General features: G+C 42.0%; 1 long non-coding RNA gene and 2 other non-coding genes across 3 annotated transcripts; all 3 read right to left on the bottom strand.

Moving 5' to 3' along the window:
- Positions 1-37,366: 37,366 nt before the first annotated feature.
- LOC137765647 (uncharacterized) lies at positions 37,367-52,641 on the bottom strand. Its single transcript, XR_011074244.1, has 4 exons — positions 52,428-52,641; positions 43,248-43,426; positions 41,643-41,782; positions 37,367-38,761 (listed from the first exon to the last, which is right to left on the bottom strand). It is a non-coding gene; the product is annotated as an uncharacterized lncRNA (long non-coding RNA).
- Positions 40,664-40,795, bottom strand: LOC137766849 (small nucleolar RNA SNORA63). Its single transcript, XR_011074383.1, has one exon. It is a non-coding gene; the product is annotated as a small nucleolar RNA SNORA63 (small nucleolar RNA).
- LOC137766883 (small nucleolar RNA SNORA81) lies at positions 41,119-41,288 on the bottom strand. Its single transcript, XR_011074413.1, has one exon. It is a non-coding gene; the product is annotated as a small nucleolar RNA SNORA81 (small nucleolar RNA).
- Positions 52,642-63,130: the final 10,489 nt, after the last annotated feature.

Below are 63,130 nucleotides of genomic sequence, written 5' to 3'. Positions count from 1 at the left end.
ACCAATCCCCACCCTAGAAACACTCGATAAACAGGTAAACAGGCCACTTGGTCAACATTATAATTTTTCTTTTCATCAAGTTAGAGAAAATGAGACGTATATGAAGTTATGAGGTTGCATCCAGGTCTTTATTGCCCTTCCAAGTGATCTCCTTAGGAAGCTGTGCTCTTCGGTCAATGATGTGGCCATTGTTTACATATCTGTTTTTCTTTGAGATCGCCTTCAGAATCCACTTCTGGGCTATAGGAGCTATCAGTCGTATTTCAAAGACAACTTCAGGAGAGAACTTTCAAAGAGGAAGTTCAATGACAGCATCACTGGCAACGCAGAGAGCCTCCCCTCGGGAAGAGTGGGCTCCTTGTCCTGGTGGTCCTTTGATAAGAGCAATTGGCAAATTTTGAGCCCAAATTTTCAGCAGGTTAACCCTATGGTGGGAAACTGAGGATTTAGGATCTCTGTGTTATAAATCTGGCTCTCAATGCAAGGGTTCTCAATAACGGCATGGGTTGGCAGACAGATACACCTACTAAGAAGATCCAGAGTTCTGCACTTGAAGCTGCCAGTCTGTAACTTTTAGGGACAGAAAGAATTTCAAGTCATTTTTGGGAAACTTTATATCATTAGGATTTAAGTCTCTAGGCAGTAGCCAGGGATGGAAGCTCTTAAAATCTAATTTCCATTCTGAGATGAACAAACAAACGAAAATCAAGTTTGCAGGAAGTTAACTGTCATAAGCCATACTACCAGCAGGGGGACGAGGCAGGTTGGTGCCAGATGAGCCAGAGACAAAGAGCCCTAGGACTCAGGCAGGGTGTGTAGGATGTCCTGGCACAGCAGACTGGATCTTGAGGCAGGTCCCATGAGTGGATAGAGTACCCCTGACTGGGAGGAAGAGGATGAGGTAGGAAGAGGAGAAAGTCAGGTTTAAGGACACAGGTCTAGAAAATGATGTCAGGGACCCTGGAGTTTGTGAGCATGACTCCATTTTCAAGAAGTGTGAGGGGAGAATAAGGAACAGGGGTTCCAGGCAAGTGGGTTCCAAGAGGAAGCCCACTTCTTAGAAGTGAGGCAAAGTTAGAGCAGGACTAGCCGTCAGACCCATTTGCTGTGGGGCCTCTGAGCTGCTTGGCTGAGTTTCTTATCATTCTGGACCAAGAGAGAGTGAGGCCCAGAGGCTCTGATGAGATGGAATCTGTTGGGGAGGTTAAGGGGCCCCAGTTGCCAAGGCTGATCTGAAATGGATGGGGAGCTAAGCTCAGCCAAACATCAACAGATAAATGTTCTCTTCTTAGCTTTCATCACATTCTGCATACACTGGCTTCAGGAAACACGCAGACACACAGGCACACAGAGCTCTTGAACTGAAAGAAACTGTGCTCTCAGGGAAATGCAAATATTTGTTTATAGCTATGAAAGTATAGCTTTGCTATTTATAAAAGCCCTTGAGGTACTGCTGTTATTTACTTATCCTACTTGATTTTGAAAAAGAAAGTACTCAGTAAAATTTTAAAAGTGGGTAAACACCACTGGAATTTCTTATATAAAGTCCTAAATTGGGGTTGCAAAATCCTTTTTTCCCTTAGTATCTGATCTGGGTGTTGTATGAGATCTTCTAATTTGAAGAGTCAACCTTCATGGAAATCCACAAATATCTCAAACATGGCTACTGCAAAACCAATTCTGACAGGTCAGATTTTCATATTTATAGATAAAAATATCAACACTTAGTTAACCAAATCCTTTAAGCATTTTGGTTACGTGAGGTTGTATTTTCTTTTTAAGTGATCAAACTAAAGATATTGTTTATAGGTAAAAATACAATAAAGTTTTTATTTATTCAGTAAAATATGTATGGAGTGGATAAGTATATGTTGTGTACAATCACTGGCTGAATTTTTTTTCTTTTCTTTTTTTTTTTTCTTGTTTTGGTTGATATGAGTAAGTGGTATCTGAATAGAAATTAATTTAGGAGGGGAAATTTGAAACATTTCGGTTGATTCAAGGGGGTTTAGATAAACTCATAGGCTAAAATTAATCAGATTTGGTTTACAGAACGGCAAAAAAGTAGACAGCTTTTCCCTCCCTAATGCCTCATCGCCACTCCCAGCCAGCATTTACCAATCCATTTGCAAACTGTGACCCTCATCCTGCCTGGCCTGACACCTTCCTGCAGGAGGCCCCCCTCTAGGTTTCTGGTTTCTGGTCTGACTTGTCAGCCCTGCCTCCACCAATGTCACTGTGTTGTCCCTGAAGCCCTAACTGACCCGTGCTTCTCAAATCGGAGCACGTGGAACTGGGCATATGAGCCAGAGAGCTGTGACTCTCAAGCACTGGTAAACGTGTCATCATTTAGTTTGTTTTGGATTTCAGTGCAAAGGTCCTATGCAATTGAAAGGGAAAACCTGAGGCTTTAAGGAATTGTGGGGTCACATGAATAGCTTTAGACCATTCCCCCTGTGCCTCCCTAGAGACAGAAGTTCTTGCTTCTCAGTCTTAGGGATTCTGGGCGGACAATCTTGGGAAACACAGCCCCATCTCACTGGTTGGAAGTGCTCTGGAGTTAATCCTGGGTCATAGATCCGAGAGCCAGTGCACCAGCTGAGAGTCAAAATGGGGTTTTGACCTTAACTTCACTGCTGAGCCCTCCAATTTCCCTGCTGGATCTAAGTGGTAATCTGATGCCTGGACAGCTTGGCCAGGGCCTGGCATCTGCCCAGCTTTCCTTGGCTCCTCTTCCTGCTCTGGTTTGTGGCTTCCCCTGGACCAGCCTCCTTTTCCCTGGAGATTTTGCCTTTATACAGGATCTCAGTCCCCATCCCCTCCTCATTTTTTATGCCTCATTTTCTCTTCCTGTCTGCTGCCACATTGAAAATCCTTGGTGATGGGGACTAATTTGGGTCAGGTCCCACTCACCCCCAAGCTGCCAGTATCAGCCTGCCTGATGACCAGTCACTCTGGTTTTTACTTGCACATTCGTTTCTAACACCTGGGGATTTTCCTTTTCTTCTTGCATGCTCAGATGTCTCCTTTGTTATTGATTCCTGCATGCCACCCATGACCTTGACACCCACGCATGCCCCATCCCTGATCATCTGCCTGGGTTCCTTACCTGCTGCCTCTCCTGTGGTCTCCAAACATAGAAACCCCACTACCCTCCTTGTCTTGACCTCTAGCTACCCCAACACCATAGTGCCCCTAGGTTCTCTTGATTTCTCAAGTTTGGAGAAAGAGCAAAAGAGGATATATAGGACTTCTTGGCTACAAATTCGTTAGGAAGGTTTCTCTGTAAGGAAACTTTCCTGCTGCCTTACTAAAACTAACCCAGTTCCTCCAAGTTTGGTGGTAGAGGGAGAAACTCCCAGTGGGGACAGATAGTTGTATCTTATAATCCCTACTCTTGCTCCTATAAAGAAAGAGTCCTTGTACATGACTCTTTACCTAATTTCCCAAAGGACAGCACAGACCAGGCTGGAACAGTTAAGTGAGACTTTACTGATGACTTAGAGGTGAGATAGGGAAATAAGCACAGAAATAATGCGGTGGATAATGAAGATGACAAGATTCAGCTATTTCTGAGAAGCAGTGTTTTTCCGTAGGAGGGGTGTGTGTGCGTGCGTGTGTGTGTGTGTACATACATGCTGTCAAAGATAAACAAAGCTGGACATTGGTTAAAGTGGTGAAAACATTTTATTCAGTAACCACTGACAGTAGGGGAAAGGGCTGAACCCTACCATGATTTGTGCAGAGGTGACTGGGTGATTTAAAGGGAGGGTGAGGGATGGGGACTGGGAACCAGTGGGGGCTCAAGTAGAGTCAGGAAAGGGAAAAAGCACAAAGTGTTGGTCATTGTAAATGTGATTAAGGCAGCTGCCTCTGCTGGCTGGCAACCATGGAGTTAGGATACTCTCTTCCCACAAAACTGGGAGACAGAGGCCCTGTCCTTCCTGATAATTACACTTCAAAAGAATGGCCTCAGGGCCTTGAGAAAGACACTCCTGGGTTGTAGGAGATACATAGATATTTATCTAAAAGGGACAGAGGAAGGATTTACAATTGTAAGCCCTCTTTAGTAAATGCTCTGGGACTTCCCTGGCGGTCCAGTGGGTAAGACTCCACCTTTCCAATGCAGAGGGCCCGGGTTCGATCCCTGGTTGGGAAACTAGATCCGGTGCAGCCAATATAAATAAATAAATATTTTTTAAAAAAGGTTAATGCTCTAAGAAAGGGAGGTCAGGAGCCTATTATCAGGTGTTGGCTAGAACGAATGGTAAATTCTTGTGAGAGCCTTGAGCTTTTCCCGACAGAAACTCAAAAGGAGAGCTGGGTCACCCCAGGATATGGCCTTAGGCTGCCAGCAGCCATGCAAGGGTTGGTCAAGTTTCTTAATGCAGAGGTTTGGATGGAGTGTTCATGCAAATAAGGCATGTGTCTCAGTGCTCCAGGTACAGTTGCTTTATGAAGCAGATACGTTAAAAAATGGATGTACACACCACTTGTCCTGCTGCTGAGGATGTTTTAAAAGAAAACTGACCATTTTCTACAACCCGACATGTACCCTTCTTCTAGAATATTCTGAAGACAACTAAAGAGAAAAATAGACTAAAACTTCTTTCAACCTATGTAGGCCCAAGCAGTGCTCTCAAACTATTTGGACTATGTCCCACAGTTTCAAAATAAAAACATTTTCAATATTTTCTATCTTGTTATATTTTTTCTTAAAATGCTGTTCACAGCCCACTAAATTAATTTCGTCACCCCCCCATGGGTCACAAGCCACAACCTATACTTGAAAAATACAAGGATGGAGGGTGCAGACCTGGGCAAAGACAGGGCAGGGGCGTGGGGAGAGGAGGGGCAAACTTTAGTTTAACACTTACAGTAGAAACCAGAGGGAAAAATCTGACTGCACAAAGAAACCTATGAGTCTGACCTTAGACAAACAGAATTTTTGTGGGTAAAATTCTATTCTTTCATAATAAAAATATAGTAATATGAGAATCTAATGAGTAATTTCCCAGAAATATGGACAGAGCCATAAATAGTTATAGAACAGTGACAAAATTAGTCTAGGTAGAAATGCTAGAATTTTTAATTATCAAAGTGCATCCTAGTAGAATGTTGCATTCCCAGAAAAGGTCACTATAGAAACCCGGGGGAAAAACAATACATTAGACTTTGTTCTGGCTGAGTCATAAATAGACATTAGTGAAGGAAGTAATGGGGTGAGTCTTTGTGAAACAGTGCAACAAATATTGACTGAGTACTTAATATGTGCCAGGCAGGATTCTAGGTACCAGGGCTCCACATCCACGAACAAAACAAAAGTCCCTGCTCTCATGAGCTAATATTCTAGTAGAGACAGGCAACAACCAAACAAGTATATAATATAATGTCAAGCAGTAAAGATGCTTGAAAAGGAGTAAAGCAGGGTTAAGTATATGCATGCTACTTTAAAGAGGGTAAGCAGATGCCCTTTCTGATAAAGAGACAGTTAAGTAGAAACTTGAGTGAAGAGAGTATCTGGGGGAAGCATATTCCAGGTAGAGGGAATAGCCAAAGCAAAGGCCCTAAGGCAGGAGGTTCAGTTTATTCAGGAACACTAAAAAGGTCTTGGTGGCTGGAGTGAATTCCAAGTGATGGTAAGGAGTCTCAAGGCCATTGTAAGAACTTTGCCTGTGGACTTCCCTGGTGGTGCAGTGGTTAAGAATCTGCCTGCCAATGCAGGGGTCACGGGTTCGATCCCTGGTCCGGGAAGATCCCACTCTAGAGCCTGTGAGCCACAACTACTGAGCCTGTGTGCCACAACTACTGAAGCCCACGTGCCTAGAGCCTGTGCTCCTCAACAAGAGAAGCCACTGCAATGAGAGAAGCCTGTTCACCGCAACGAAGAGTAACCCCTGCTGTCTGCAACCAGAGAAAGCCCATGTGCAACAAGGAAGACCTTACGCAGCCAAAAATTTAAAGTAAATAAATAAAATAAATTAAAAAAAAAAAAAGAACTTTGCCTGTGATCAGAGGAAGATGGCAGGGCATTAGACAAGTTCAGAAATGATACAGATTCACAAATGTTACATAGTTTACAAATTCCAGTTGGCTACATTCACAGCAGCAATTAGTAGCTAGGGACTGCTGAAAGCAAGTTTTTTGTGAACCCAACAAACATTGAGCTTTTTCCAAAACCTTGGTCTTTCTGACCCTGCCCTGTGCAGTCTCATCACGGTGGGCTGGGGTTGACTCTCCCAACTACCTGGTCACACGAGCCCGGGGCATTTGGGGAAAGCCTTTCAAATAATTATATATCATTCCCTGTGTAAATGGAAATGGCAGCACTCAGGTTCATGGGCATCTGGTGAAAATGAGACCATCACTGGTGATATTGGTGGGTGGTACAAGGGGGATGAAAGCCAGAACTTTTTTTTTTACCTTTTTTTTTTAACATCTTTATTGGAGTATAATTGCTTTCCAATGGTGTGTTAGTTTCTGCTTTATAACAAAGTGAATCAGCTATACATATACATATATCCCCATATCTCTTCCCTCTTGCATCTCCCTCCTTCCCACCCTCCCTATCCCACCCCTCTAGGTGGTCACAAAGCACCGAGCTGATCTCCCTGTGCTATGCAAAAGCCAGAACTTTTAAAGGCAGTGATCTGTAGGAAGCCTAGATGATTTTGTAAAACCTCTTATGAGTATCCCAAAATAATGTGGACTGAGATTCAGCACAATACAAAAAAAACAAAAAAAAACCCCCAAAACTAATAAACATCCTTAGTGGTTAAGTGCAAACCAACAAACCATTTTAAAAACTTAGGTAAAATGTGTAGCAGTTCAGATGGGAACTAGAAATTAGGTGCCAGAAGTGTTATTTCTAGATGATTTTAGAGAATGTATCTTCCTAGAAGATGGCTGGAATTTTCAGTAGGAACCAAGGCTGGAGACATGGTGGGTTAGACTAGACTGTAACATTGTCACCAACCTCCCTGCCTCCGAGGGAGGGTTGTAATAGGGGCTGTTTTTCTGCTGGTCTTTGTATCTAGGGCACCTTCCATAGAGCTGGGCACACAAATGAACATTCAAAGAATGTTGCTACTTCATCGCCTGCCAGGAATACTGTACAGGGCGGGGCTGGGGCTGGGGAGTTCCTGAGAAGCTGCCACCCAACAACTACCACCACCATATTGCTCACTTCCTTGACACTTCACACATATCAGAATTTGAACGATAAAAACTATCTTTTCTTTGGACTGTGCAATGTTTTTTTTAAATTGGCAACACTGGGGCCATATTCCTACATAACAACTAGTCAGAACAGAGTAGGGGAAGTTCTCTTTAGAAAGGGGCTGTGCTTTCCAGTTGGCCAGACTCCACTGACCTGATTGGCCCCCCAAAGGCATTTGAGTTTGCAGCCTCTGACATACACTATCTTGTTTAATCTTTGCGCCAACTCTATGAAGTAAATTGGTGCTTTCTGGATGAGAAAACTGAGGCTCACAGATGTTGAGTACTTTCCCAGCATCAGGGCTAGACACCTGTCTGTGGGTCTCCCCAGCTGGTGCTGCTTCTGCTATGTCCACTACAGCTGCAGTGATGACATGGGACCCACGTAACTCCATGCTTCTAGGATTCGAGGATTTTAGATCATGCAAATCACAATTCTAGAGTCACCCTGAAAAATCTAGAAATATGTATTACTAACTCACTGTGTGATCTGTGCGAGGACGGAGACCTTTGCCCCAAAACGCAGCAATGAGGGGTTGGAGATGACCTCTAAGTTGACTTCCAGCCCTAACAGACTCTCATGCAGAAGACAAGACTGCACTTTTAAAGGTGCCACATGGGGGCAAAAGATGACAAGAAGTTCCTTACTTACGTCTTGGTGATGGGGCAGAGCCAAGGTCTCCCAAGGGTTTATTTTCCTAAAAAAGAAAGGTCTGGTCTGAACTGCCAGCCTTATACCTCTGATCTGCCCCCCCCCGTCCCCCCCGCCCCCCGCCCAGTTCCCTACCAGGCCTCCTCTCTCAGACTGAGCTCTTAGGGGGACTGTGGCCTGTTCTATCCCAAGGTCATTGAGGCTAAGACACTACTGACAATAAGACAAATCTTTATCTTAGGTGACTCCCAGCAAAGGAGAGATGGCACAATGCCTTAATGATAAGATTTCGTATTGCAGGAATCAGTCACAACCAGCTTTCGTTGCTTTGAAATTTCTTTTCTCCATCTTCAGAGATTGGGCCATGTGCCCACCCTTCACTTGCATTCCTTAGCATTGCACTGGTGGCCCTTTAGTGCATAGTGACAAAGTATATTATAGCATAATTCACTTAGGTGTCCTTCAGCACTTGTTCTTGCTTCACAAGAAAATATGGGATTGTGGTCATTCTTCCTCTAATGAATATCTATTTCACTAACGTAAAATTTATGTCCCACTGCTCTGTTCCCTTGCTTTTCTATACATGATAACTTTTTGTTTCAATGCCAAATCATAACATTATCATGAAATCATTTATTAGAAAAGCCTTACGGAGGTAAAATTGGCATACAATAAACTGCGTATATTTAAAGGGTACCATTTGATAAGTTTTGACATATGCATACGAAACCATCATCACAAACAAGATAATAAAACTACCCACCCTCAAAGTTTCTCCTGCCCCTTGGTAATCTCTGCCTCTCACCCATCCTATTCTTCCACCACCTTGTACAGACAACCAATGACCTGCTTTCTGTCAGTATAGAGCAGTTTGCATTTTCTAGAACTTTATGTAAACAGAACCATACAGCATGCACTCTTTTTTGTCTGGCTTCTTTCACTCAACAGTTATTTTGGATTCATCATTGTTGTTGTAGCGATACATTCATTCCTATAAAAATAGCTTTATTGTGATGTTATTTACATGCCATAAAATTCACCTAAGTGTAGAATTCAATGACTTTAAGTATACTTACAGAGTTGTGCAAACTTCACCAAAATCTAATTGTAGAACACTTTCATCACCCCCAAAAGAAACCTTATTCCCATGTTCAGTCACTGCCATTTCCACCCCAGCTCTAGGCAACCGCTACTCTATTTTCTGCCTCTATAGGTTTGCCTATTCTTGACATTTCTTATAAATGGAATAATACAATACGTGGCCTTTTTTCTGGCTTCTTTGACTTAGCATGTTTTCAAGGTCCCTATACGTTGTAACGTGTATCTATGTTTCATTCCTTTTTATGGCTGAAAAAATATTCTAATTTATGGAAACAGCATTTAGATGATTTCCACCTTTGGCTATTATGAATAATGCTGCTACAAACATTTTTGTACAAGTTTCTGGGTGAACATATATTTTCATTTCTCTTGAGTATAAACCTAGGAATGAAATTGCTGGGTCACATAGTAACACTATGCTTAACATTCTGAGAAACTTGCCAAACTGTTTTCCAAAGTGACTGCACCGTTTTACATTCCCTATAGCAATGAACAAAGATTCCAGTTTCTCCACATCCTTGTCAACACTTGTTATTGTCTGTCTTTTTGATTATAGCCATTCTAGTGGGTGTGAAGTGGTATCTCATGGTTTTGATTTGCATCTCCTTAATGACTAGTGATGAACATCTTTTCATATGTTTATTGGCCATTCATGTATCTCCTTTGAGGAAATGGCTCTTCTAATCCTTTGTCCATTTTTAAATTGAGTTAAGTCATAAATGGCATTGGGTTCTCTTCCTTTCTCTTAGATCACTCACTGTGGGGAAGCCAACTGCCATGTTTTGAGGACCCTCAAGCATCCTTGTTGGGGGCCTCCTGCCAACAGCCATGCTGAACTGATCTGTCTTAGAAGTGGCCCTCCAGTCCTCAAGGCTTCAGATGATCACAGCCCCACCCAACAGCTTTACTGGACTCTCAGGAGAGACCCTGAGCCAGAATGGCCTAGCTGAGCTGCCCCTCAGAAACCGAGATAATATGGGAGTTCCCTGGTGGTCCAGTGGTTAGGACTAGGCACTTTCACTGCCGTGGCCTGGGTTCAATTCCTGGTGGGGGAACTAAGATCCCACAAGCCAGGCATGTGGCGTGGTAGAAAGAAATGAAAGAAAGAAAGAAAGGAAGAAAGAAAGAAACTGAGATAATAAATGTTTGTTGTTTTAAGCTACTAAGGTTTGGGGAATTTGCTACACAGCGAAAGATTACTAATATATGGGGAATGGGTAAGGGGTGGAGGGTGGAGGAGAAAGTGGCTCTGGGAGGCGCCCCCCACCGCCCTCCTCCAGATGTGACTGCGGGGCATCCGCAGTAACCCCCAGAGACGCCTCTTTAGGACGGTCATCCAGCGTGGGTCCCCTTAGACCAGGAGCAGACAGTGAGGACGGAGGGATGGCGGTCTTGCTGGAAGGCTCTTAGGGAGGAACCAGAGCAGGAGCAGTTGCGCCCTTGACCACCCCCTGCGTGAATAGAAGAGCTGCGTCTCCAGGGGCCGTGGCCTCAGTGCCCCAGGCAATGCCGGGTGCCAGGGACCCCAGAGCCGCCCGCTGGGAGGAGCCCGGGGTGGTAGTGGGGCTGGGTGGCAACATGGGAACTGAAAGACGTGAGGACGAGTTCCAGCTATTCTTCCAGGTAAGTGAAATGATGACCTGGTGCCGGGGCTGCTTCCCCTCTCTCCTGTGGACCCTGGAGTATGGGGAGGGTGAGGGGGCTTCAGCCAGGCACAGGGTTGGCACAGAGGAGCCCTCACACACTTGGCCACGCATTGACTGCATTATTTCAGGGTCATCCAGGCCATCATCCCCTGCCTCCAGGTAAGGATCTGCCTGAGCTGGAAAGAGGACCAATCCTCTGAGCACAGTCAAGACCCAGATGCCACCTCCCTGCTGGGGACCGGCAGTGCACATGGGCTCCTCGGCTCCTGCTACCACAGGTGAGGGTGGGGGCCGCCTGGGGCCCCACAGGCCTCCAGTTTAGTCTAGGGCAGGGTTTTCCATACTCCTTAGAGTGTGACCCAGGGAGGGGCAAATTTTACATCCCAACGCAGTGTACACACAGAAATACATTCACAAAATTAAAACCAGGGTTTGTGGAACCATATTGCTCTTACAATGTGTGATGTCCTCATCTATTCTGTTCTGTCCTTTCTAGTCTATTCGTTTGTTCTGTTCTGTTCTTTTATTCTGTTCTATTCTATCCTGGAGACAGAGGAGAGGGGCTGTGGGAGGCGGTGGGGTCACCCACAGTCTCCTCACAGGACCCTTCGTGGGAGAGTTTCTTCCAAGGCAAACTGCATCTGCCCTGGGTGGGCCCTCATGTGTCTCCCCCATGGGCCCCGGGCTCTTGGCAGCAGAGACAACACCCTATTCACCCAGTATCCCTCATGGCTCCTGGAAGAAACCCAGACTTCTTAGAACCCTCAAGCCTTGGAGAACATCCCTCAGTCAAAGTGCCCCAGTTGTGCAGGGGAGGAAAGTGCAGCTTACGGCAGTCTTTTGCTGTATCTTTGTCATTTCCGTATTTAATCCCTGCCTCCTGGATTCACTGGCCATGGGCTCTGTGGTACTAAAAGTCTTAGGTACTAAGTCTTCGGTTTTATGGAGGTGGCAGCACTGAGGGGACCCCAGATTCAGGGTCTGGCAGGTCACAAGCACCTGAGTGAATGAATGAGAGGCCCATTGCCTGGGGTAGGAGCAGGGGCTTTGGAGTCAGTCAGACCTGAGTGCAGTTTTGACTTTGCCTCTCACTCACTGGCTGTGTGGTCTTGGGTAAGCCACCTAACCTCTCTGAGCATGTGTCCTTACCTCTAAGACAGGAATAATACTGCCTGTTTTATAGGATTGTTATGAGGATTAGCAAAAATGTATATAATTTACAATGCCTGGGAACTCAAAAATAGCACTTGCTATATTTGTTGTTAATAGTTATTGTAAGGACTTCCCTGGTGGCGCAGTGGTTGGGAGTCTGCCTGCTAATGCAGGGGACACGGGTTCAAGCCCTGGTCTGGGAGGATCCCGCGTGCCGCGGAGCGGCTGGGCCTGTGGGCCACAACTGCTGAGCCTGCGCGTCTGGAGCCTATGCTCTGCAGCGGGAGAGGCCACGATAGTGAGAGGCCCGTGCACCGCGATGAAGAGTGGCCCTCGCTTGCCGCAGCTGGGGGAAGCCCTCGCGTGGAAACGAAGACCCAATACAGCCAAAAATAAATAAATAAATAAATAGTCATTGTAACAATAACTAGAGGGTCTCAGAACAACTTCATATATGCTGCTATTACTTAGTTTTGGAGGTAATCTGACTGCCATTGTTTTCATCCTAGGCAAAAAGGAAATTTTCATAAACATCTAGGGGAGGAAGCAGGTTGTATTTGTCAGGAACAGCCTTAGTAATAAAAGGAGAGGAAACACACACATACACACAAAACCAAGAACACAGGTCCTTGCCAAGAATCCACCTGGTTACAAAAGACAGTTGCGTTTTTGGAAAATGAATGGAATGACTTTGGTCCCAGCCAGTGTCCAGCAGTGTGTTGGGAAGACATAGCCCTGGTCTCTGGGGGCACTCCCAGTCCGTGTGCCAGAATAAACACGGTCTGTTGGTAGAGAAGTACAAGATGAGTGGGAATGATGGGCCATGAAAATTCAAGCTGATAACACCTGGGGAGCATTCTCTCTTCCCTCGGCAGAACTTCTTCATTAATACATAATGTAGGAAACATGGTTTTGCGGCTTAGAATTTAAATACTAGAGTGGTCGTTTTGCTTTACAAATTGAATGAACTCTCTTAACTAGTGAATCTAATAGGGACTTTAAATTATTCTGATTAGAAAACACATTTTCGGTGAATTAGGGACTTTGAAAACAAAATCATAGCTAGATCAATTATTTGGCTCTAAGTTTGGCTTTTCCCCACAAGTCCACTAGATGGCGCGATGGGACCACTCTAGGTCCCACTAGTTCCGAAGCGGCTCTTCCCACACAAGGTTAAAGTGAGGAAACTGCATTTTTGTTTTGGTTTCTTGTAAAAAATTTCTTTTCCTTTAGGAATAGAAAGGTAAACACTTTATACACAACTTTTTAAGGGCCCTTTCTAGCACTAAATGAGTGCTAAATAGAGGTATGCCATTTCCCTGTCTGAAGCCCTGAACCCCAGGTGTTTTATCTTTGAGGAAAAAAACCAGTTGATGGTACCAATGGGTGAAAGCTTACCCTAAATCAGGTGCTGTGCTAAGAGCTTCATCTTATTCATTCCGCACAGGGAGACTAGAAGGTGTCACTTTCATTTTGTTTAAATGCTACCATTTTCACGTGTGGACATTTTGTAGGTAAGAGCTCTGAGGTAAGAATTTCAAATATGACTACATCAACCAAATGAAGAATCTAAGAGAGTGAATGTAGGGAACTAAGTGAAGCTAAGGAAGCTAGCCTCCAAAGAGAGACCTCTTTTGGGTGCCCAGGTTTTCACTCCTGGCAATGACAGCTAAAGGGACAGAGCTATATATTTCTTGCACAAAGAGGCAGGAAACATCTGGATAAGTGGATTAGCACAAAGCCTGGTCCAGAAATGAAAAGTAGAAGCTGTGGGACTGAGGGACCTGTGATTACAACTGCCAGAAGCAAAGGGGTTCCTTCCTTTCCAGCCTAAGTACACAAATAAGTCAGCACTGGAGGCCTTTATTCAGCATCTACCAGGTGCCAGGCATGGTGCTAGGTGCCCTATGATTTAATCCTCATTTATGCCTCACAATCACCCTTTAACATGGGTGCTGTGAAGGTGGGATGATGTACAAGGCAATTCCACTGAGTCATCAAGATTATTTACTCAGCCTTATCTCTGCAGCCTACATTCTGCTCAGGGAAGTGGTGACTAAAGCAGATTATAGGCCACGGTCCTTCCCTTGCAGTGAAAACACTTCCATTGCTAAGTTACACAAACTAGTCTCGGAAAAGAAAAACAGTTCTTTCAGTCTGAGTATTCAAACATTGGAGCTTTTTGGTGACCAGTCAGCATCTAAATGGAATTCGAATGCATTTCTATGGCATTGGATTCAACAGAGAAAAGCCTTTGAAACATGGAGAGAAATCAACTTCATTCTGGTTGAGATCCACGTGGACAGTCTTTTTAAAAGTGTTTCCCCCTGTGATTTAGCAAAGCTAAGAACTAATTGAGTTTGCACAACTGGGAGAAAAATTAAGTATCAGAAAGGAATTTTCCCTAGGTGTTTTATTTATGAATTCATCCATTCAAGTTCAACTACTTCCTATTAGAAAACCAGGTTAAATTTGGACTTTATAAGTTTAAAGCCTAAGTCAGATCATGACATTTCTCTGCTCAAACCTTCTAATGCCTCATCATGTCCCTAAAAACCAGTTATCCCAAAGGCCTACAGAACCCTATGTAGTCTGGTTCCCCATTACCGTATTTCTCTCTCTAACCTCATTTGATTTCTTCCTTTGTTTTTTAATACATCAGTTCTACGACTAAGAAGAGATTGCTCTGTGCGGCTCCCTGAATTCCCCCACCTCTTTCTGTTTTCTCCATCAGGAGTCAGCAGATACAGCCTGTGGGTGGACCAAATGCCCATTTTTGTACAGCCCATGAGATAAGAATGGTGTTTACATCTTTAAGTGGCTAGAAAAAAAAAAACTTGGAAAACTACTATTTCATGACATGAAAATTATATGAAACTCAAATTCCGGTGTTGGTGAATAAAATTTTATCTCTGGTAAGCCACATATTTCCTTGTAACCTGGGGGGTTGGTCTCGTGTTAAAGTGGCCACCGTTTTCTCCAAGGGAAATTTGATGTGGTCTCTCTATCTATGTATTACATATGTATATAGATTATAGTTAGTATAAAGAGGAAATATTAATCCTTCATAATTTTACTATTAATAATCCTAGTGGGGTAACCACAGTAGAGCTTTTTGGCATATTTACTTCTAGTCTTTTATATACACATTTACACATACACAATTATTTCTAAGCCTAGTTTTGAATTTTCATTAAATACTTTTATCTAGAAGAAAACACTATTTCTCACTCTCCTAGATATCCTCACTTCAAAATTACCTTTAAAATTTTAATTTTTTAGCATACATTATAGGATATATATTTATTTTTGAAAATTTAGACAGTAAAGATAAAGAAAATGAAACTGCCATCAGTCTCCTCACCCATAGACAAGCACCAGTAATAGTTGGTCATACATAAAGATTCATATTTAAAATCAAGTACCTTAGCCAAAGCTCCTTCGAGGTTGCCTGGGCCTACCTCCAAAGCTTCAGTAGATGCAAAACTCAGCAGACTCTGTATTAGGAGCTGCATTGTAAATCAAAAAGTAGAATACCAAGTAAATCTACTTTGCAGGAAACCTCCAGCCAACGCTAAAACAACTGAAAACATGCTCAAATTTGTCTGTCTCTCTTGAGTAAGAGGGAGACAATTCATGACACATATAGCCCAGAGGTTTCCCAGCAAATATATAGAGTCGTACTGCACCTACTATTTTGCAGCCTGCTTTCCCCACTCAGCAATATATCATGAGCAGTTTCCCATATCATGTTACCATAATTCTTCTAAAATGTGTTTTTTAATAGTTGTAGAATATTTCATTCCAAAGAGTAAAAACGTAATTGATTTAGTCTCCTCTACTGATGAACACGCAGGTTATTTGTAACTTTTAACCTATTCTAATAATCATAAGCATCTTGGGATATTTTTTCCAATAATACAGACGTGGACTTGCTTGGTCACGCTATATGCAGACGGTAAGGGGTTGATGCATGTTTCCAAGATTCCTCAGAGCAAGGTCGAATTCTCTCTTTAGTCTACCTAGGTTATTATCATTTAACAAAAAAACCTTTGTCAATTGAATAAACAAAGCAATTCTATCTTATTGTTGTTTTAACTTGAAGTTTGTTGATAACTAAAGAGATTGAATATATTTTCATATGCTTATTAGCCATTTCTACTTCTTTTGTGAACTGCCTATGTCCTTTGTTTATCTTTTATTTATTAATCCGCAAGGGCTCATTATGCATCAAGGAGACTAACCTTTTGTAGTATATGATGTGAATATTTCCCCCAGGTTTTCATTTGTCTTGTAATTTTTTAATGGTGTATTCTATCACTATCTCTCCTTGTTTTATTCTTAGAAACTTCCCCATCTCCCAACACACACCCACCAAGATCCCATGAGGCAAATAGCCCAACAGTCTGTGTTTCTCATCACTACGCCCTACAGCCCTCCACGTAAGGTACAGACGCAGCTATCGTGTCAACATCGCTTCTATGGGAAAGCCGGAGCCCTTCAGTACCGGCTGCTGCCAGGCCCAGGGAGTGAAGACCCCCACGTAGGTCCTGCTCCCTCCTCACTGCGCTCAGTGGTAGGACTTCTAAAGTTCAGATGACAGTAAAGATGGGGCCGTCAGAGGAACATGAGGCCCTAAGCGAACGCTGTACCAAAACACGCTCACAGATGCCACTCTCGGAGGGAAGCAGAGGGTCATCGTCCTCATTCCCAGGCTGGTGTGACGGCTCCATGTATAGAACAACAGCTGCACGTTATGTTGCGGAAGCTTCCTGGGGGTCAGCCCTGAGTGAGCTCTCTACTGAGTCACTCACAGCAACCTGTGCAGGAGGTTCTAGTGTCCTCACTTTACAGGCGAGAAAACCAAGGCCTGAGAGGTCCAGGCATCCCACACTGGCAGCGGCAGAGCCGGTGCAGCCAAGGCTGGGCCTGCTGATGCAAAGCTGAGAGGGTAACTCGTTCTGAGGGCAAAACGTTGGCAATGAGTTTAACCTCCCTGAGCCTCAGTTTCTTCAGAGCCTTTTGGCACATCTGATGGTGGGGATTAAATAAGACTAGATCATCTTTACTATCCCTCCTCACTCTAAGATTATTCTATAAACATATTTCTATTTCTAAAAGAATTTATGAAAAGCAAAATCACACCTTGCTTTTCTTTTCTCACAAGAAAAGAAGCAAAGGTCGTAAGATTTTCTGTCCATTTACAGCCTCAATTAACTAAACAGTTAATGTGTGACTGCATGTACAATAGGACGGCAAGGAGAAGGAATCAGCGTGGGCTGGAGAGGTCTTGGAGGAGGTGAGATCTGGACTGTCCTGTGTAAGAGGTGACGACTTGCAGCAAGACAGGAGGGTGTTCCAGGAGGAAGGAAACAGGAGCAGGGGCTAGGAGTCGTGGCTACACCCGGGGCCTTGTGGGAACGAGGTGCTGGGGCAGGGTCTGGGTGGGAAACATGGCAGGCAGGGGGAGCCGGATGGAGGAGACGGTTGTCATGCCAGGCTACGGTGAGACTCCATGCAGGAGCCGAGGGGAAGGTTCAGGAGACCGAGTTGGCCAACAGGGAAGAGAACTGTCCAGGAGCCGGTTTCATTCAGCACTGAATAGGTCCTGAGGGTTCAGACTTAGGAAAACATGTTCTTAGTTTCATATCCTTCCTCTGTTTTGGTTAGGTGTTCCATAATTACTTAATAAATTCCCGGAACTATAAATGGTAACAACATGAAACACTATGGACCCATACAATGACCTTGTTGAAACCAATGGGTTTTTTTTGTTTGTTTGTTTTAATTAGTTTATTTATTTTTGGCTGTGTTGGGTCTTCGTTGCTGTGTGTGGGCTTTCTCTAGTTGCAGAGAGAGGGGGCTACTCTTCATTGCGGTGCATGGGCTTCTCATTGCGGTGGCTTCTCTTGTTGCGGAGCATGGGCTCTAGGCACACGGGCTTCAGTAGTTGTGGCTCGTGGGCTCTAGAGCACAGGCTCAGTAGTTGTGGTGCACAAGCTTAGTTCCTCTGCGGCATGTGGGATCTTCCCGGACCAGGGCTCAAACCCGTGTCCCCTGCATTGGGAGGCAGATTCTTAACCACTGTGCCACCAGGGAAGCCCGAAACCAATGTTTTTTTAAGCATTAATTTAACAACATGATGAATATAAACACTCCCCTGGTTCTTAGGAGGCTAATGTACTTGAGAATTTTGCTCAGTGGCTAGACTTCCATCTGTTCGTTCCTCTCTTCTTCTGTGTCTCAGTTTCTAACTCTGTGATCATTGGATTTGTTTTCTATTTCTAATATTTTTTGTTTGCATAAAAACTATTTCAAGTGCTTTTTGGAAGTAGGTAGAATACAAATAAATTATTATTAAAGTTTCTCTAGGTATATGGTCTTCAATATCTCATTATACTAAATAATAACAAAACAGGTCTTCGTACATAAGCCCTTTTGGACAGAGGCTCTGAAGTCCTTTGTAAATCCAACTTATTAAACCTAATTCAAGTTAACAATCCCTGCATTTGTATGTATAGCATTTTAAGGATGAAAAATGTGGGAATTTTTTTGGTTAATGTGCATTATTTTATTTGAGCCACAAAACTCCTGACGGTGAGCTCTTTCTTTCATCCCTAGTACCTAGCACAGCACCTATGGCATAGGTAGATTCCCTACCAATGCTTATTGAAAGAATGAATGATTGAATTAAGTCAGAAATAACAATTCTGTGAGCAGGAATATGTACTAATCATTATTCCCATTTCACTGAGGAAGAAGCAGTGTTGTACTGGAGTCATGAGACAGACGGACCTGGGACCTGGGACCCTTTACTGGAGGACTTGCACCTGAACAAACATCTCCCCGAGCAACAGAATACAAAGGAATCTTAAGGGACTAAAGATAAGTGCATGCACGTGCAGTTGGGGCAAATTATGAACAATAAGATGCAAAAAGGCCAAAAACCAACTGTCACTTCTGAGGTGCCAGGAGCAAGGGTACTATGCATGATCCCTGCACGCAGCACCAACAAGGGGGTGGGCAGGCCACCTAAGCCGCGCCCCTGGCCCCACCGAGAGATCCGCCCCTACACTCACCTCATTTAAGGAACCAGCAAGGGCACCTGTTACTTGTTTTTGCTCTCTCCTGCTACAGCAAGAGTCCCAATAAAGCCTTGCCTGAATTCCTTCTCTGGCCTCTTATCAATTTATATTGATTAAAGAGTCCAAGGACGCTGGTTGGTAACAATTAGGACCTGCTCAGGAGAGCCGATGGCATATATTTCTTCCCAGCTCCATTTCCATTAAGTGACTTCACCTTGGCAGCTTGAGATTGGCCACGGTGGGAGTATTTACACCAAGGAAATCAACAAAAGCTGTAAGTTAGCAACTCTTCCCCTTGAACCCTTGAGAGCCAGTTTTAAAATATTTACCAGCATACCGCTGAAATTAGGATTCAAACTAGTTAAGTGATTTGACTGAGGTTAAATTGCTGGCTTAGAATTCAAGTCCAGGCTCCTGGCTCTAAGGCCAGAGGCCATTAGGGAAACTGATGAGTCACGGATAAAAGTGCAGCCAGTTTCTGACTCTGCCCAGCTCCGTAAGTGATGGAAACTGTGTCTCTAGGGACGTGAAACACAGCAGGCCCTTTTATAGCAATGATGATGGGTTAGAGTAGGAAGACCTAACTCCCTTAAAATATAATAATGCTCCTCTATCCCCATGCCACTAGTTCCCTTAATAAAGACTCAGGGCTTGTCTTTGCCTATTTGTTCATTTGGCATTTTGCTGCCTTTATTTTTCCACATCAGTGAATAGCAACCTACCCCATGTGTATCTTATGAAGAAAGTTATTAGGTGTGTAGGTGTGGATTTCGTTGCTGGCCACACTCGGTGGGTCTCAAGTAGCCAACAGTGAGAAATGGTAACGTAACCCAAGTTTTGCCTCGGTCTCACATCCATGCTAAGTTGGAATTTTAAGTCTTTGGACTAACACTAATCAAGAACTAATTCTCTAAATGTATTCTTTATGGAGAGATAACCCCAAGTAGCCCCTAATCTTTGCCCACAATGTGAGCTAAAGTTCCAAAGCCTACGTCACAGCCACGAAACACGGGAAGACAGCTGGTGAGTAGAATTTCGTTTTTTGTGGAAGGGACAAGCAAATTGGAAACGCTCAAATTTGAATTGATAAATGATGTAACAACTGAGAAAACACATAATTTTCCACACGTAAAATGTGGGTTATAAATTCAAACTTCAGGTTGTTCCCTTCCTGAAGATAGGATAAGCAATTACCATCAAATAGGAAATATTTACACTTCTCAGCACCAGTTGCTGCAATGGGTTTCCTGAGAAAAATCTACAAAGTTGAAATTACAAGCTTTCCAATAAATTCTGGGTGATTTGTAACTTCTTTTAACATGCCCATTTGGCTCCTGGACTGGTTTTAGCAGGGACAAATTTGTTTAACGAAGAATAGATCATTAGAAGAAGCTAGGGGGAAAAAAAAGACTTAGAATGTAGAAATCTATGTAGCATTAAGAATTTACAGGTAATTTTATCTTTCTTCTGCCATTCCTGGACAAGAGCCAAGAATTGTCCTACCATGGGACTTGAAAGACTAAAAGGTACAAAGTAGTAAAACTGGTTTTTACTGTGGCTTCCCAGAGGATCCTTTAAGTTTAAGTTCATAGCTTTTAAACCTGACACTTTCATCTTTAATACTGATGATTCACGAGACATTTTGACTATCAGATTGATTTTTTAATGAAAACACCAGTCCTTTTCCCTAACTCATATGAAACTATTCAGACTAGAATAAGAGACCTAAAATTTGAGGGTGTTTCCATAGATATGATAAAGGGACACTCAGAGGGGTAGGTTTCATTATAATCCTTTATTTCCCCAACAAGAGGAACCTGGAGTCAGAGTGGATTGATTAAATGACTTCTTTTTCTGTCTGACAGTCATATAATATCTCCTAGTTCTACTCCCCTAGTCTTCCCTTTGGATTACATTATCGCCTTTATGGAACTTTGGGGTTTGTTTTTGTTTTGTCCATGACCAAAAGGTGAGATGATCCCTTTACAGTAGGAGAGAACTTTGGATCCCTCTATTGGTGGTTTCTTCAAATTGCAGTTCTCCACTAAAAGGTTTATGGAGTTTAGTAGGTAACCGTCAAAAAAAAATTTTTTTAAGTGAAAATATGTATTGAACATAGTAAGTGTAAATGTTTCTTGGTGAAACTTTGTTTCCATGATGTGTATACGAATGCAGAGTCAAGATTGCTTTCCAGTGAACAATATTCAGCACCAGTGGGCTACATGCAGCAGCATAGGATTAGGGTGAGAGGCGTGAGGCAGGGCTAAGGAAGTGCAGAGTTGGAGCCTGTCTCTATGTAAAATTTTGATGTTTTGTTCGTCATGGATTTTTTTTTGCATTATTTTTGATTTTTAAAAAGTATTGTTTAAAATATTTATTTTGATTACTGTGGTTTTTTGGTGCCCCCTTAAATTTTGTGCCCCAAATGAGTGCCGCACTTGCCTCTCCCTTACCCTCCCCTGACAGTGGTCAGTGTGCTTTATAGAGAGAACGGAGAGGGCTGGCCAGCCTGGGGAATTCCCGAAGAGGAAGCACATGTGGGAAGAGATGGTGAGAATGTGTGTGATGTCTTTTCCTTTCTCTATGAGGCAGGAGGGGAAGTCATCAGCTAAGAGGAGGAGGACAGGCCTTGGGAGAGGGGGGAAGAGGTAGCATGGCTGGTGAAGAGCCTGGGAGAGGGAGAGGGTCCAGGACAAGTGGAGGACAGCCACACAGCCCTGAGTACTCTGCCCACAGCTGGATATCGCCATTTGTGGTGATGCTGTCTGCCGGGTGCGTTATGTTTCTCCAGCAGCCCGCAGGTGTTGTAGAGAAGACAGGAATGACCCAAGGTCTGGGGTTGCTGGGGTGGAAGGCCAGGAACCGGGGAGAGGAGGGCAAAGGTGCCAAGTGATCCTGCATCTGAGACAGGGAGGCAGGTAGAAGAAAGGTCAGGAGATGGCTGGCTGGACCCGGGGTGTTAGGGGGCAGGCAGGGGGCACAGAGGATTCCAGATGAATATTTAGAGGTTGTGGCTGAAGAGAGAGTGGACTGGAATTTGAAATTTCAGAAGAAATGCAGTTCTAAGTGAAGCCACATAAATGACTTTCTTGCTGGTAAGTTGTCTTGAGTGTGTGGGAAGACACGTGAACAAAATGGCACCTACACCATAAAACAAGGGTTCCTTAGGCTTCTGAAGGTTGTATGTCTACTGAGTAAGATGTAGAAATATAGTTTCCCCAAGATTGGATGTTGTTAATATATTACAATGATGGCCAGAAACAGTGGTCAAGAAACAAAGGAGTGGACACAAAAATATATGCATTTTTGAATTCAAACCCACTGGTTTCTCTAGTTAACATTACTCAGCCTTCAGGTCTAGATTCAGTGCTGCTTCTCCTCCTGGAAGATGCCTTCCCTAACTCCACCCAACCCCACCCTGAGAGCCCCCTGTGCTCCCAGCACAGCTCTCACTGTTTGCTCCACGTCTGTCTTCCCTTTCGAGCGCCAGGACTAGCCTTTACGTCCTGCCTTCCGACTGTCTCCATCTTAATTTTCTTTGTTACCCCATCTTAATTTTCTGATGAACCAGCCCTTTAAGATAGTTCCTGTTTCTTTGACTCCTCCCTCTTCTCCTTCCCCAGAGTTTACTGTTCCAGGCCTCTGCTCAGCTCCCCCACTGGAGAGCTCACCCATGTCCATAGCCTCCATCGTCTCTACACGCAGGGTGCCCACCGGACCTTCAGTCCTGTCTGCCTCCAGGCTCAGATTACCTACTGGACTTCTCTACCTGCTGTCTCTCCAACATCTCAGTCAACACAGCCTAAAACCAAACGTGTCCCCTCCTCACTCCTAACTCAGGAGACCAGTTTTCCCTCTTTTGTCAGGAATGCTTTGTCGACAGGAAAAATCAATAAACAATCTATAACAGGAATAGAAAAGAGTTTTATTTGAGCCAAACAGAGGACTGTGTCTTTCTCAAGGACATGAAAGCCATTCCTTTGATATGTAATCATCAGGAAAGACAGAATCCTAATTTTAAGATTGCCAGCTGGCAGACACAACCGGCCTAATCACATTGACACTGACCCAGTCTTACTGAGCGTTTTATAATTTTTCACTTCCCTGACTCTACTTGGGCCTCCACCCACTGCCCCTCCCTGTTCCCTTATTCTCCCTTTAAAAGCACCCAGTCAGCTCTGCACAAATCGAGGTGGAGCTCAGCTCTTTCCCCTTGTATCAGTGGTTACTGAATAAAATCTGTGTCCACCGCTTTAACTAAAATCTGACTTTATCTTTGACACCTGAAACAAAGATTGTTCCTCCTTCTGAGACCACCTAAGCCCTGTTGATCCTCAGGCTTTTCTGGAATTCTGTGATTCATCCAACCCTCACTGATCTCTGCTCCTCAGGACACCCCTACGGGGCTTGCTGTTGGTATTGCCCAAGTTAGCACTGACCTGCCTGTCCCTTACGGTGATGTGCTGGGTTTTTTTCTGCGATTTTGTCTTGACTCCAACTAATTGTCTCCAATACTTTGAGGTTGAAGACACTATTAGTTCATTATTTTTCTTTGTGTCTAGTATAAGTATTTACATAGAAAGTACTCAGATACTTACAGGATGAATTGAAATACTGGAAACTGTGATAGATTAACTGTAAATTAAAATGCAGTCCTGTCATCGAAATTACAATTTCAACCAATATAGTTGGTTTGGCATATGTTTTAGGATCACAAAAGTAGACTCAACAAAGAAATGCGTAATCAGCAGGGGTGAGATTGAATAAACAAGAGGTGACTGTAGGTAAACTAGCTTTGTCCAGAAAAGGTGAAAGGACTCTCTCCTATTCTTTTGAATAGTTGTGAGGCACAGCTCCCAGACTGGGGGTGGGGTCTACCACCCCCTTCCCCAAATTCCTTTACTCTCCTCTTCTTTATCCTTCTGACAACCACCCCCTATTAAAAAAGAGGATATAAATCTGTCTCCAGTCCAAACACAGATTAACCCAAGTTATGTTCCAAATATTTGCATATTTTCCTCTAAGCAGTTCTTTGTCCTGTTCTCTTCTATAGTCTTCCCTGTTTCCTATTTTCAGCAGGCTCTGAAGTCATCTGTAATTTTTATATCCCCTCAGTAACAATACTTTGATCTTTGCCCCCAGATTGCAGATTAAGTCAAGCAGAGAGCAGTAAGGGGTGCCTGAGGTTACATGATAGATCTGGCCCCAAACGGGGTAGCCCTGGAGTTTCCAACCTGTTGATTGGTCATCCAGCCATGCTGCAGGCACAAAGGAAGCTGTACCCATGGCATTCTTTCCTGGACAGTTGCTGAGTTCACAATCATTATTGGGATCACTTTGTTTCCTGTAAGCTCAGCATTTTCTTTCTCCAGGTCAGGCAGGCCTGTGGGCCTCTCCCCAGTTCCCTCCCCTGCACTTGGAGTAGGAAGCTAGAGGATGTGCTTTATTTATTTTTTAAATAGATCTTTATTGGAGTATAATTGCTTCACAATACTGTGTTAGTTTCTGTTGCACAACAAAGGGAATCAGCCATATGCATACACATGTGCCCGTATCCCCTCCCTCTTGAGCCGCCCTCCCATCCTCCCTATCCCACCCCTCTAGGTCATCGCAAAGCATCCAGCTGATCTCCCTGTGCTATGCTGCTGCTTCCCACCAGCCAACTATTTTACATTCGGTAGTGTATATATGTTGATGCTACTCTCACTTCGCCCCAGCTTCGCCCTCCCACCCCATGTGCTCAAGTCCATTCTCTATGTCTACCTCTTTATTCCTGCCCTGCAACTAGTTCATCAGTACCATTTTTTTTTTTTAGATTCCATACATATGCTTTAGCATACAGTAGTTGTTTTTCTCTTTCTGACTTACTTCACTCTGTATGACAGGCTCTAGGTCCATCCACCTCACTACAAATAACTCAATTTCCTTTCTTTTTATGGCTAATATTCCATTGTATATATGTGCCACATCTTCTTTATCCATTCATCTGTCGATGGACATTTAGGTTGGTTCCATGTCCTGGCTATTGTAAATAGTGCTGCAATGAATATTGTGGTACATGTCTCATTGTGAATTATGGTTTTCTCAGGGTATATGCCCAGTAATGGGAATGCTGGATCATATGGTAGTTCTATTTTTAGCTTTTTAAGGAACCTCCATACTGTTCTCCATAGTGGCTGTATCAATTTACATTCCCACCAACAGTGCAAGAGGGTTCCCTTTTCTCCACACCCTCTCCAGCATTTATTGTTTGGAGATTTTTTGATGATGGCCATTCTGAGAGGTGTTAGGTGATACCTCGTTGTAGTTTTGGTTGCATTTCTCTAATGATTAGTGATGTTGAGCATCTTTTCATGTGTTTGTTGGCAATCTGTATATCTTCTTTGGAGAAATGTCTATTTATATCTTCTCCCCATTTTTGGACTGGGATGTGTGTTTTCTTGATGTTGAGCTGCATGAGCTGTTTGTATATTTTGGAGATTAATCCTTTGTCTGTTGTTTCATTTGCAAATATTTTCTCCCATTCTGAGGGTTGGCCTTTTGTCTTGTTTATGGTTTCCCTTGCTGTGCAAAAGCTTTTAAGTTTAAGTCCCATTTGTTTATTTTTGTTTTTATTTCCATTACTCCATGAGGTGGGTCAAAAAAGATCTTGCTGTGGTTTATGTCAAAGAGTGATTTTCCTATGTTTTCCTCTAAGAGTTTTTTAGTGTCTTCTTTTACATTTAAGTCTTGAATCCATTTGGAGTTTATTTTTGTGTATGGTGTTAGGTAGTGTTCTTTTTTTTTTTAATTTTTGAATTTTATTTTATTTATTTTTTTATACAGCAGGTTCTTATTAGTCATCAATTTTATACACATCAGTGTATACGTGTCAATCCCAATAGCCCAGTTCATCACACCACCACCCCCACCCTACGTTGTTTTCCCCGCTTGGTGTCCATACATTTGTTCTCTACATCTGTGTCTCAACTTCTGCTCTGCAACCTGGTTCATCTGTACCATTTTTCTACGTTCCACATATATGCGTTAATATATGATATTTGTTTTTCTCTTTCTGACCTTCACTCTGTATGACAGTCTCTAGATCCATCCACATCTCAACAAAGGACCCAATTTCGTTCCTTTTTATGGCTGAGTAATATTCCATTGTATATATGTACCACATCTTCTTTATCCATTCCTCTGTCGATGGGCATTTAGGTTGCTTCCATGACCTGGCTATTGTAAATAGTGCTGCAATGAACATTCGGGTGCATGTGTCTTTTTGAATTATGGTTTTCTCTGGGTATATGTCCAGTAGTGGGATTGCTGGGTCATATGGTAGTTCTATTTTTAGTTTTTTAAGGAACCTCCATACTGTTCTCCTTAGTGGCTGTATCAATTTACATTCCCACCAACAGTGCAAGAGAGTTCTCTTTTCTCCACACCCTCTCCAGCATTTGTTGTTTGTAGATTTTCTGATGATGCCCATTCTAACTGGTGCGAGGTGATACCTCATTGTAGTTTTGATTTGCATTTCTCTAATACTTAGTGATGTTGAGCATCTTTTCATGTGCTTCTTGGCCATCTGTATGTCTTCTTTGGAGAAATGTCTATTTAGGTCTTCTGCCCATTTTTGGATTGGGTTGTTTGCTTTTTTACTATTGAGCTGCATGAGCTGTTTATATATTTTGGAGATTAATCCTCTGTCCGTTGATTCATTTGCAAATATTTTCTCCCATCCTGAGGGTTTTCTTTTAGTCTTGTTTATGATTTCCTTTGCTGTGCAAAAGCTTTGAAGTTTCATTAGGTCCCATTTGTTTATTTTTGTTTTTATTTCCATTACTCTAGGAGGTGGATCAAAAAAGATCTTGCTGTGATTCATGTCAAAGAGTGTTCTTCCTATGTTTTCCTCTAAGAGTTTTATAGTGTCCAGTCTTACATTTAGGTCTCTAATCCATTTTGAGTTTATTTTTGTGTATGGTATTAGGGAATGTTCTAATTTCATTCTTTTACATGTAGCTGTCCAGTTTTCCCAGCACCACTTATTGAAGAGGCTGTCTTTTCTCCATTGTATATCCTTGCCTCCTTTGTCATAGATTAGTTGACCATAGGTGCGTGGGTTAATCTCTGGGCTTTCTATCTTGTTCCATTGATCTATGTTTCTGTTTTTGTGCTGGTACCATGCTGTCTTGATTACCGTAGCTTTATAGTATACTCTGAAGTCAAGGAGTCTGATTCCTCCAGCTCTGTTTTTTTCCCCTCAAGACTGCTTTGGCTATTTGGGGTCTTTTGTGTCTCCATACAAATTTTAAGATTTTTTGTTCTAGTTCCGTAAAAAAATGCCATTGGTAATTTGATAGGGATTGCATTGAATCTGTAGATTGCTTTGGGTAGTATAGTCATTTTCACAATATTGATTCTTCCAGTCCAAGAACATGGTATATCTCTCCATCTGTTGGTATCATCTTTAATTTCTTTCATCAGTGTCTTATAGTTTTCTGCATACAGGTCTTTTGTCTCCCTAGGTAGGTTTATTCCTAGGTATTTTATTCTTTTTGTTGCAGTGGTAAATTGGAGTGTTTCCTTAATTTCTCTTTCTGAGTTTTCATCATTAGTGTATAGGAATGCAAGAGATTTCTGTGTATTAATTTTGTATCCTGCAACCTTACCAAATTCATTGATTAGTTTGAATAGTTTTCTGGTGGCATCTTTAGGATTTTCTATATATAGCATTAAGTCATCAGCAAACAGTGACAGTTTTACTTCTTCTTTTCCAATTTGTATTCCTTTTATTTCTTTTTCTTCTCTGATTGCTGTGGCTAGGACTTCCAAAACTATGTTGAATAAGAGTGGCCGAGTGGACATCCTTGCCTTGTTCCTGATCTTATTGGAAATGCTTTCAGTTTTTCACCATTGAGTATGATGCTTGCTGTGGGTTTGTCATATATGGCCTTTCTTATGTTGAGGTAGGTTCTCTCTATGCCCATTTTCTGGAGAGTGTTTATAATAAATGGGTGTTGAATGTTGTCAAACCTTTTTCTGCATCTATTGAGATGATCATATGGTTTTTATTCCTTAATTTGTTAATGTGGTGTATCACATTGATTGATTTGCATATATTGAAGAATCCTTGCATCCCTGGGATAAATCCCACTTGATCATGGTGTATGATCCTTTTAATGTGCTGTTGGATTCTGTTTGCTAGTATTTTGTTTAGGATTTTTGCATCTATGTTCATCAATGATATTGGTCTATAATTTTCTTTTTTGTGACTTCTTTTTCTGGTTTTGGTATCAGGGTGATGGTGGCTTTGTAGACTGAATTTGGGAGTGTTTCTCCCTCTGCAATTTTTTGGAAGAGTTTGAGAAGGATGGGTGTTAGCTCTTCTCTAAATGTTTGATAGAATTCACCTGTGAAGCTATCTGGTCCTGGACTTTTGTTTGTGGGAAGATTTTTAATTACAGTTTCAATTTCATTACTTGTGATAGGTCTATTTATATTTTCTAATTCTTCCTGGTTCAGTCTTGAAAAATTGTAACTTTCCAAGAATTTGTCCACTTCTTCATGGTTGTCCATTTTATTGGCATATAGTTGTTTGCAAAATCTCTTATAATCCTTTGTATTTCTGCAGTGTCAGTTATGATTTCTCCTTTTTCATTTCTAATTTTATTGATTTGCATTCTCTCCCTTTTTTTCTTGATGAGTCTGGCTAAGGGTTTATCAATTTTGTTTATCTTCTCAAAGAACCAGCTTTTAGTTTTATTGATCTTTGCTATTGTTTTCTTCATTTCTATTTCATTTATTTCTGCCCTGATCTTTATGATTTCTATCTTTTTACTGACTTTGGGTTTTCTTTATTATTCTTTCTCTAGCTGTTTTAAGTGTTGGGTTAGGTTGTTTATTTGAGATTTTTCTTGTTTCTTGAGGTGAGATTGTATTGCTATAAACTTCCCTCTTAGAACTGCTTTTGCTGTGTCCCATAGGTTTTGCGTCATCGTGTTTTTGTTGTCATTTGTTTCTATGTATTTTTAAATTTCTTCTTTGATTTCTTCAGTGAGCTCTTGGTTATTTAGTACCGCACTGTTTAGCCTCCATGAATTTTTGTTTTTTACAGTTTTTTTCCTGTTATTTCTTTCCAATCTCATAGCGTTGTGGTCAGAAAAGATACTTGATATGATTTCAGTTTTCTTAAATTTTCCGAGGCTTGATTTGTGACCCAAGATGTGATCTATCCTGGAGAATGTTCCATGTGCACTTGAGAAGAAAGTGTATTCTGCCACTTTTTGGTGGAATGTTCTATAAATATCAATTAGATCTATCTGGTCTATTGTGTCATTTAAAGCTTGTGTTTCCTTATTTATTTTCTGTGGATGATCTATCCATTGGTATAAGTGGGGTGTTAAAGTTCCCTACTATTATTGTGTTACTGTTGATTTCTCCTTTCTTGGTTGTTAGCATTTGCCTTATGTATTGAGGTGCTCCTATGTTGAGTGCATAGACATTTATAATTGTTATATCTTCTTCTTGGATTGGTCTTTTGATCATTATGTAGTGTCCCTCCTTACCTCTTGTAACAGTCTTTATTTTATTATTTATTTATTTATTTATAAAAATATTTATTTATTTATTTTTGGCTGTGTTGGGTCTTCATTGCTGCACTCGGGCTTTCTCTAGTTGAGGCGAGTGGGGGCTACTCTTTGTTGTGGTGCTTGGGCTTCTCATTGCAGTGGATTCTCTTGTTGTGGAGCACAGGCTCTAGGCACGTGGGCTTCAGTAGTTGTGGCATGCAGGCTCAGTAGTTGTGGCACATGGGCTTAGTTGCTCCATGGCATGTGGGATCTTCCTGGACCAGGGCTCGAACCCGTGTTCCCTGCATTGGCAGGTGGATTCTTAACCACTGCGCCACCAGGGACGTCCCACAGTCTTTATTTTAAAGTCTATTTTATCTGATATGAGTATTGCTACTGCAGCTTTCTTTTGATTTCCGTTTGCATGGAACATCTGTTTCCATCCCTTCACTTTCAGTCTGTATGTGTCCCTAGGTCTGAAGTGGTTCTCTTGTAGACAGCATATATATGGGTCTTGTTTTTGTATCCATTCAGCCAGTCTGTGTCTTTTGGTTTGGGGCATTTAATCCATTTACATTCAAGGTTATTATCGATATGTATGTTCCTATTACTATTTTCTTAATTGTTTTGGGTTTGTTTTTGTGAGTCTTTTTCTTCTCTTGTGTTTCCCACTTAGAGAAGTTCCTTTAGCATTTGTTGTAAAGCTGGTTTGGTGGTGCTGAATTCTCTTAGCTTTTGCTTGTCTGAAAAGCTTTTGACTTTTCCATCAAATCTGAATGAGATCCTTACTGGGTAGAGTAATCTTGGTTGTAGGTTTTTCTCTTTCATCATTTTAAGTATAGCCTGCCACTCCCTTCTGGCCTGCAGAGTTTCTGCTGAAAAATCAGCTGATAACCTTATGGGGATTCCTTTGTATGTTATTTTTTGTTTTTCCCTTGCTGCTTTTAATATTTTTTCTTTGAATTTAATTTTTGTTAGTTTGATTAATATGTGTCTTGTTGTGTTTTTCCTAGGGTTTATCCTGTATGGGACTCTTTGTGCTTCCTGGACTTGGGTGACGATTTCTTTTCCCAACTTAGGGAAGTTTTGGACTATAATATCTTCAAATATTTTCTCAGACCCTTTCTTTTTCTCTTCTTCTTCTGGGACCCCTATAATTCAAATGTTGGTGCTTTTAGTGTTGTCCCAGAGGTCTCTGAGATTGTCTTCGATTCTTTTCATTCTTTTTTCTTTATTCTACTCCTTGGCAGTTATTTCCACCATTTTGTCTTCCAGCTCACTTATTCATTCTTCTGCCTCAGTTATTCTGTTATTGATTCCTTCTAGTGTATTTTTCATTTCAATTATTGTATTGTTCATCTCTGTTTGTTCTTTAGTTCTTCTAGATCTTTGTTAAACATTTCTTGTATTTTCTCAATCTGTGCCTCCATTTTATTTCCGAGATTCTGGATCATCTTTACTATCATTACTCTGAATTCTTTTTCAGGTAGATTGCCTATTTCCTCTTCATTTATTTGGTCTTGTAGGTTTTTACCTTGATCCTTCATCTGTGACATATTTTTTTGCCATCTCATTTTTTTTTTTTTTTTTTAATGAGTGTGATTGTGTTCCTGTCTTACTGGTTGTTTGGCCTGAGGCTTCCAACACTGGGTTTTGTAGGCATTTGGGTAGAGCTGGATCTTGGTGCTGAGATGAGGAACTCTGTGAAACCTCACTCTGATGAATATTCCCTGGGGTCTGAGGTTCTCTGTTAGTCCAGTGTTTCGGACTTGGAGCTCTCACTGCAGGAGCTTCGGCCTGACCCCAGGCTTGTGAACCAAGATCCCCCAAGCCGCCTGGGGCAGCAAAAAAAAAAAAAGAGAGAGAAAAATAACAAAGTAAAAAATAAAATTAGATTAGGAAACTAACAGATATGTTAGGAAGAATATAAAAATAAAAATATAGATGAATCAACAACTGGAAGGTACATCAGTACCACAATAATAAAAAAGAGGAGGATAAAGAGAAAAAAAAAAAACAAAGGAAGGGGGGAAGGCCTTGGCTGTGGAGAGCAGGGCCTAAGCAAGGGCGAGGTTTGGGTGGTGAGTGGGGCCTATGCTTAGGACCCACAGGGCTGGAAAAGGCCCTGGGGGCTGTGGAGGGTGGGGCTTAGGCTCAAAGAACAGAAGGGGCCCAGGCGTGCCCCTCACCCTTGGTCTCAGAGGACAGGGGACCTCACCTGGGAGTCCAGCAGGCTTTCTGGGCTCGAGTGGGCGGGGCAAACGCCTTCCTCTCCTCTCCTGCTCCTCGGGTCTGGGAGGGCCCCTCGCGCCTGCCTCTCCTGACCTCCGAGGACTCCCTCCTATGCCCTCAAGGACCCACGTGCCTGGAGGGGGCTTTGGAGGGCAGGGGACTGGCCTGGGAGCTCAGCAGGCTCCCCCCGCCTGAGTGGGTGGGGCAATCACCCTCCACTCTTTTTCTGCTCCTCCCGGAGGGCCCCTCCCACTTGCTCTCCTGATCTCCCTGGCCTCAGGGGCGTGGATCCTGTCTAGTCTCCACTTCTCTTCCCCCCTCAGTCCCCCTACATCCTACCAGTTCACTTTGAGGTTCCTCCCGTCTCCTTGGGCGTCAGAGTCCCCCACCAGCGGCGAGCAGGTGCCCTAGTTGTGGGGAGACTCTAACTCCACGTCTTCTCACACCGCCATCTTGACTCTGCCTCCGAGGATGTGCTTTAGAGAAGCTTTATGCCTCTGTGTGAACTGGAAGGGTGGGCCTCCATCACCTAGGTGTGGCCTCCAACAGCAAAGCCAGGGCTGGGGCAATGTTGTTCAGTTGTAATGAATGAATTTAGATCATGCTGTTTTGTTTTGGGGACAGCAAATTAAGCTCAGAGACTAATATTGTCTTTACCAATAGTTTAATTAACACAAGTTCACTACGGGACTTATAATTTCACAAGCCAATGGCATACAGGATAATGTCTCTTAATAAGGCAGTAAAGAAATAACACTACAAAGACATGATAGATTAATTACACTATTGTTGCAGGCGAGGGGAGATGACAAAGTCCAATTTCGGTTGAGGTGTACCTTTTCTCTGAGGTTGGTTCTCGGGAGAGTGGGCTTAACCAATCAGGGGCTGAGGTCCAGCTGCTAGCAAACCGAAAGTGAAAAGTTCCCTGTTGCTATAGCAGGTTGCTAGGGAACGAGGGCGAGGGTATAAGCTGCTAGAAGATCCTGGTGGGGCGCTGCAGGCTTTTTGCCACCTCCAGTAAGAGTCACCTTTACCACTGCAGGAGCCAATGTCCCAAGGTCTTGGTGAAATAAAATTATTTTAAGGCAGGACAAGAAAAAAAATTTCAAACATAAAATTCTCTCCCTGCCCCTTTCTGCCGCTAGCCCCTCCCTTTAGTGTGCATTGTGCATCTGCACCATACATTGACCAGATCTCCTTAGAAGACAAAAGAATGCCTGCTGGACCAAAAAGAGCAATTTTCTCCCAGTGCCAGCAAGGTAACTCCTTAGGAGAAAATATTCCTTTCCTTTTCCTGTAAGGGGTCACGATCACCCACTAATCACCTTGTATGTGCAGATCTAGACTATGTAAACTATCAATATATTACTCTGATATATAACCCTTTGTTTCTAAAAGTATTTAACTGTGTTTGACTTCTAACGGGGAACAGTCAGTCCTTAGAGCTTTCTGAAAGAATATCTCCCAGGTTATAATCCTCAAGTTGGCTCAAATAAAACTCCATTTTTTTTGGTTGACTCAACTAGTTTTTTGTTGACAGTCTTCAGACAGCTAGATCAGCAAAGGTTAGCTTTGCCCAAACCGAAACTCTCGGATTGTCCCTACACATTCTGGGTATAGTCTAAATGTCCCCTCATCCTAGTTGCTTCTTCATGTGTTTTTACTGATAACCCCCCAGCTCATCCTCTCAGCAGCTGAGCTCTGAGTGCTTATTAACCCCACAGATGAGATAATGACATCCTGACACAGCTTATTTCATTCTTATGTGGAAGCAACTTTACATCTGAAAACAACTTCCTTTTTGTTTGTTTGTCTTTGTCATAAACAAGTGGATTAAAACAACTTAAGTCATAAACAAGTGGGTTTGAAATCATATCAAACCAATATATAACACATGGAGATGCTTTTGCTTTTGGTTGGGAAAGGCCATGAGCGACTATATTCAATTTGGAGGAGTTGGGGTGTTCTTTTGTTATGAAAGAGAAACTGGGCACTCTAAAAGAGGAGTTTACCTTTCCTAGGTCTTCCCCTCATCACAACAACCCTATCAGTGGGGTTTAGTTATGGTTTATGTAAACAGTGGCTAAACAATTGAAGTTGCTGTGGATGGGAGGGTTTGCTTTTAAAACTTCCTAACTACACTGAACTGAGGACAGTGACCAACTGTTCTGATTTGCCCAGGACTGTTGAGTTAGCACTGAAAGTCCTGCATTCCCGGAAGCCGGTACACAAAAAATCCCAGTTTTAGACAATGAATGCTGAAGGTTGGGGAAAAAGTATAAGTCCATGTGGCAGAGGCCCAAATAGCTGAAATTGACATTATTTTTAGTATTGAATGGATATGGCATAGATTATGTCTTCCAGGGTTGCTGTTGTTTTTTTTTTGTTGTTGTTCCTTGCTGCTGATGTTGGCAATCATGATTTGCAGTCACAATAATTGATTATCTATTTGTGCATTACTCTAAGTGATGCACCTGAAGTGTACAACCTAAACGTATTTGGAGTGTCAGTGTTAGCAGTTGTCTTTGACTTGGCCTGTAGATTGACAATTGTGCTTTGTGTTGAGATAGTGTTAGTTTAATTTCGACACTATGAATGTTGTGACAGTATTTGCTAAGAGTTCAGATAATGATCATGAGAACGATGACCATACCAAAGCCGGCATGATGTAGACATCACCTTAAAGGAAGGCTAAATGATTGTGTTATTTTAATGACAGATGGAAGGACTATTACAATTGGATTAGGAAATTTAATAACCAAAACAGTACATTCTGCACAATAGATAGAAAAGAATTGGGGATTGGGCATTGCTATGGTTTGAATGTTTGTGTCTCCCTAAAATTCATATGTTGAAATCCTAAAGCCCCATGTGATGGTATTAGTAGCTGGGGCCTTTTGGTTAGGTCCCGAGGATGGAGCCCTCATGAATGGGATTACTGCCCTTATAGGAGAGGCCCAAGAGAGCTCTCTTTTCCCGTCTGCTATGTGAGGATACAATTAGAAGTCTTCGACCAGGAATAGGGTCCTCACTTGACCATGCTGGCACCCTGATTTCAGACTTCCAGCCTCCAGAACTGTGAGCCATAAATTTCTGTTGTTTATAAGCCACCCAGTCTGTGGTATTTTGTTACATCACTGCAAACAGACTACGGCAGGCATGCTGAAGAATCGGATGTGAAATCATGTATGGAGACTGAAAAAACCCAACATCTGATGACTTGGAAGTGCCTAGAAGTGAAGTATTCTGTGAGTAGAGTTTTGAGAGTAGAGGAGAAAAATAGTTTCCCTTACAAAAGCCCAGGAATAGAGCTACATATAGTCAACTATATTGATCTGATCTTTGACAAAGGAGCAAAGGCAATGCAATGGAGAAAAGATAGTCTTTTCAACAAATGGTGCTGGAACAATTTGACATCACATGGAAAGAAATGAATCTAGACCTTATACCTATCAGAAAAATTAACTCAAAATGGATTACAGACTGAAATATAAAACACAAAACTATAAAACTCCTGGAAAATAACATAGGAGAAAATCTTGATGACTTTGGGTTTGGTGATAACTTTTTAGATGCAACATCAAAGGCAGGAAAGCTATTGACTTTGGACTTTATCCCAGGCAAAAAGGAAAGCTATTGAATAATTTATATTTTTATGAGGTCACTCTGGGGGCTGAGTGGTAAATGGATTGGATAAAGCAAGACCAAGGGCAGGGAGGCGAATTTGGAGACCACTGCCAAAGTCTAGATAAGAGAAGGAGGTACAAAGTAATGAGCTAAGCATTACTGGAGAAATATGGTAAGTTTGGTTTTGAACATATTGTAGTGCCAGAGTCATCAGACTGAAAACATCCAGGGAGTGGTTGGTCTAATGCTTGAAGGAGCACACAGGAAGCCTAAGAAGAGTGACAAGAGCATAGCAGAGGGCCACATACATAGGAGGGAGAAAAGTGAGTGGGGCCCTGGTGGCAGAAGTGTTGTGGAGGAAGCTATTGAGTTCAAGAAAGTAATCAAAGGTGTCTTTAGATGGAGATAATGGTTGACTCTGATTCTGAATAAAATCCACATTATTAAGCAGGGCTGTGCAGGCCTTTTGGTAAATTCTGTAGTTATTTATGCCTTTCCCTAATACAACATGTTATGTTTGTTGGGTTTTGTCTAATCTTTATGTCGTTCTCTCCACCTGCCTTCCAGTCGTTGTAGGGAACAGATGTTAAGGTAGATGCCATCCTCTACATCTCATTCTTTAGGATCTCCTTTCAAAAATTTACTTACTGAAGACAGTGGTGACTTTTAATTCATTTGATACTTCCAAGGATTCTGGCATTTGTCTTATTTGCCACATCAGCAGTTTTATGATAAGTTGTGTAAACAAAGGATGTTACACCCTGAAAGGAATTCAGGATGAAGCATTTTGTTTTTTGGATATATGGGCCCCTAGGTAGTTAAGATGCATATGTAAGGAAGAATTTCGATGACCCCAGATTCTTGCATCTTCCCATATATAGATAAGCACAAAAATAATTATCTTGAGATATCTGGGGTTTTTCTGTGTATGTGATTAGCAGTAATCTTTTACCAATATATATGCTTGACTACGTGTATTTCCCAGCCAGAAAAATCATATATATACTGGCTCCCCCAATCCCTACCTCTTCAGAGCAGTTCCTCAGAGCTATCTGAAAAGCTCTGGGCTATAGCCCAGGCTATAGTCCTCAGTAAGGTCCCTGAATAAAACTGAAACTCACTGCTCTTACACTGTGCATTATTTTCCAGTAGACAGTGGCAAGCATCAGTTCTAGGACTGAGAAAGGACAAGGGTGCTGCTTTTCCCTAGAAATTCATTACCATATTTTTTTTCCTATCTGATACCAATCAAAGCAACTGGTGGAATAGTCACCGTCTGTCAGCATTGTTCTTTTGACAAATTATAAACTGTGGTCAAGAAAAAGATTGCTTAATAAGTAATTTGTGAGAAGGAGAAAACAAGGATCATACTCATTCCTTCTGTAATGGAATCTACTATAGCAACTCTATGTTATTGTTATGGAAAAAGAAATTTACTGCTTATTAACAAAAAATTTGCTGTTGAGTAGCTACATGGCATATACAGGGAAATGTTTGCCATACCAGAAGAGGCAGGAATCTTACATTCTAATGCTTCTTTTTTCTCAAAGAAGCAGATAATGCTTAGTAGATAGTACTGATGAAATCTGCAGTTGATCAGTCTTTGTGCTACTGCCATGTAGCAGCTAACTTGGAACTATTAAAACTTTTTATGAAAAGCCACGTTCATTGTGTCCTTTGTAATTTTACAATTAGAGTAAAATATTTACTACAGTGCTGTTTTAACCTTTTCCTTTGCAAATATGGAGTTATGACAAGAAGTACAGATCTTTAAGGAATAAGGACCAAACAACTTTAAAGAAAAAACACTTCATTTTAATTTATTGAAAATTCAATATACAATACAGCAATTTTTCTGAGATTTAACTGTAGGACATGATTGTTGCTGGTGTTTAGCAAAAGACTCTAGTTTACACTTACCACTAATAATATGCCTTACTGAATAAAAATGATACCAAAAAAAATAAATTCAAATATTTTCTGAAAAAATCATTTTAAAGTTAGTTCCATTCAGTCTAGTGACTAACACAATAACAGCAGATATACTAGTTTAATATAATAGGCTGCTTTTATATAGCATGTATCTTTCAGTCAACAAGTATATTATTAAATGATAGTGAACACTCAATATAACCATGTGTAGAGAACTAGGAGATAAAATTCTAAGAAAGATTTACAACCCCATCTTTTTTTTAAATTGAAGTATAGTTGATTTACAATGTTGAGTTAATTTCTGCTCTACAGCAAAGTGATTCAGTTATACATATATATGTATTCTTTTTCATAGTCTTTTCCATTATGTTTTATCACAAGATGTTGAATATAGTTCCCTGTGCTATACAGCAGGACCTCGTTGTTTATCCATCCTGTATATAATAGTTTGCATCTGCTAACCCCAAACTCCCACTCCATCTCTCCTCTCCCCACCCCCACTGCCTTGGCAAACACAGATCTGTTCTCTATGTCTGTGAGTCTGTTTCTGTTTCGTAGGTAGGTTCATTTGTGTCATATTTTAGATTCCACATATAAGTGATATCATATGGTATTTTTCCTTCTCTTTCTGACTTCTTCACTTAGTATGATAATCTCCAGTTCCATCCATGTTGCTGCAAATGGCATTATTTCATTCTTTCTTATGGCTGAGTAGTATTCCATTGTATTATATGTACCACATTTTCTTTATCCATTCATCTCTAGGTGGACATTTAGGTGGTTTCCATGTCTTGGCTATTGTGAATAGTGCTGCTATGACCATAGGGGTGCATGTATCTTTTTGAATTATAGTTTTATCTGGATATATGCCCAGGAGTGGGATTGCTGGATCATATGGTAATTCTATTTTTAGTTTCTTGAGGAACCTCCATACTGTTCTCCATAGTGGCTGCACCAATTTACATTTCCACCAACAGTGTAAGAGGGTTACCTCTTCTCCACACCCTCTCCAGCATATGCTATTTGTAGACTTTTTAATGTTGGCTATTCTGACTGGTGTGAGGCAGTATCTCATTGTAGTTTTGATTTGCATTTCTCTGATAATTAGCAATGTTGAAACTTTTTTCATTTGCCTGTTGGCCATCTGTATGTCTTCTTTGGAGAAATGTATATTTAGGTCTTCTGCCCATTTTTCAATTGGGTACAAGCCCATCTTTTATAGCCACCCCAACAGTCTAATTCTAAAGAGGATAAAGCCAATGACTTTCCTCACATGAGCTCATGGCTGAAGTTGCTTTGCTATCAAAATCTATATTTTTGATCTGCTATGAGCATTGAGACAAAGCTTCAAAAGAAGCACAGTGCACCTTGTGATTGCCTATTCACCAACAGCAAGCACTACATTCAAAACCATTTCATCCCAGGAATTAAATTAGGTCAGCCACATTCATTGGCATTTCCTCCAGTGTAGTATGGCGGAAAGGCTCAGTGTCACAAAGAATCTTCTTGTCTTCTTCAATGTTTATGGCCACAGCCTTCCTCCCAAATTGACTCCTGCTGCCAATTCTGAACAAAAGAAAAACTATTAATCAGAATATCACTTATCAAGTACTACATAAAGTACTAATGATATGAGCTACTTGTTAACCGTCAGTGGCTGTTTATTTGCCAAGATTATACTTAGAGGACTTCTAATTGGAGCACTAGATCCTAGTCACAATATCTAGAGAAAAAGAAAAGATATCTTTTGTAGTTAGTTCAAAAAGATTCTTCCAGTTGCAAGATCAGATTCTATCAAGTGGCTTGAGTGTTATTACTTACAGAGCAGATGACAGTATTGTGTTTGGGGTAGTGAAATTAAAGCCCCTACCGAAGTGGGCCAAGAGCAGGTGTCAGCCTGGGACAAACATAAATACCAGGGACGAAACAAAAGCAACAGCTGTGTAATCCATTTTGACACACTTTTGGAACTCTAAACTGAAAATATAAACTCTGGAATGTTAACTATTGTTTAGGACTATGCTGTCCAATGCAATAGCCACTAGCTACATGTGGCTATTTAAACTAGAATTAAATAAAATAGAAAATTTAGCTCCTCAGTTGCATTAATCATATTTCAGTAGCCGCACGTGGCCTGTCACTACTGTGTTGGGCAGGGCAGATATAAAACATTTCCCTCACTACAGAAAGTTCTATTGGACAGATCTGATCCAGGACTTAAAACTTTTTCCACTGTGGGGGAAACCTCTAAAAATTTATTATGGTAACCCATATTTATCACTGCTTTCTGCTCAGGTCACCTCATACACTGTAGCACAGATGCCTGAGATATGTTTACCACCACAGCTTTCTACTAAAGCAGATGATAGAACCAATCAAAAATGTCTGGGCTGGAGCAACTTAAAATACCAAATAACCAGTACAAGAGGAAAACAAATATGAAAATACTGACTTGCTCTTTAACCAAACAACATGCTGTTTCACTTATGAATCTATGTCCTAAATCAGGCCAGTGCCATTTCTGAGCATCACCTCATTATCTATTCTTACCAACTACTATATTTTTTGACAAAGTTATTTTTATATTAGTAACAAGACATAATTCAATTTATTTAGTGATAAAGCTACTGTAACTAAGCCAGGGTCAATATAAATTGCTATCAGAAAATGCTGAGAAAAATCTTAATTATAGAGGAATCACCAAGAAAGCACAAGACATGAGCAACACGACTTAAAAAAAAAAAAAAAAAAGACTCCTATGTAAGTTAAGACAACCAGATCTAACAGCATTATTGATTTTCCCTTTGAATATATACTCTATAGGGTCCAAAATCTGGGCTACATTTCACATTGTTTTCCCACTGTGTTCTGTTTAACCACGAATATTTCCAAGTACAATTTAAATACGACTTACATGTTACTACATTTCCTGATTCAAGGTTGTCTGGCTGACAAAATCATACTTGAAAAGCAACACATGAATTTATTTTTCCAGAATAAAAGCAAGTAATTCAATGAAGATGACAAATACTCAACTGAAAATATAGTTTTCATAAGTAGTGGGCAAATCATAGTTTATAACCATAGACATTAGTTGTACCTAAAAATCATGAGCCTGAGATATGATAATATCTATTCAAATTCTGATTCAAAAAGCAACTTCTATACAATCTTTCAGGGCACAAAATAGTAATGAACTGCATATATATCACACAGCTCACTGGAGTATGGTCTTTATTCCCCCACGTAGCTTGAGCTGACAAAGACAATGAAAAATCTTCCCCTCGAAACCATCTTTTAGTAGGTAAATATTGTAATTAAATTAAATACCAGTAAGTCAGTAGTAATCAGTCCCTTATTTGAATTCCCTCTTGGTAATGCCTCTTTCTTTCTGTCACCACCTGCAAAGTATTAATAAGCCTTAACTCTCAGGAGTCATTTGTTGAGTCAGGGTTTAAATTGGTACATGTGTATGAGACCATGCATCCCTGGCTGCTACAGCACCATGGCTGACAGGGCTTGAAAGGAAACAGTCTTATTTTGAGCAGGAGGCAAAGACAACGCGGCACTTCACAGCTACATTGTAACTAGATCCTGCTTCAGTTTGTTAAGGAAATAATTAGATATTAACAGTGTCTTAAGTAGCAATACTAGGCAAGAACAGCTCTTGCCACATCAGAACTGAAATTCCTGGGACGCGTTTTCTCAGAGCCAGTTTACCCTTTGTCTGTGTTCTGAAAAAGAACAGCCTGTTTACTGGCCGGTCTCTCATATGTCACAAAGAGCATACAGTTCCTTCCCTACAGTATTTCAGAGAGGAAAATGTTAATCCAGATCAGAGTCAGAATAAAAAGCCATTTGACTTCTCTATCCCTACCCTTAGAAGGAACCAGTTAGAGAAATTCATTCTATTAATTCTGCCTAAATTCTGTACCAAATCTTAGAACAAAATACCCTGGAGTTACCTGCAGTTTTTCTACTATCTGGTATGGTTGTTTTTTCCTTGTGTTTACTCTGTCAGCTTTATTACAAGCACTAAGACACTACAGATACTAGTTACTGCAATTTTAGCACAGAGCTTAAATAAGAAGGTTAGGGCTTCCCTGGTGGCGCAGTGGTTGAGAATCTGCCTGCTAATGCAGGGGACACGGGTTCGAGCCCTGGTCTGGGAAGATCCCACATGCCGCGGAGCAACTGAGCCCGTGAGCCACGACTACTGAGCCTGCGCGTCTGGAGCCTGTGCTCCACAACAACAGAGGCCGCGATAGTGAGAGGCCCGCGCACCGCGATGAAGAGTGGCCCCCGCTTGCCGCAGCTAGAGAAAGCCCTCGCACAGAAACGAAGACCCAACACAGCAAAAATAGATAAATAAATAAATAAATAAATAAGAAGGTTAAAAAAAAATCCTGGCTATAATTTTTATGTATATCAATTAGAAAAACATTACCCTCTTTCAAAGTTATTATAAGATATTGATCTTTTCAAAGGTCAGTTCTTCTTTCTTCACTAGAATTTGAAATGGATTTCTCAGGAACTTTTTGAGGTCTTCAGCATATCAATTGGCATTAAGGCAGAAAGCAACACAACCTTAAAAAAGAGACAATGACTAATTATGTTGACATATCAATTATAACAGTTTTCATAATAATACTTAGAGAAATAATGTTTGAGACCAAGCGTCCCTGTCTTACTACAGAACTGAGCTAGACAGAGATTGTAGGACACAATTGCTTTTGGCAGAGGAAAGGACAATATAGCACTTTACAGCTATATTGTAACCATGAACCCAACCTGCCAGCTGCAGAAAAATCACATGCACACCTGAGTCCTTGTATTTGATTTCTGGTAAGTCTCGTGGATTTGACCTTTAATCCTTTGGCTCAACATTTTTACTGGCTTCATCCAAAATAAGCATCTTGATCCATTTTGGAAAGCGAAAAAAAAAAAGTCTTACTTAAGAGTGGGTTGTGCATAGAGACTTCCTTCCAGAGACTACAGTACAGAAGGAGAGGGGGGAAGAATAAGTTTATGTAAAAAAACCTGACAAACTCTACCTCAGCCAGGTGATCAAGGTCAACATCAACAGTAATAACCTTCGATAGAATGAGATGAAAATGTTACTTTACCTCTGTGGTCTTCCTCCTCAACACCCATAACTACAGTCTAATCTTGAGAAAAACATCAGACAAATTCCAACACAAGTGCATCCTACTAAATATCTGACCAGTGCTTCTCAAAATGGTGAAGGTCGGGCTTCCCTGGTGGCACAGTGGTTAAGAATTCGCCTGCTAATGCAGGGACATGGGTTCGAGCCCTGGTCCGGGAAGATCCCACATGCCGCAGAGCAACTAAGCCCGTGCGTCACACCTACTGAGTCTGCGCTCTAAAGCCCGTGAGCCACAACTACTGAGCCCGTGTGCCACAACTACTGAAGCCCACATGCCTAGAGCCTGTGTTCCACAACAAGAGAAGCCGCCGCAATGAGAAGTCCGCGCACTGCAACGAAGAGTAGTCCCTGCCCGCCACAACTAGAGAAAGCCTGCACGTAGCAATGAAGACCCAATGCAGCCAAAAATAAATGAATAAAATAAATAAATTTTTTAAAAATGGTGAAGGTCATCAAAAAAAGGGAATATTTGAATAACTGTTACAGCCAAGAAGAGCTTAAGGAGACATGACAATTACATGTCATGTGGTATCCTGATTGGGATCCTGGAATAGAAAAAGAACAATAGGCGAAAACTAAGGAAACCTGAATAAATTCTGGACTTTAGTTCATAATAATGTGTCAGTGTTGTTTCATTAATTTTAACAAATGTGCCATACTAATGTAAGTTGTTAATGCTATAGGAAGCTGGGAACTCTCTTCTCAATTTTCCTATAAACCTAAAACTGTTCTAAAAAATAAAGCCTATTACAGAAAAGTATTAGTATCACCTCTAGATATTCATGCATGGCAACTGGCTTAAACAATTAGGATAATTATTTTCCCTCCCATAACCCAAATATCACTGGTTAAAAAATGCCCTAGGAAAAATATGGCAATACTTACAATGATATATTCTATTTAGCATATCAAATGGTCTCCCTGGAGTACCAGGACGTTGTGTGCTCCCTCCTCCACCAGCCTGAAGTTTTTGCATTTTATTTTGAACACTGGTTCCACACAATGCAGGCATGACAAGTTGCTCCAAGGCAGTAGTATCTAAGTGCCAGAACTACCTTTTGGATCTAAAAGTCAAAAGCTTAAATTATTATGTTACACAAATGAAGGCTCCATCAAATGACTTTCAAAGCACATGGCTAAATGCTAAACTGTTCATATTTAGTTTAAAATTCTGGTCTGCGAACAGCTTTTATGCAGCACAATGCAGAATCACTTCCAAGCTTACAATGCAGACAAATCAAACTGCTTCAAGATAAAATCCCTTTAAGCATCTCATTTAAAAAAAAATTTTTATTGGGGTATAGTTGATTTATAATGTTGTGTTAGTTTTAGGTGTACAGCAAAGTGGATCTGTTATACATATACATATATCCACTCTTTTTTAGATTATTGTCCCATATAGGCCATTACAGAGTATTGAGTAGAGTTCCCTGTGCTATACATAAGCATCTCATTTTTAATTAGATTTTTGTGCCTTTTCAAACTTGGGAATCTTAGTTTCCTAGAGATACCAGCTAGATAATTAAAGAACCAAACAATTAAAGAACAAACAGTTCCTACATTTTTCTTTTACACGTAAGACATGTAAGTAGTGAAATAAGCTCTACATTTACAGCTCCAAGGCAAATTGTCCTGATATGTATTCCTTGATTACCATTCACTTTAAAAATAAATATCTTTCCAATAGGAAACTTATACAGCCCTGATCTTAATGAAGCCTAAAGCTTTGCTAAGAAAAGCTTTATTTCATAGCTAACATATCAGTAAGCTTTGAAAAGAGACAGCAGGCAACAGATGTATCACACATGACAAAGATTCCCAACTAATTACAGATACTGAGTTTTCATGTTGCAAAATTGCATTTAAACTTAACAACAATAACACAAAGTGCATGGATCCTGAAAGAAAGAAAGCTTTAGTTTCTCAGTCTACTGAGTACAGCCCTGCAAACCATAAATGCAAGCCTAGTTCTAGTTTAATTTGAAACAAAACCAAAAACTCTATGCATGCATGGACAATAGTTTTTAGAAAGGTTTTTTACACTAAGTCATAAGCTGTTCTTCACTTTTGTAAAACCTGAAGCATCTGGGAATTTATGTCCCCCTGGGGGAAGCCCTACATCAGTGACTGAAGGTGGCTATACCAGCTTGCTGGCTCCCTAGTGAGGACAAGGGGGATATTCACCAAAGAAACTGGCCTACATGCTCAGTGATTGACACCATCCTCTACTGTTGTGTTTGAGTATCAAGTAGAGCTCTCTATTGTGGATGCATCATGAATACCAAAAATCACTTCATCATCTCATCTTATTAAAGTCATGAAAGACAAAAAATGAGGACTTGTTCCAGAATGAGGCAGATCAAAGAGACATGACAACTAAATTCAACATATGATCCTGGATTAGACTCTAGACCACTAAAAAACCAGCTTTTCTTTTGGTAAAATGTACATCAGTTGGACAACTGGCTAAATCTTAATAAGTCTGCAGATTAGATAATAATATTGCATCAAAATTAATTTCTTGATTTTGATAACTGTACTATGATGTAAGAGAATGCTACTTTATACATATTTTTAAATTCATGTCAATCTGTCTCCTCATTTGGCATAGCACTTTTCCTTTTTCGCTACAATTTCTTCCTTCATTAAGAGAGTATCAGTTTCCAAACACTGGGATGAATGTTTATAATGGAGCCTCTACACCATTTGTTTTTGGCGTGTTATCACAAGTCTGTTAATCAATGTTCCAAAGTTCTATGGGAAATGTGGGTTCAACACTGTACCTTCAAATCACTGAAGGATTTGCAAATGATATTTTATCATTTTCTAGTATAGTATATAATCTGGCTTTAAACTCTCTTATTTCACACTTCCAGTAAGTTTTAACACCATATTTTCTATCAAGTTGATACGCAGTTGTTATCATCTACTATTTTAAGACCACCATGTCTACTCGTCACTGTGTAGATCATTATGAGGGCTAAGATTTATGTAATATAAAAATAGGAGTACTGTGTCAATGGAGAAATGAAACTAAACTGTCACCCAGTTGAAACCAGACTATCAAACCAAACTGTCAACTAGTTATTTTATCTTTTACGGCAAAATTGCCTTATGACCATTTGGTTATGTAGCAAAAATGTCTACAGCAAAGATGCTTATGGCAAAAATACCAGACACATACCACAGATGTTTGAACCTTGCAAATATACTGAAAACTACTAAATTGTAAAATTTGTGGTAACTTCTATGGTATATGAGTTATATCTCAATTAAAACCGTTTTTTTGTTTTGTTTTGTTTTTGTTTTGTTTTTTGTTGTTTTTTTAGAGAAATAGGAATGCCACTTAGGAGGTTAAAGCATTTGACCAGATGATGGTGTTTCTGACCTAAGTGTGTGGTGGTATTGGGCAGAATGAATTAATTAGATTAAAAAACATGTAGGCAATAGAATTAATAGCACTTGGTGATTACTTAGATGTGGGTGGAACAAAATGAGGGGAGGCAGAGGGAGAGATGTTCAAGGACTCCCAAATTTCTGACATTAACTTTGTGGGCAATGATGTTATAATCTACTGAGTTATGACAGTCTGCAGGGAAAAGCAGGATTAGCACAGGATTGTGAATTAAATTTCAAATATATTGAGTTTGGGGTATCTGTAGCACACCAAGTGGAGATGTTGAGTAGGCAGTTGAACAACATGTATGATGTTCAGAAGAAATTTGAGTTAGAGACAGAAATTTGGGGGTTTTCAACAAAGCTATAGGAGTAGATGAGATCCAGAAGATCCCACTTCCAACATAAAGTGTTGAGGAGTTCCAACATCTAAGGGTCTGGTAATCTAGCAAGAGACTGAGAAAGAGAGGAGAGAATAAAAGGAAAACTAGACTTACTTAAAAGAGAAGAGCCAAGAGAAGAATTTATTCTAAAAGGAGGGTGTGACCTAAGAATGGGTTGGCAACCTTTTTCTGTAAAGGGCCAGATAGATTAAAAATATATTTTGGCTCACAGGCCATGTAAAAACATGCTGAAGCTGGATTTGGTTCACATGCTGTAGTTTGCCCAAACACTGGATTAGGGTGTTAAATGTTGCTAAGAGGTCAACAATCCACTGGATTTAGGGACAAGAAAATTATTGGTAACCTTAGGAGGAACAGTTTCAGGAAAGGGGTGAGGACAGAAGAACAACAGGTTGAGAAGAGAATGGGAAGTAAAGAAATAGAAACCTCAGGGTAGACAGTTCTTAAAAAACTGATTAAAAATGGGAAAAGAAAGAGAGTGTTAGTTGGGAGGAAAAACAGGGACTTACTCCCTGAAGAAGAGACTACGAAATATTTAAATACTGGTGGGAAGGATTTAGTAAAGAGGGAGTGGTTAACCATCCAGGTGACAGAAGGGATAATTGATGGTAGAGATCCCTGAGATGGTGAGAGGGGAAGGATTCAGAGCACAGGCAAAGGGACTAGACTTCGATGGAAGTTGGATGCAGATGAAGGTGGGTGGGCAGCTTTGAGGGCAGGAAGCTCAGAAGCTCGGGTATTCTATTTTCTCAGTAACATTGAGACCATTTGCTGAAAATGGCTTATTAGGGATGTCACAGGCTTGAAAAAAGTGAAGAGGATTTGAAACAGCAGTTGCATAAAAAGGAAGAATGAGGGGGCTAGAGAAACACAATGGGCCTGCTGTGCAGTGTGAAAGCCCAGGTGAAGTTGACTACCATGAATTTATTTTAGTACCAAGTCTTTCAAGTGTGCAAGTTTCTCCAGCTCTTCTGGGAGGCTTGCTGCAGGCACAAGAATACAAATAGTTGGATTCATCTATGGTTGAAGTTTTCTCTGGTGGATAACAGTTAGTAATAATTGGTAGCATTTATAAACCTTGGGGATGACAGAGTAGGTTTTCTTTAGTTATGATTTTAGAGATAAAGTCTCAGATATGTTAAGTGACTTGTTTACGATCACATGGGTAATAGTGAGTAGTTGCTAAGATTAGACCTTCAGTTTTCATAATTCCACATTCTCTTCAAGGTGGTGGAAAAGTTTTGTAGTTTTTTTGGAGAAAAACTGGGAAAAGTTCCCAAGGGGAATTTTAGAGAATAGTTGGTAAGTGAACTATGTTAACACTGTAAATGCTAAGGAAATAAAACAATATACAAAGAAATATAAAACTCCTACGAAGCTTGACATTTGGTTTTTAAAATATACTAAGTCTACTTCACCATGAACAGCTGACCATAAACCTACTTTCTGGCTTTATCCCTCACCCTGTAGTCATTTTCTTTCCCTTGCGGCTTGTTAATGTTTCTTCCTGTTTATAACACAATGACAATGAAAACCATATAAAATTATACATGGGGAGCAATTACTGAGACTAACATATAAATATTTTATTATATTAGCCTGGCTTACAGATATTTGATTTGGTAAAATTGGTATATTATGGTCTAAGATATCTGTTTTAACTATTATTGAACAGTACATTTCTTTTCACTGAAATTCACAATATTCATAATATTCTTAATTACCTGGCTTTTTTCAACTTAAAACTAAAATTAAAATATTTAGGGAGGTGGAGTCAAGATGGCGGTGTGGGAAGCTGTGAAGTTAGCGTCTCCCCACAACTAGGGCGCCTGCCGGCCGCTGGTGGGGGACTCTGATGCCCAAGGAGACGGGAGGAACCCCAAAGTGAACCGGTAGGAGGTAGGGGGACTGAGTGGGGAGGATAAGTGGAGGCCAGACAGGAATGGCGCCCCTGAGGCCGGGGAGATCAGGAGAGGCAGGTGGGAGGGGCCCTCTGGGAGAAGCCAGAGAGGAGCGGAGGTGACTGCCCTGCCCACTCAGGCACCGGGAACCTGCTGAGTTCCCAAGCTGGTGGGTCCTGGGGGTATAGGAGGCAGGGAGATCAGGAGAGGCGGGCGGAAGGGGCCCTCCAGGAGAAGTGGGAGAGGAGCAGAGGGTGATTGCCCCGCCCACTCAGGCACGGGGAACCTGCTGAGCTCCCAGGCTGGTCCCCTGACCTCCAAGGGCACCACCCCCCCACCCCACCCCAGCCTGCCGCATTGGTCCTCTGGGCATAGGAGGGAGGCCAGGGAGATCAGGAGAGGCAGGTGGGAGGGGCCCTCCCAGACCAGCAGAGCAGGAGAGGAGAGGAGGGTGTTTGCCCCACCCACTGGAGCCCAGGAAGCCTGCTGGGCTCCCAGGTGAGGTCCCCCACCCTCTGAGACCAGGGGTGGGGGGCACACCTGGGCCCCTTCTGTTCCTTGAGCCTAAGCCCCACGCCCCACAGCCCCCAGGGCCTTTTCCAGCCCTGTGGGTCCTGAGCATTGGTCCCCCCCCCCCCACTGCCCAAATCTCACCCTTGCTAAGGCCCCACCCTCCCACTTTTTTTTTTCCCCTCCTCCTCAACACATTAAAAGGATCATACACCATGATCAAGTGGGACTTATCCCAGGGATGCAGGGATTCTTCAATATATGCAAATCAATGTGATACACCACATTAACAAATTAAGGAATAAAAACCATATGATCATCTCAATAGATGCAGAAAAAGCTTTTGAAAAAATTCAACACCTATTTATTATAAAAACTCTTCAGAAAATGGGCATAGAGGGAATCTACCTCAACATAATAAAGGCCATATATGACAAACCCACAGCAAACTTCATTCTCAATGGTGAAAAACTGAAAGCATTTCCACTAAGATCAGGAACAAGACAAGGATGTCCACTCTCACCACTCTTATTCAACATAGCTTTGGAAGTCCTAGCCACAGCAATCAGAGAAGAAAAAGTAATAAAAGGAATCCAAATTGGAAAAGAAGAAGTAAAACTGTCACTGTTTGCCTATGACATGATACTATACATAGAAAATCCTAAAGAGGCCACCAGAAAACTACTCGAACTAATCAATGAATTTGGTAAGGCTGCAGGATACAAAATTAATGCACAGAAATCTCTGGCATTCCTATACACCAACAATGAAAAATCAGAAAGAGAAATTAAGGAAACACTCCCATTTACCACTGCAACAAAAAGAATAAAATACCTAGGAATAAACCTGCCTAAGGAGGCAAAAGACTTGTACTCAGAAAACTATAAAACACTGATGAAAGAAATCAAAGATGACATAAACAGATGGAGAAATATACCATGTTCTTGGATTGGAAGTATCAATATTGTGAAAATGACTATACTACCCAAAGCAATCTACAGATTCAATACAACCCCTATCAAATTACCAATGGCATTCTTCACAGAATTAGAACAAAAAATTTTACAATTCGTATGGAAACACAAAAGACCCCGAATAGACAAAGCAATCTTGAGAAAGAAAAACGGAGTTGGAGGAATTAGCCTCCCCGACTTGAAACTATACCACAAAGCTACAGTAATCAAGACAGTATGGTACTGGGACAAAAACAGAAATACAGATCAATGGTACAGGATAGAATGCCCAGAGATAAACCCATGCACATATGGGCACCTAATTTATGACAAAGGAGGCAAGAATATACAATGGAGAAAAGACAGCCTCTTCAATAAGTGGTGCTGGGAAAACTGGACAGCTACATGTAAAAGAATGAAATTAGAACACTACCTAACACCATACACAAAAATAAACTCCTAATGGATTAAAGACCTAAATGTAAGACCAGACACTATAATACTCTTAGAGGAAAACATAGGAAAAACACTCTTTGACATAAACCACAGCAAGATCTTTTTTGACCCACCTCCTAGAGTAATGGAAATAAAAACAAAAATAAACAAATGGGACTTAATTAAACTTAAAAGCTTTTGCACAGCAAAGGAAACCAAGACAAACAAGGAAGGAAAGGAAACCAAACAAGACAAAAAGACAACCCTCAGAATGGGAGAAAATATTTGCAAATGAAACAACAGACAAAGGATTAATCTCCAAAATATACAAACAGCTCATGGAGCTCAATATTAAAAAAAAACCAAACAATCCAGTTAAAAAATGGGTGGAAGACCTAAATAGACATTTCACCAAGGAAGACATACAGATGGCCAAGAGGCACATGAAAAGATGCTCAACATCACTAATTAATAGAGAAATGCATATCAAAACTAAAATGAGATATCACCTCACGCTGGTCAGAATGGCCATTAGCAAAAAATCTAGAAACAATAAATGCTGGAAAGGGTGTGGTGAAAAGGGAACCCTCTTGCACTGCTGGTGGGAATGTAAACTGATACCACCACTATGGAAAACAGTATGGAGGTTCCTTAAAAAACTAAAAATAGAACTACCATATGACCCAGCAATCCCACTACTGGGCATATACCCTGAGAAAACCATAATTCAGAAAAAGTCATGTACCACAATGTTCACTGCAGCTCTATTTACAATAGCCAGGACATGGAATAAACCTAAATTTCCATCGACAGATGAATGGATAAAGAAGATGTGGCACATATATACCATGGAAAAGAAATGAAATTGAGTTATTTGTAGTGAGGTGGATGGACCTAGAGTCTGTCATACAGAGTGAAGTAAGTCAGAAAGAGAAAAACAAATACTGTATGCTAAAGCATATATATGGAATCTAAAAAAAAAAAAAATATGGTACTGATGAACCTAGTTGCAGGGCAGGAATAAAGAGGCAGACATAGAAAATGGACTTGAGGACATGGGTTGGGAGGGCAAAGCTGGGGCGAAGTGAGAGTAGCATCGACATATATACACTACCGAATGTAAAATAGTTGGCTGGTGGGAAGCAGCAGCACAGTACAGGGAGATCGGCTTGATGTTTTGCGATGACCTAGAGGGGTGGGATAGGGAGGATGGGAGGGAGGCTCAAGAGGGAGGGGATATGGGGACATGTGTATGCATATGGCTGATTCCCTTTGTTGTGCAACAGAAACTAACATAGTATTGTGAAACAATTATACTCCAATAAAGATCTATTAAAAAATATATTTAATTATTTAATGATTTATGCCAAAAATTCACATTCACTAAAAGTCAAAGTATAATGGCTAATCATAGTTAAAATTAACTAATTTCAATGTCCCAGGCACTTGACAAGAATTTAATACAACAATCCTATGACGTGGATACAATTATCATTTCTATTTTAAAGAAGAGGAAATGGAGGCCCAGAAAGATTACATAACTTGCCTGCTGCCGTCAGTGGCGAAGCTAGGCTTTGAACCCAGGTGTGTCTCATTCCAGAATACACTTCACTGCCTGAATCACTACCTTGACAGTTTAATACAGTTTCTTCTCCCAAATACAAAGTAAATGCCACAGCAGAGAACCTGAATATAAAACAACTCTCCAGCCCCTCTGAAAGATAAATTTGTTTTTGTTAAGTAGATTCATTCCAAAAATTATAAGAGCTCCCCAGGAATCTTTCTTCGAATTGCACACCTGAGAGGGACAGCAGAACTGAAATGGGTTTTTAAAGTGTCCTGGCCCCATTACTTACTGGTTGCATAACCTTGGATTAGACCTTTTGGGTTTCATCGGAACACGGATTATAACACTCCCCATACAGGGAGTGCTATGAAAGGACACTGTAAACGGTTAGGGGGTGTATAAATGTTATTCTTGCCTAGGATTGCCAGATAAAAAACAGGACGCCCAGTTAAATTTCAGACAAATAAAAAATGTTTTATATTTTAATTTTATTTGATATCAGAGACATATTTTTACTAAAAAAAATTGTGTTGTTTTCTGAAATTTAAATTTTAGCTAGCATCCTGTATTTTTATCGCTAAATCTGGCAACCCTATTCTTGCCCGCATTAGGTAGGGGAGCACGGAGGATGGCAGGCCCAGCTCCATTCCCCCCACCCCCACCCACACGTGGAGAAAACTAAGGCAAAGGGCGGGCTGAAGCGTGAACCTAGGGAGGGGGAAGAAAGGGAAGCGCTGGGTGTAGGAGGACTCCTTCTCAGGGGTGGGACTGAAAGCAGAATCCCCTGACAAGTAGATTCTACCGAGCCTCCGGTACCTCCGCAACTCTTTCACAGCTCAGGCCGGCCAACACCCCACGCCCCCATCCCTGGGCAGAAACACAGCCGTCCTACCACCTACCGTTGCCTCGGCAGCGGCAGCGGCAGCAGCAGCGGCGGCAGCAGCAGCAGCAGCAGCAGCAGCGGGCTCTGGACTGGCTGTCACTGGTTCCTCTCAGTCGCCACCAGCAGCACCGACACCACAGAGGCCGCCGCCATGTCCCTGGAGCCCGGACGCTTGATGTGCGGCTGCGTCTCAGATGTCACCCAAATCGTCCCTCCATACAGTATAGAAGTCTCTTGTCCTCCTCTGGCCTCCGTCCAGTCCGAACCAAGAAATAGCCAATCCGAGTGAGCCATTCGGGAGGGGGCGTCACCACTAAAACCAATCAAAGAACAGAGCAGAGCTGCAGTAGCGGCGATTGGCCAATCAGGCTGCGTGCCCGCGGGGGTGTGGTCCCTGTTTCGTCCGCCCCTTGGGCTGGGATCCAACTGGGGTAGGGGCATGCTGTCCTTAGCCTCCTTAGGTTGCCTGCGTGTGCCATGGATGTTTCCTTCTGTGGGGTTCTTTTCCTCTCATGGGTTCCAGGGCGAAGAGTCCTTCATGACCTTTTTAGAGTTTTCTGAGGGGAAGAAGAAAGGGGAGCTGTCCTAAGATATAAAAGGGTGTGGGGTAAGAAGAATACAAAATTTTATAATGTTTTCAAAAATGTGAAAACATGTATTTTTAAAAAATCCTCCTCTTAATCGTCTCAAAATTGAAATTACAGAATTTTAAGATAGACTTAATTTTTTTCTATAATGCTATTTTTAAAAATTGAGATATAATTGACATAGCGTTGTGTAAGTTTAAGCTGTACAACCTGTTGATTTGATACCTTTATATATTGCAATATGATTACCGCCATAGGATTAGCTAACAACCCTTTCACATCACATAATTATAATTTGTTTGTTTGTTTATTTATTTTTGGCTGCATTGGGTCTTCGTTGCTGTGCGCAGGCTTTCTCTAGTTGCGGCGAGCAGGGGCTACTCTTTGTTGCGGTGCGCGGGCTTCTCATTGCGGTGGCTTCTCTTGTTGCAGAGCATGGGCTCTAGGCACGTGGGCTTCAGTAGTTGTGGCGCATGGGCTTAGTTGCTCCGCGGCATGTGGGATCTTCCCGGACCAGGGCTCGAACCCGTGTCCCCTGCATTGGCAAGCGGATTCTTAACCACTGCACCACCAGGGAAATCCCTATAATTTCTCTTTGATGAGAACATTTAAGATCTACTCTCCTAGCAACTTTGAAGTACATGATACAGTATTGTTGACTATAATCACTAATGCAGTGCATTAGATTTCCGGAACTTATTAGTCTTCTAGTTGCAAGTTTGTAGACTTTATTTTTTACAGCAATATTGAGCATAAGGTAGAGCTTTCCCCTTCCCCCACGCATGCATACCCCCTCCCCAATATTAATATCCCCCACCAGAGTGGTACATTTGTTACAATTGATGAACCTACACTGACACATCATAATCACTGAAAGCCCGTAGTTCACATTAGCCTTCATTGTTTTTTGGTGTTTTTTTTCCCTTTATTTATTTATTTATTTAGGCTGCGTAGGGTCTTAGTTGCGTCACACGGGGTTTTCGTTGAGGTGTGAGGGATCTTTCCTTGTGGCGCTGGCTCTTTGTTGTGGTGTATGGGCTTCTCTCTAGTTGTGGAGCGTGGGTTTTCTCTCTCTAGTTGTGGCACATGGGCTCCAGGGCGCGTCAGCTCTCTCGTTGAGGCTCGAGAGCTCAGTAGTAGTGGTGCGCAGGCTTAGTTGCCCCGCGGCATGTGGGATCTTAGTTTCCCCACCAGGGATTGAACCCGCGTCCCCTGCACTGGAAGGCGGATTCTTTATCACTGAACCACCAGGGAAGTCCCAGCCTTCACTCTTGGTGTTGTACTTTCATGGGTTTGGACAAATTTATAATGATATGTGTCCACCATTATAAATCATAAAGAGTAGTTTTACTGCCCTAAGAATTGTCTGTGTTTTGGCTATTCATTCCTCCCTCCCCCATAATCCCTGGCAACCACTGATCTCTTTACAGTCTTTATAGTGTTGCCTTTTCCAGAATGTAGTGTAGTTGGAATCATGCAATAAGCAATCTTTTCAGATTAACTTCTTTCACTTAGTAATATTCATTTAAGTTTCTTTCTTTTTTTTCATGGTTTGATAGCTCATTGCTTTCTAACACTGACTAATATTCCATTGTCTGGATGTATCACAGTTTATTTATCCATTTACCTACTAAAGGACAGGTTGCTTCCAAGTTTTGGCAGTTGTGAATAAAACTGCTATAAACGTGTAGGTTTTTGTGTGGACATAAATTTCTAACTTTTGGATAAATACCAAGGAGCACAATTGCTGAAATGCATGGTAAGAATATGTTGAGTTTTGTAAAAATCTGCCAAACTATCTTATAAAGGGCAATTTTCCAAATTATTTGCAATCCCACCAGCAATTAATGAGAGTTCCTGTTGCTCCACACCTTCACCAGCATTTGGTGTTGTCAGTGTTTTGGATTTGGGCCATTCTATTAGGTGTGTAGTGGTACGTCATTGTTATTTAGTTTGCATTTCCCTGATGACATATGATGTGGAGCATCTTTTCATATGCTTATTTGCCATCTGTATATCTTGAGGAAGTGTCTGTGAAGGTCTTTAACCCATTTTAAAAATCAGGTTATTCTTACTATTGAGTTTTAAGAGTTCTTTGTATATTTTAGATAACAGGCCTTTATTTTTTTAACAGAGAGATACGTTTTTCATAACTATTTTCTATCAGCCCATAGCTTCTCTTTTTATTCTCTTGATAGTATCTTTCACACAGCAGAAAGTCTTAATTTTAATGAAGTCTATCTTGTCAATTCTTTCTTTCACGGATTGTGCCTTTGGTGTTGTACCTAGAAAGTCTTCACCAAACCCTAGGTCATCTAGATTTTCTCCTATGTTATGTTATAGGAATTTTATAGTTTTGTGTTTTACATTTAGGTCAGTGATTCATTTTGAGTTAACTTTTCTGAAGGGAAAAAAATTGTTCCATACAACTTTTGTTTTAATTATGTAATTTATGTTGACTATGTCACGATGTAAACTTTATATCATACTGTGGTTTACAGTCTAAGAATTTTGAAGAGCTTCGCTCTAGGCCAGTGGTGGTCCCAGGACCAGCAGCATCCATAATCCTGTGTACTTGTTAAAAATGCAAATTCTCAGGTCTCATTCCACACTACTGAATCAGAATCTCTGGAGATGGGGACCAGGAGTTTGTATTTAAAAAAATCACCTGTATTTCCAGGTGATTCTGTTCGTTTGAGAACCACTGATCTAGACTAAACTGGGTGGCCCCAATGGTGCCTAACCTCACCTGTGGCACCCAAGGTGGGTCCTTTGTCTTTCTCTTCATTGTTGGAGGCAGGGCTGACAATCCACCAAAAGGGAGGTAGAATCTACTTTGGCAGTGCTTGGAGGATGGTTTGTCTTTCCAAGCTCAGGCAAATCCTTACCTGAAGGCAGAGAATGGTCTAGATTCATAAGATAAGTGATACACAGTTTGGTTCTTGTGCCAGCAGCATCTGCAAAATAAGACTAAAGCCCTAAAGGGTTATTGTGGGGCTTAAATGACGTTCGTGAAATGCCTACCATCATACCAGGTGGCACAGAGCAGTCACTTACTATATGGCAGTGGTAGCTGCTATAATTGACACTGCCTATCACAACCCTGAGCATATAATTGATGTTCAATTGATGTGACTGATTATTAATTCATTCATTCGAGAGGAAGGCAGGCTATTCTGACTTGTTCCTTGATTTTGCCATATATTAGAGCAATGTGATTTGTCACAGACAGGAAATAAATCATAATTAGAAAAGATAAAGAGAGGCACAGAAGGGAGGAGGGCAGGGAAGGAGAGAAGGCAGGAAGCATGTCCATATTCACAAGAGCAATGGAGATAATAACTTTTCTCAGAGGAACAAGGAGATAAGGGCTATTGAAAACTATGCTCATTTCTTCTTAGTTACAGTTACAGGATTTCAGAACTGGAAAAGGAAACTTGGAGATCACAGACCCACCCCCTCATAGCCCAGGTGAAGCAGTTGAGGCCCCAGGAGAGCATGTATTAGAAATGGGGGGACAGAACTGGTTTCTGAGGACAGCCACTGCCTGTTACATCTTGCTATAAAGTCAGCCAATTCATCTCCATGGAAACCTCTGAAGATTGTGAAGGTACAGATGTGGGAAGGAGACCAGCCTTCTGAGTGTGATTTATTTCCTTTCTATTTCTTTCTTTTCTCTCTCATTTCTATTCATAAGCTTCACCTGACTCTTCTTGCTCTTCCCATTCTCCCGTCCCTTCCATCCATGATTCTTACCCACAAAACCTGGCTTAATCTGAGAAGCTGAGGTCACTGGATCTGCAAAGTCCAGAACGTCCCACATTATCAGTCTCCTTAGCAATATGCTGGTTTCTAGGGGCCAGTTCACAGTTGGCTCTGACTGGTCACCAGGTACTGACTACTACCAACAGAAAACACCTCATTTGGTTTCTCAAAGATACTTGTGACCCTTGAAGAGCCAGAAACTACCGTGGAAACACAACCCAAAGCTGTTTTACTCCTTTGGGTCTTTAACCCCTTTCTGAATTTCTCGCAGGAGGTTGCTATGAAAATGGTTGCTCTACTTGTGCAGGCAGAGTGCAAAGAGCCCAAACATCACAGGAGAGAAGAACCTCTGCACAAATTTCACGTAGCAGGTGGACTAACATCATCTCTTAACCACAGCCCACAACTGTTAGCAGAGAGCATTTAAAAACGTCCCTAAACCCCTGGGATGAGTGGCTATTACTAGAAATTGAATCCAAGGTGTTTGTTTGGGGTTTGGCTTTTTACATGCCAAAGAGGAAAGCTGAGCTTCCCGGAATTGGCTCAGAACCTGTGGGTGGTCCTGGCACTCTCGCGACAGGGCCCCCCCTTTTAGGAATGGACTGGGGGACAACCTGACTAGATTCTCGTTTGCTCAGGCTTTTCACGTGGAGCTCTACTGAATTCGGTTAGTCCGCCTGTCAGGTAGTATCTGGAGCCACCTAAGGAAGCCCCGGGACAGCGTCTACCACTGGATAGTTGCGGGTCAGACGCTCTCCGCAATGGCGCTGTGTCAGAGCCTTTCCAGGAGGGCGCACTGGCGCGCCTGACAGTTGGCAGACGGAGCGGGGGCGCACGGGAGGAGCTGCACAAAGGAAAAGGCCCACACGGTGGAGACACACGTACGCACACGCGTGCGGAGCCAGGTCGGTGCACGGCCCGCGCTCCCGGCTCCAAATGCGGGTGTGTCCAGTGGACGCTGATAACTGAATGAGACAACCCCTAACAGGGGGAAACAAACGCCAGCCACCGCCCCTCCCCCAAGCCCGGAGTCTGGATGGGACGGGCAGCTGGGCCTCAAACAGCCCTCCTTCCAGAGCCCCAGCGGGGCGGCCGCAGAGCTCCCTGCCAGTCACTTTCTCGCCTCGGCTTCTCCGCAGATACCTGGCGGGGAAGGAGGAGAGACGAGCCAGGGAACCGAGCGTCCGGCGTTCAGAACCCCGGTGCTGGCGGGCGCACCAAACTCGCTGTCTCCTCTCCCACAATTGGAGGACAGATCTTGAATCGCCCCCATTCTTAGGGGAATGGACGCACCTGCCCCACCCGAAAAAGGGCGGTGCTCGGGCGCGGGCGCGCCTCTCCGGGAGCCTCGGGCACCGCCCCCGGGCGGGGAAAGGTGGGCGCGGAGGCGGGAAGCGCAAGGGCGCGCGGCGACGCGGGGTAGGCTGCAAGGCTGAGCCCTGGACACCTCAGCTCCTCTGCCTTCCGCACCCGCTGACTCCGCGTGCCCCCTGCGCGCTGACAGAGCATCCTTCATCCCGACGCGACCCTGCCGGGTGGCAGCGCAGCACATCTGACCACAAATCCAGAAACCCATGCGCCCCCTCGGCCCGCGACGCCAGAAGCGCGGTTACAGCGAGATTGGGGCGACTTGCTTTTCTCCTCTCCGGAACTGCAGCTTCCCTCTCTCGTAAAGCCAGTCGTCAAATTGGAAAAGCCGCTCCACCTAATCTTTAAAATAACCCCCTCCGCGGTGTGGCTGGCGTCCTCTAACCGCGCGGCCCTGGAGAGTTGGCCTTGGCTGGGAGTGACTCTCGTTTTGTGCCTGAGGAGAGCGAGGAAGAGTGTGAGGGCCGAGCATCCTCGCGAAGAGATGCCTTTAAAAAGTCATCCATAGCATCACTAGAAACCGTTTTGTGTTGCTTTGTTTTGTTTATGCCGAGTGGTTTTTCGGCGAAATGCAGTTTTGGTTAAAAGAAGAAATGGCCCCTCAGGAGTTCACCCGGCGACTGACCAGAGTGATCGCTTGTGTCGGTAAATGACGCTTAATTCTGCGTTTTATTAATGGAGGGTGGGGGCGTTGTCTGGGACCTGGTCTCCCCCCACCCCGCCCTCCGTCGCAGCCCTGGGATGGCCGAGGGGCCCCTGCCCAGCGTGTGGGCCTCGCTGCCTCCGGTGCTGCTCTGTAACAGGCGTCCCTGAGGCGCTGCGCTCGCGGCCTTGGACGTCCCCCGCGTCTGGCGGAGCCGGAGCAGGCCATGGGGCAGGAGCCTTCACCAGGCAATTGCCGGGTCTGTTGAGCGCTAACCCCGGGGCTAGCTGGCTGTTAGGATCTGTTACCCGCTGCTGACCGCGGGCAGGGGTGGCCAGTTGTGTAGTGATTGACCCGATACTGAGAAAGGAGAGGGAACGGGAGGAACGAAGGCCGGTGCTTTCCAGCAGAAATCGCTGCCAAGCCACTGGAGGGTCCTTCACGAGACAGCGTGCTGGGATGATGCAGGTCACAGTAGAGGGCCGGGGCGCAGTCCAGCTCCCTGGCTTGTTCTGTAGAAGTACGGCCTGGAGGTGTCGCTCCGCCCCAGGTGAACCCCACCGAGAAACCTCTGCCAGCCCCACGAGACTGAGCAATTCTAATCCTCTTCCATGAGTTTACAATGGGGAGCAAAACATGCGTGCATTCCTCCTGAAATAAGGGTTGTGGTGGAAGGACAGGCCCTATACAGTAAGAGAACATTGAGACAGTGGCAAGGTAATTCCTTCTTTCTCCCCCACATTTTCTCCCCCACCCCTTCCCTGGACCTCCTCAAATAAAAAAACACATTCAGGTTCAGATCCTTTGGATTTAGATGACTAGAATTATCCCGATAATTTTCTCTGTTGCTCATTTCACTCTGAGACCCTTCTGTGAATGCAAATCAGTTTTTATTGATGAAGTCAGGAAGTTTTTATCTCAGTGTTCCACGCATTTGTTAAAAATTCCTTTTTGGTATTTATATGATAAATATTGCTTCAATTAGTGAGCTGTGACTGCTCTTTGAGCACACTGGTTCAGTGTGTTTAGTGCAATAATGATATACATCTGGAATGATATACATGTGATATATTTTGTGAAGATGATTTGTATGGGGAGGCTCATTCAGTTTTAAAAAATGTTTCTGGTGCCAAATGTGGCCGCTGAACTGGTTTTTCTTTAAGACAAAACGTCAGTATAATCCTACCAGGGAAGGCCGAATGTGAAATACTGCTGAAGATAGGATAAAATAAAGCAGAACTTGGAGTTTGAAATATATTGAATGCGGAAATGATTGAGCTAAATACCAACATGTGCAAGAAACTGTGGTGCAGGAAAGAGCAGTGGACTGGGTGTGTGACCATCTCAATTTGAATTCTGCTCTGGACAAGTCATTCCACCTCAGGCTGGAAATTGGGAATTTTAATAATCCTTCCCCACCCAGCTCAGTCTGCTTGTACGATAATGTGGGTGAAAACACCATCTAACCTGTGAATGTGTTATTGGTCCTGTCCCTGGGCCCTTTGCCACTAAAGATCTTGGGCAGATCACTGGGCCTCTCTCAGGGTGAAGCTTCCCATCTGTTAAATGAGGAGGTAGACTTGGATGATTAGTAAGTTCTCTCCTGTTTCTTTTTTTTTTAATTGGGGTATAGTTGTTTTACAATGTTATGTTAGTTTCTACTGTACAGAGAAGTGACGTAGAGTTCCCTGTGCTGTACAGCAGGTTCTCATTAGTTATCTATTTTATGCATATTAGTGTATATATGTCAATCCCAATCTCCCAATTCATCTCCCCCCTTTCCCCGCTTGGTGTCCATACGTTTGTTCTCTACATCTGTGTCTCTATTTCTGCCTTGCAAACCAGTTCATCTGTACCATTTTTCTAGATTCCACATATATGCGTGAATATACGATATTTGTTTTCCTTTTTCTGACTTACTTCACTCTGTATGGCAGTCTCTAGGTCCATCTACGTCTCTACAAATGACCCAGTTTTGTTCCTTTTTATGGCTGAGTAATATTCCATTGCATATATGTACCACATCTTCTTTATCCATTCGTCTGTCAATGGGCATTTAGGTTGCTTCCATGACCTGGCTATTGTAAATAGTGCTGCAATGAACATTGGGGTGCATGTGCCTTTTTTTTTTTTTTGCACATTTCTTTTTTTTAAAAAATAAATTTATTTATTTTATTTATTTATTTTTGGCTGCGTTGGGTCTTTGTTGCTGTACGTGGGCTTTTCTCTAGTTGCGGAGAGCGGGGGCCACTCCTCCCTGCAGTGCACAGGCCTCTCACCGCAGCGGCCCCTCTCACCGCAGCAGCCCCTCTCACTGTGGACACAGGCTCCAGGTGCACGGGCTTCAGTAGTTGTGGCTCACGAGCTTCAGAGCGCAGGCTCAGCAGTTGTGGCACATGGGCCTAGTTGCTCCGCAGCATGTGGGATCCTCCCAGACCAGGGCTCGAACCGATGTCCCCTGCATTGGCAGGCGGACTCTTAACCACTGCGCCACCAGGGAAGCCCCGCATGTGTCTTTTTGAATTATGGTTTCCTCTGGGTATATGCCCAGTAGTGGGATTGCTGGGTCATATGGTAGTTCTATTTTTAGGTTTTTAAGGACCATACTGTTCTCCGTAGTGGCTACACCAGTTTACATTCCCACCAACAGTGTAAGAGGGTTCCTTTTTCTCCACACCCTCTCCAGCATTTATTGTTCGTAGATTTTCCGATGATGCCCATTCTAACCGGTGTGAGGTGATAACTCATTGTAGTTTTGATTTGCATTTCTCTAATAATTAGTGATGTTGAGCATCTTTTCATGTGCCTCTTGGCCATCTCTATGTCTTCTTTGGAGAAATGTGTATTTAGGTCTTCTGCCCATTTTTGGATTGGGTTGTTTGTTTTTTTGATATTGAGCTGCATGGGCTGTTTGTATATTTTGGATGTTAATCCTTGGTCCGTTGATTTGTTTGCAAATATTTTCTCCCATTCTGAGGGTTGTCTTTTCATCTTGTTTATGGTTTCCTTTGCTGTGCAAAAGCTTTTAAGTTTCATTAGGTCCCATTGGTTTATTTTTGTTTTTATTTCCATTACTCTAGGAGGTAGGTCAAAAAAGATCTTGCTGAGATTCTTTTTGACCCAGCTCCCAGAGAAATGGAAATAAGAACACAAATAAACAAATGGTACCTAATGAAACTTAAAAGCTTTTGCACAGCAAAGGAAACCATAAACAAGACCAAAAGACAACCCTCAGAATGGGAGAAAATATTTGCAAATGAAGCAACTGACAAAGGATTAATCTCCAAGATTTACAAGCAGCTCATGCAGCTCAATAACAAAAAAACGAACAACCCAATCCAAAAATGGGCAGAAGACCTAAACAGACATTTCTCCAAAGAAGATATACAGATTGCCAACAGACACATGAAAGAATGCTCAACATCATTAATCATTAGAGAAATGCAAATCAAAACTACAATGAGATATCATCTCACACCGATCAGAATGGCCATCATCAAAAAATCTAGAAACAATAAATGCTGGAGAGGGTGTGGAGGAAAGGGAACACTCTTGCACTGTTGGTGGGAATGTAAATTGATACAGCCACTATGGAGAACAGTATGGAGGTTCCTTAAAAAACTACAAATAGAACTACCATACGACCCAGCAATCCCACTACTGGGCATATACCCTGAGAAAACCATAGTTCAAAAAGAGTCATGTACCAAAATGTTCATTGCAGCTCTATTTACAATAGCCAGGACATGGAAGCAACCTAAGTGTCCATCAACAGATGAATGGATAAAGAAGATGTGGCACATATATACAATGGAATATTACTCAGCCATAAAAAGAAATGAAATGGAGGTATTTGTAATGAGGTGGATGGAGTTAGAGTCTGTCATACAGAGTGAAGTAAGTCAGAAAGAGAAAAGCAAATACAGTATGCTAACACATATATACGGAATCTAAGTAAAAAAAAAAAAAAAAAGCCATGAAGAACCTAGTGGCAAGACGGGAATAAAGACACAGACCTACTAGAGAATGGACTTGAGGATATGGGGAGGGGGTGGGGTGAGATGTGACAGGGTAAGAGAGTGTCATGGACATATATACACTACCAAATGTAAAATAGATAGCTAGTGGGAAGCAGCCGCATAGCACAGGGAGATCAGCTCGGTGCTTTGTGACCACCTAGAGGGGTGGGATGGGGAGGGTGGGAGGGAGGGAGATGCAAGAGGGAAGAGATATGGGAACATATTGTATGTGTATAACTGATTCACTTTGTTATAAAGCAGAAGCTAACACACCATTGTAAGGCAATTATACTTCAATAAAGATGTTTAAAAAAAAAAAAAAAAGATCTTGCTGTGA

This window comes from Eschrichtius robustus, chromosome 6, assembly GCF_028021215.1.
Source record: "Eschrichtius robustus isolate mEscRob2 chromosome 6, mEscRob2.pri, whole genome shotgun sequence".
Classification (NCBI taxonomy): domain Eukaryota; kingdom Metazoa; phylum Chordata; class Mammalia; order Artiodactyla; family Eschrichtiidae; genus Eschrichtius; species Eschrichtius robustus.
The sequence above is the reverse complement of the archived record's forward strand: the minus strand, read 5'-3'. Positions and strand labels throughout refer to the sequence as shown.